The sequence below is a fragment of the Panthera leo genome, chromosome B4 (assembly GCF_018350215.1).
Source record: "Panthera leo isolate Ple1 chromosome B4, P.leo_Ple1_pat1.1, whole genome shotgun sequence".
NCBI lineage: Eukaryota > Metazoa > Chordata > Mammalia > Carnivora > Felidae > Panthera > Panthera leo.
In genome coordinates, this window is record NC_056685.1 from 65,557,731 (window position 1) to 65,629,819 (window position 72,089).

Below are 72,089 nucleotides of genomic sequence, written 5' to 3' on the forward strand. Positions count from 1 at the left end.
AGAGCATAGGTCCTTTTACCTTCTTAGCTAAATTTATTCCTAGGTATTTTATTATTTTGTTGCAATTGGAAATGGGATTATTTTCTTAATTTCTATTTTTGCTACTTCATTATTAGTGTCTAGAAATGCAACTGATTTCTGTATATTGCCTTTGTATCTTGTGAACTTATTGAATGTATTTGTCAGTTATAGTAGGTTTTTTTTGTGTGTGGAGTCCTTAGGGTTTTCTGTTTTCTATATATAGTATCATGTCATCTTCAAATAATGAAGGTTTTACTTCTTCCTTACTGATTTGGTTGTATTTTCTTTTTCTTGTCTGACTGCTGTGGCTAGGACTTCCAGTGCTTTGTTGAATAAAGCAGTGAGAGTGGACACTTTTTCTTGTTCTTAACCTTTTCTTGTTCCTAATCTTTTAGGGGAAAAGCTCTCCATTTTTTGCCATTGAGTATGATATTAGTTGTGGGGTTTTTATTTACGGCCTTTATGAAGTTGAGGTATTTTCTCTCTAAGCCTGTTTTGCTGAGGGTTTTTTATCGTAAATGGATGTTGTACTTTGTCAAAGGCTTTTTCTGCATCTACTGAAGTGATCACATGGTTATAATCCTTTCTCCTGTTGATGTGATGCATCACATTGATTGATTTGAGAAAATTGAACTACCCTTTTATCCCTGGAATAAACTGCACCTGATATTGGTGAACAGTTTTTTAAAATGTATTGTTGGATTCAGTTTGTTAATATTTTGTTGAGGATTTTTGCACCTATGTTCATCAGCGATATTGGCCTATGTTTCTCTTTTTTTGTAGTGCCTTTATCTTGTTTTGGTATGAGGGTAATGCATGCCTCGTAGAATGAATTTGGAAGCTTTCCTTCCTCTTCTAGTTTTTTTTTTTTTTTTGAAAAGTTTGAGAAGAATGGTTATTAACTATTCTTTAAATGTTTGGGAGAATTCACCAGTGAGCTATCTGGTCTGGGACTTTTTTGTTGTTGTAGTTGCTGTGTTTGATTACTGATTCAATTTTTTTAATGTTTTATTTTATTTATTTAGAGAGACAGAGATAGAGAATGAGTAGGGAAGGGGCAGAGAGAGAGGGAGACAGAATCCACACCATCAGCACAGAGACCTATATGGGGCTCATATCCACAAACCATGAGATCATGACCTGAGCCAAAATCAAGTGTCAGATGCTCAACCACTGAGCAACAGGCGCCCCTATTAGTGATTCAATTTTATTGATAGTAATTGGTTTGTTCAAATTTTCTATTTATTCCTATTTCACGTCTTGGAGATTATATTTTTTCTAGGAATTTATCCATTTCTTCTAGGTTGTCCAATTTGAGGCATAGAATTTTTCATAAAATTCTAATAATTGTTTGTATTCCTATGGTGTCTGTTGTTATTTCTCCTCTTTCATTTTTAATTTTGTTTATATAAGTCCTCTCTTTTTTTGATAGTCTGCTTAAAGGTTTGTCAGTTTCCTAGAACTTTTCAAAGAACTAACTCCTTGTTTTATTGACCTGTTCCATTGTTGTTTTTAGTTGCTATTTCATTTATTTCTGCTCTAATCTTTATTATTTCCTTCCTTGTACTGTTTTGGGGTTTCATTTGTTCTTCTTTTTCTAGCTCCTTTAAGTGTAAGGTTAGCTGTTTATTGACAATTTTCTTGCTTCCTAAAGTAGACCTGCTCTAAATTTGCCTCTTAGAACAGCTTTTGTGGTATCACAGATATTGGACTATTGTGTTTTCATTTTCATTTGTCTCTGTGAATTTCTTTGTTTTCTTGTTTGATTTCTTGGTTGACCCATTCATTGTTTTGTAGCATGTTGTTTAATCTCCAGGTATTTGTATTCTTTCTATTTCTTGTTATTGATTTCTAATTTCATAGCATTGTGGTCAGAAAAAATGCATTGTATGACATTAATATTTTTAAATTTGTTGTGACTTGTTTTGTGGCCTAATATGTAATGTATTCTAGAGAATGTTCCATGTGCACTCTTTAGCTTTTGGGTATCTATTACTGGTTTTTGGTTTGTGGTTATCATTAGATTTGTATATAACATCTTCTACATGTAGCAATCTATATTAAGTTGATGATTGCCTAAGTTTGAATCCATTGTAAAATCACCAAATTTTTACCTCCTCCCTCCACCTTTTAGGTATATGGTGTCATACATTATACGCAGACTTTGTGAATCCCTTGACTGACTTTTATAGATATGCTTAATTTTTTTTTGTGCTTCCTACTTTTCTTACTTTTACTTATGGTCTTTTCTTCTACTCACAATCTTCTTTAACATATCTTGCAGGGTGATTTAGGGGTGATGAATTCCTGTAACTTCTGTTCATCTGGGAAACTCTTTATCTCTTATTCCATTCTGAATGATACCCTTGCAGGCTTTTTTGGTTGTAGGTTTTGTCCTTTCAGCACTTCAAATATATCATGCCACTCCCTCCTCGCCTGCAAAGTTTCTGCTAACACATGAGCTGATAACCTTATGGGGTTTCCCTTGTATGTAACTGTTTTCTTTTGCTGCTTTATTCTCTCTTTATCACTACTTTTTGCTATTTTAATTACTATGTGTCTTGGTGTGGTGCTCCTTGGGGTGATTTTGTTCAGGGCTCCCTCTGCTTCTTAGGTCTGGATTTCTGTTTCCTACTCCAGATTCAGGAAGCATTCTGATATTATTTCTTCAAATAAAATTTCTGCCCTGCCCCTTTTTTTAATCTCTTCTCCTTCTGTGACCCCTATGATGTGAATATTTTTATACTTGATGGTGTTGTTGAGGCCCCTTAATCTATTCTCATTTTTTATTTTTTGTTTTTTCTCTCTCCTTTTAATTACTCAGTCCTCTAGGTCACTGATTCATTCTTCTGCTTCCTATAGTCTACTATTTATTCCCTCTAGTGTATTTTTAATTTATGTTATTGAGTTCTTCATCTCTCTTTGGTCCTTTGTTATGTTTTCTATTCTATGTCTCTGATATAGGTATCAAAGGGTCTCACTCAGGTCCTCCACTCTTAAGTCCAGTGAGTATCTTTATGATCATCACTTTAAATTCTCTGTCAAGCCTATTACATATCTCTATTTCATTTAGCTCTCTTGCTGTGATTTTGTCCTTTTTTTTTCCTCTGGGACATATTCCTCTGTCTCTTAATTTTGTGTAACTCTCTGTGTGTGGTTCTATGTGTTAGGAAAGTCAGCTACATCTTCCATTCTTGAAAGTAGTGGCTTTATGAAGAAGAGGTCCTATGGTGCCCTGCAATGCAATGTCTCCTGTTTACCAGAACTGGTGCTTCAGGGTTGTTTCCTGTGTGTGTTGCATGCATCCTACCCTTGCAGCTGAGCCATGTTTAACTTCAGTCCAGTCATTTGCACTGGCTCTTTTTGCCTGTTTTGGGCAGTTTGGTCCCTATATTTTTAGTGGGCCAGTCTGGGGCTATCTTGGGCTTGAATTGGGTTAGACCAAGCATTTGCAAGAGCTGCAGTAGCACCTAACTGTAGGGTGCTCTCCCTCAGTTGTCTCCTGTGAAGTTTTTGTTGGTGAGTGGGGCCTTCAACCAGACCACATGTCTGTCCCCAGCTCACTGCTGAGCCCACAGTTGAAATTATGTTTGTGGTTTTCTTCCCTTCTCTCTGGGGCAGGAATCACTTTGGGATGGTGCTTACCCCTATCAGGGCTGCTTGTACACTGCCAGGTTTGTGGTACCACTTTGCATGGACTCTTGCTGTGGGTGTATTGGAGGGTGCAAGTTTGCAGGAGAACTCAGAGGTGGGACATGCAGTGTTAGCAAAGATTGTTAGATCTGCTGTGGGAGGAGATGTGGAGCCACTTTGGAGTATTCCTGCCAGGGCTGGTTTGAGGGGTAGGTCTGTAGAAGAGTTTGGGGGCAGGTGTGTGCTGTTAGCAAGCTAGGTAGAGTGTTTTGGGCTCTGCTGTTTCCTGCAGATGTCCTTGTATCTAGGCTGAGGGATGCAGGAAGGAAATGGCACCTACCAACTCTTTTGTTTTTGGAGAAGTCTCCCAAAGATCCCTATTCCTCCAGCACAAGTTCTGAGATTAGCAAATAAATCTCCTTGTTTACGCCAGGAATTTTCAAACTGCTTCTTCTGTGCTGTATCTCAGCAGTGCTGTTTGTTAGTTGGTCTCTTTAAAAGCAGGGACCAAGTTTCCTTTTGCCTCTGGCTCTCGAGAGCCAAGAGTGCTGATTTTTAAAATTCTAGACATTAAGCCCCACTGATTGTACTTACTCAAGAAGGCAAGCCCCTCTGGTTTTCAAAGCCAAATGTTATGGGAATTCATCTTTCCAGTGCAGGTCCCCTGTGTCTGTGATGCCTGGTTTGGGGTCTATTCCCCACCATGTCTTTCTCCTTCCTACCCTCTTGGATGTGGCCTCTTCTCTACATTTAAGTGTGGAGAATCTGTTCTGCCAGTCCTTGGGTCGTTTTCTGGGTTAGTTATACCGATGTGGGTGTTATCTAGGTGCATTCCTAGGATAGGGTGAGCCTAGGATCCTTATATTCTGCCATATTTTCTGGAAGTTTTGATGTATATATTTTTAACTATTTTGGATAATTCACTGGTAATGTAATGTTGACTGTTGAGTTGTGGGGTTTTTGTTTGTTTTTTGTTTTGTTTTGTTGTTTTATTTTTTGAGGATGGTTGAGTCTTAGAAAGAGTATGAGTAAAAAATTCTAAGTTCTGGAAAACAGTGTACAATATGATATTACTTGTATAAAGCTCAATAAGCATAGAGAATCAGTACATACTTTAGGAATACATGATATGTTATAAAACAATAGCTGTATCTTAAAGAGAGAATATTAAAAATATCAAGATTATGGTTACCTTGCAGTTGCTGCCAAGGGAGAGGAGTGCCCACGAAGATGCAGTATTCTAGGCATTAAATTATTTAAGCATTCCTTTAATTATTAGCTTTACAACATATATATATATATATGTATGTATATATATATATATATATATATATATGTTTTACATTTATGTTGTGTATCAAATATTACACTATAAAAATTTTAAAGTAAGTAAATATTAATAGGGAATATTTGCCTCATCTTAAATGACTGAACTTTTTTTAATTAAATTGTTGATTTTTTCAATAATTGACTAGGTTAAGGTTTTCAGCCATCAAATGGAATCAAACCTCAAAGTGGACATTCTACTCAAATAATAAAATAGAGCATGTTGCACTTTTACACCCTTGAGGTTTTTTGTCTGGGTTTTTCCTATTTACTGTAATTCCTTAATAGGTATTTAGTAAATATTGATATAATGAATAAGGTAGTTGATTAAGTCATGACATTCCAGCCTATTAGGTGAAAATGTGGAACTAAATAATGAATAAATAGCCCCTAAAATTCAAGAGGGAAGATTTTAATTAACAAAGGAAAAAGGGTGAAAACTTGCTAGAGGGACAGAAATTAATCTTATACAAGTGTGTGAAACTTTAAAATGTCCTTGCAAAGAGCAAAGTAAGGTCTTTGAAATACCTAGGGAGAGGAGCTCGTTTGACAGTGAGAAAATTAGAATAATTCTAGGCATAGAATGTTGCCTAGTGACTTATTAAGCATTTTCCTCTTGATTTAAAAGATCAGCCAAATGCTAAAGTGCCTGATGGAACTTGGCCCAGCTTCCTAAAATTGCTAATGATTGATAGCCACCATTAAAAAAAAAGAATACAGATATAGCAGCGTTAAAATAAAGGCTGAAAAATTATTTCCTCACTCACAAAATTGAGACAAATGGCAAACATTTTCAGGCATATTATTTACCTAAATATTTCTGAAGTTAAATGGGTAAGTTTTTTCAACCTACTGAGAAGGTAAAGTAATGGTATAAATGAGGAAAATATGCAAGACCATGGGTAATCCACCAAGAGAGAACCTGTTGCAGTAAGCAACTGGGTGTGGGAACCATAAGAAGATGATTATGTGTTAAGTGCTCTATCCACAGCTATGGGTCCTTAGAAGAAATCACTAAAACAAACAGCTTTCAGAGTTTCATCCTTCCATTTCAGGAGTCAAAAAAGAATTTAAATTATAGAACAAAAACTTACACTATATCTAGGGAGTTGGGGTTGTCCTGTCTGCTATCAACTCCTCTACTTACTACTGTGAATATCTTTGGGAAAATAGAATTCCTTCATCAGTGCAATACACAATAATCTGCAGACTAGCAGAACAATTCTGCTCTTTTTCAGAGAGTGTTGTAAACATCAAATGGGATACATGAAATCTAGAGTTATAAAGGTCATATAAATATATTATATATACATATAAACATACACGTTTTATACATATATATATATGTATGCATATGTATGTGCACCTAATGTGTATAGATATATACCTGTGTGTGTGTGTGTGTGTATATATTATATATACACACAATTATATATATATATATATATATATACATATATATATATATATACACACATACAAACATATAAAATCATGTGAAAGGACCATATGTGATGTATTAAGGAGAATTGTTCACTAAATTTTATGATAAGCTGTTACTGAGTCATGTCTGCTAATTATCCAATACCTCTTTTCAAAATACCAAGTTGCAGTATTTCCACATTATATTTTTTGACTTAATATCTTGTTTATTTTAAAAGATCAAATTATATTTGTTTAATCAAAGCCAAGTTTTTATATTTAAGAGCTGAGTCTGATAGGTTACATATATTAAAAATTGAGTGAGCTCTTGCCATCCTAGAGAGACATCATATTAACATGTTATTGATATAATACTGTGCATCTGGCCTTAACTCTAGTGCCTAAATTTAGTCATCCATTCACATCCAGTTTTCTTGAAAAAATGAAGATGCATATTTTATTTGTTTAAAGATATGTAGTAAGGTTTTTTTAATTTATTTTTTTTTTAATTTACACCCAAATTAGTTAGCATATAGTAAGGTTTTAAAGTCAAACAGATTAGGTTTAAGTCTGTCTCCTCAGATATGTGAGTGGGTTCTAAAGTAGTATCTAGATACTAAAGTAGTGTCTTTAGTCTCAATTTTCTGTCTACTAAAAGGGGAATCTGCATACAAACACAGTCACTTCTTTGAAATTCTAATGTTAAATATTATGAAGAACAGAAGCATTTTGTAACTTAGTTATTGGAAAATGAACTAACATGAATCCATTCATCCAGATAACCTGACTTGAACTGATGTAAGACAGCTTATAATCTTTACCTATACCACTTAGTGTTAATATGCAGACATTTCACTCTAGAAAGTAATGTGTTTTATTAGATGGTTCTGCTCTAGATTCTGCTGGAGGTGTTACATTATATAAGATACAGGCTTTTGTATTACTTTTCTAAAATTCCCCAAACTCTCATCCCCAAGACATATCTGGCCCTAATATGGACCTATTATGCTTTCCTTGTCAATGTTCTTATGGGAATTACATGTTATCAGTGTTAAGCACCTGGCAAGCTTTCAGGGTGCCCTGAGATGGGGTCACATTGGAGTCCCTAGGGAAGGAGGATTCAGAATTCCATTTTCCTCATAGCTGATAGAGAACATCAGATATCCTAGCTGTTAAACCTGTTGGGATTTTAAATTTTAAAAAGCTGTCTAATTGGTCTATATGCTTCTACTCAAACTTCTAATAAATTTCCCCACACTGTGGCAAAAATCATTCTTTTGGAAGAAAAATCTGATACTCACCTGTTTGCAGTCCTTCAAAGCCTTCCCATCAATCTTATAGTAAACACAGAAGCCCTTACTTTGGGTGCAAGGCCTTTGCAGGACCTTACCCTGTGTGCTTTACCCTGTTTACCGAACACTAGCCCTTCAGTCCCTCGTGACTGGTTGCACCTTCCCATCACAGGCCCTGGCACAGGGCTGTCTCCTGGGTTTTTAAAGCTGTTGTCACTATCTACTTAGTTAACGTCTACTCATTCTTCCAGAGCAAGCTCAAATGTAGTTGTCTATGGCAAGCCCTCCAACATTCTTCTTTTAACTCAGCCAAATCTCCCATCGAAACTCTCATTGCATCATAGCTGTATCCTTTGCAGCAATTCCCATAGTTGTGATTTTATATTTGTGTTAATTGTTGGTGAATTTCTCTTTCTCCCCCCCAGCATACTCTGAGGCCCTTAAGTTAGGTGTCTTTTTTTCTTCTTATTATTTTTCAATAGTGTGCCTTTATTTTTTATACAGGTACAGAATAAGCAACACTGTTTATGCTACAATAAATATATTGAGCTTTTAGTATATAATTTATTTTTGCTTTATATGGTTTTTTGATATTAAATATAATTTATGACCTTGCATTTTGTACATGATAGACTTCATTCTCTCCTTGCTGGGGGAAGAGTGACTCTTTCAACCTTCTCAGCCAGCACCCGGGGCGGTGTCTATGTTAATTAAGCTGAGAAACACCTGACTGCTATCTCTTTTTTTTAAATGTAATTTATTGTCAAATCAGCTAACATACAGTGTGTAAAGTGTGCTCTTGGTTTTTGGGGTAGATTCCCATGGTTCATTGCTTACATACAATACCCAGTGCTCATCCCAACAAGTGCCCTCCTCAATGCCCATCACCCATTTTCCCCTCTCCCCCAGTTTGTTCTCTGTATTTAAGAGTCTCTTATGGTTTGCCTCCCTCCCTTTCTGTCTGTAACTATTCTTTTACCCTTCTCTTCCCCCATGGTCTTCTGTTAAGTTTGTGAAGATCCACATATGAGTGAAAACATATGATATCTGTCCTTCTCTTACTGACTTATTTCACTCAGCATAATACCTTCTAGTTCCATCCACTACATAACTGCTCTCTTACCAAAGGGTCATATGAAAGGAAAAAATGTGTTGCCCACCAGATACAGTTTGCCTCAGAGGCCCAAACCAAACAGTTGTATTATTTGCTCAGTTGAATTCCTCGAGAATTTCTCTGATTATTTTTTGGCAAATGTACAATACAGTTCAAAGCATATGAGGGTAACTCAGGTACTCTGGTCATAAAATTTGCCTGCTTTTGTTCATACTTTGTGGCAAAATCAATACTCTAAAAAGTTTGAGTTTCAGGCAAAGAAACTTTAAGGGTTTATGTAATCCCAGAACTCCCTAGATTGTCCTAGAATGGCCCAGAACAGAGAGACCTGAAGATTCTCATAGTCTATACCAAAAGATGAATCAACACACATTGTTTAGGAACAGAGTGGTCAGCACTATGCTTGGAAGGATGGGAAGATTTATAAGTAGCTACTAAGTGCACATTAAGAATATCAAAGTGGTTAGACAAACTGGAGACACGTAAACACTTCCTTGTTGGCTCTTGACAATGTGCACATCATATGACCCTAGTTGACAGAAGTCCCAGAGTACTATGGCCATATCAGGCCACACTACTGTCAGTGGTGAAGACCTGATACCTGCAGCCTCAGCTGCTGAGCTCCTGAGGGCAAGGCCAAGAAGTATTTTAGAAACCCTTCATCCTCTCCCAAGTACACATTTATTTATATCTTGCAGGTTTACTTGTGATCCATTAGAAAAGATTTAGATTTAGATTCCCAATCTTGGGATTCCCAAGTTGTGACATAAACCCACTATGTCTACAATATCTCTCTGGGCTGCTCTGCATCACCCACATGGGACCTGGTAACAAAGGGAACATATGCAAACAGGAATCTCAGGCTTCTTGCTGCACTGAATAATAAAGTCCTTTGTCTTGACGTAGGTGTCTTAAAGTTTCTGTCACAGCATCTATGACACTGGAAGACTAACATGCTCACATCCAAATAGGGTAAAAATCACAGATCCTTTCAGTTTTTTGTATTATCCTACTCTGCTATCCTCCTGATAGTAACAGTCTCTGCTTACTAGACGTACTTTCTTCTGCTCTTTGCCTGCATCTTAACAATGAACAGTCTAATTCAAGCTATCTTTAGTAAGGCCTCAGGGACTTGTGATTTGACCAAGGCCCCTCTCTCAGTAGTCCCACCTGCTGGTCCATTTAGTTACCTAGCTTTCACTCTCATTTTTTCGGCTGCAACCAGATTGATCACTGTCTCTGTACTCATTGACAATTTAAATTAAAATGATGTTACATTATGCATACCCCCACCTACCTTACATAATGGTGAAGGTGGTATGTTTTATGCCAGGGTATTATCAAATATATGTGAAATGTGAACTCTCTTCTACAAAATTAGAGAACAGTCTTATTTCTAGCTAGCTGCATTATCTATTAAATGTAGCACATGAATGGAAGAATAAATTAATAAATATCTAAAGCTTTAATCCTTAAAGATCAACCTTTTTATTGTGGTAAAAAACACATAAAGGAAGTCTACCCTCTTAACAAAGTTTTAAGTGTATAGTACAGTGTTAACTATATGCACTTTGTCATACAGCACATCTCTAGAAGTTTTCAGCTTGTGTTACTGAAACTCTATACTTGTTAAACAGCAACTCCTTGTTTCTCTCAATCCCCATCCCCTGGCAATCACCATCATTCCTTCTGTCTTTATAAATTTGACTACTCTAGGTACTTCATATAAGTGGAATCATACAATATTTGTTCTTTGGTGTCTGGTTTATTTCAGTGACAATGTCCTTGAGGTTCATCCATATTAAAGAATATGACAGGATTCCTTTCTTCTTTAAGGCTGAATAATATTTCATTGTATGCATATACATATTTTTTATTTTTTTATTTTATTATTATTTTTAATATGAAATTTATGGTCAAATTGGTTTCCATACAATACCCAGTGCTCATCCCCACAGATGCCCTCCTCAGTACCCATCACCCACCCTCCCCTCTCTCCCACCCATCCACCGTCAAGCCTCAGATTGTTCTCAGTTTTTAAGAGTCTCTTATGCTTTGGCTCCCTCCCTCTCTTTTTTTTTCCTTCCCCTCCCCCATGGTCTTCTGTTAAGTTTCTCAGGATCCACATAAGAGTGAAAATGTATGGTACCTGTCTTTCTCTGTATGACTTATTTCACTTAGCATAACACTCTCCAGTTCCATCCACATTGCTACAAAAGGCCATATTTCATTCTTTCTCATTGCCAAGTAGTGTTCCATTGTGTATATAAACCACAGTTTCTTTATCCATTCATCAGTTGATGGACATTTAGGCTCTTTCCATAATTTGGCTATTGTTGAAAGTGCTCCTATAAACACTGGGGTACAAATGCCCCTATGCATCAGCACTCCTGTATCCCTTGGGTGAATTCCTAGCAGTGCTATTGCTGGGTCATAGGGTAGATCTATTTTTAATTTTTTGAGGAACCTCCATACTGTTTTCGAGAGTGGCTGAACCAGTTTGCATTCCCACCAACAGTGCAAGATTCCCATTTCTCCACATCCTTGCCAGCATCTATAGTCTCCTGATTTGTTCATTGTAGCTCTGACTGGCATAAGGTGGTATCTGAGTGTGGTTTTGATTTGTATTTCCCTGATGAGGAGAGACGTTGGAAAAAAGACAGTCTCTTTAACAAATGATGCTGGGAGAACTGGACAGCAACATGCAGAAGAATGAAACTAGACCACTTTCTTACACCATTCACAAAAACAAACTCAAAATGGATAAAGGACCTGAATGTGAGACAGGAAACCATCAAAACCCTAGAGGAGAAAGCAGGAAAAAAACCTCTTGGGCCTCAGCTGCAGAAATTTCTTACTTGATACATTTCCAAAGGCAAGGGAATTAAAAGCAAAAATGAACTATTGGGACCTCATGAAGATTAAAAGCTTCTGCACTGCAAAGGAAACAACCAACAAAACTAAAAGGCAACCAATGGAATGGGAAAAGATATTTGCAAATGACATATCAGACAAAGGGCTAGTATCCAAAATCTATAAAGAACTCACCAAACTCCACACCCGAAAAACAAATAATCCAGTGAAGAAATGGGCAGAAGACATGAATAGACACTTCTCTAAAGAAGACATCCAGATGGCCAAAAGGCACATGAAAAGACACCATATTTTTTAATCCATTTATCCATCAACAGGTATTTAGGTGGCTTCTATCTCTTGGCTGTTGTGAATGATGCCACCATAAATATCAGGGTGCAAATACTTACTCAAGATCCTGTTTTCAGTTCTTTCTGGTAAATAGCCAGAAGTGGGATTGCTGGATTGTTTGGTAATTCTAACAATTAATTTCGAGTAAATTTAATAACTATATCTTAGTTTAATATCAAGTTAATATTCTCATTTCTGAATTTTTTATCAAAAGTTCTTGAACCTGAGAATTCCCATGAATTTGCTACAATTCAGTGAAGCATAGCTAGGTCTTTTTCTTCCATCCTGGCAGAGCTAACTTCATACCTGCTATGGAGCTCCAATGAGGAGGCATTTCCTTACACTTTCTCTGTATCACATTCTTCCAGTTACAAAGTACTCGGCAGTTTGAGATCTCTCTACTTCATGAGACTCACCCAGCCTTTCACAGGAACTATTTCCTCCTTTCTAAGTAATCCTCTCTTATAGTGAAATAGAAAAACCATATCTAAAACCTCTTCACCTTTTCCTGAAATTAGACCACAAGTTTGCAATTAGCCAATAGAGCAGATGGTTGCCTGTGGCAGAATCCTGGCATCCACTACAATTGGACTGAATTGAAGGATCAGTTTTATTGGCCCTATAATTTCTAGATGTGAAATCAATTTATGATCACTGCTTCTTCCCTCAATAAATATCAATGTTTTCTGTCTATTTTCTAGGCTTGTGGGTCTTGAAAAGTTACTTCTTAAACTTTGCCTGTACGTATATAATAGGCAGTTCACTGATTACTAGAATTAGGAATGATTCGGTCCAACTTCCTGTACTGAGTACAATATCAAAACTATTTGCCCTCACCCTGCTGGCTGACATTTCTAAATCTTTCATTTGTTACCTTGGTTTTGCACCTCATCCCTAGGAGTTTATACTGGCACTTAAAATTTTTTCATTTGGTTTCAAATATTTTGACAATTCTATTTTAAAATCCAACAGCTTTTGTCAATGGAAACATTTGCATTGTGCTGTGCAAGGAACATTTTAAAGTACCCAAGGGAGCCCAAAGCATCCCACAAAAGATAACTCACTTGCAATGTCTCTGAGGTGATTAAGGGAATCAGGACATATGTGTTTCTGGATGCCAGTATGATGGGTTCACTGGCTTTATCAGTAGGGTGGATAAGGTCATTGATAATTATACACTCTATTCATGACTCATTTTTATTGAGTTTCATAAGCATATCTGGTAACTATTATGCTCCTATCAGTCATATTCTCTTTATTCTTCCTGGATTTATCACACCTGCCACAAACATTAATGTGCCTAAAGTATAACTGGCAATGAGTGCCATGATGCATTTGATGTTTGAGAAATAATGAAATGTCAGTTCCATTATAGAACAATGTGGCATTTAATGGAGCTATGCAGAGTTATTTGCATTACTATATCACTGTAATGATGTTGCTTGCAGTCACAACTGACAAAAATATCACTGAATGTTAATTCAGATGAACTTTAAAGTCAGCCACATGGGGATTGACCTGAAATGAAAGTTTCTGGTCTTTGCCTTGAAAAGAGCCTGCCCTTAAGGGTATCATTAGAGGTTCATCCCAACCTCTCAGGCTTCAAAGTTGGAAAGGTGTGTAAGAAGAGGAGACAGAGAAATAGCATAAAACACATTCATGCACATGCCTAAAGAGCTATTGGTTTTCTTCAAGTTGAAGCTATGACCTTGACCCTTATTAGTTGGTGCGAGTCTAAGCAACCAGGGTACTGATTGAGACGTTAATGAGACTAATGTTTAGAATGTATTCACAGGAATGTAGGCTTTGCTTGCAAAAAAAAAAAATTAATTTCAAATAAAAGCTTCTCAAAAATCTCCTCAAACACATGAGCCAAGAAGTACCTTTAAATATAAAAGGAGCAAACCTTTCCTATATTTTATAGGTTCACAATGATTGGCTAGAAATAGTTTCTCTATTGCCCAACTCCTCCAAATTTAGAAATATTTATTCAAACTAGAATATATCCAGAATTTCAGTTCAATAATATACATACTGAAGAATAGTTTTAAAAAAGCTGCCTATTTTTGCTGTTATTCTACAAGGAATTATAGTTTTGTGTGTGTGTGAGAGGCAGCTTACTAGAAGGTAGCTGACACTCATTATGCAACTTTGACCATGTTCTCTGTTCTTTTTAATTCCCAAAGTTAGATTCATAATGTTAATACCATATTATAAATATCTCATAAAATTTAAATTTCAAAGTTCTCTGCCTAGAAGAGATATTTAATAATAAAACAAAAAAGATTTTATTTTTTTTATTTATTTTTATTTTTTTTATTTTTTAATATATGAAATTTACTGTCAAATTGGTTTCCATACAACACCCAGTGCTCATCCCAAAAGGTGCCCTCCTCAATACCCATCACCCACCCTGCCCTCCCTCCCACCCCCCATCAACCCTCAGTTTGTTCTCAGTTTTTAACAGTCTCTAATGCTTTGGCTCTCTCCCACTCTAACCTCTTTTTTTTTTTTTTTTTTCCTTCCCCTCCCCCATGGGTTTCTGTTATGTTTCTCAGGATCCACATAAGAGTGAAACCATATGGTATCTGTCTTTCTCTGTATGGCTTATTTCACTTAGCATCACACTCTCCAGTTCCATCCATGTTGCTACAAAAGGCCATATTTCATTTTTTCTCATTGCCACGTAGTATTCCATTGTGTATATAAACCACAATTTCTTTATCCATTCATCAGTTGATGGACATTTAGGCTCTTTCCATAATTTGGCTATTGTTGAGAGTGCCGCTATAAACATTGGGGTACAGGTGCCCCTATGCATCAGTACTCCTGTATCCCTTGGATAAATTCCTAGCAGTGCTATTGCTGGGTCATAGGGTAGGTCTATTTTTAATTTTCTGAGGAACCTCCACACTGCTTTCCAGAGCGGCTGCACCAATTTGCATTCCCACCAACAGTGCAAGAGGGTTCCTGTTTCTCCACATCCTCTCCAGCATCTATAGTCTCCTGATTTCTTCATTTTGGCCACTCTGACTGGCGTGAGGTGGTATCTGAGTGTGGTTTTGATTTGTATTTCCCTGATAAGGAGCGACGTTGAACATCTTTTCATGTGCCTGTTGGCCATCCGGATGTCTTCTTTAGAGAAGTGTCTATTCATGTTTTCTGCCCATTTTTTCACTTGGTTATTTGTTTTTCGGGTGTGGAGTTTGATGAGCTCTTTATAGATTTTGGATACTAGCCCTTTGTCCGATGTGTCATTTGCAAATATCTTTTCCCATTCCGTTGGTTGCCTTTTAGTTTTGTTGGTTGTTTCCTTTGCTGTGCAGAAGCTTTTTATCTTCATAAGGTCCCAGTAATTCACTTTTGCTTTTAATTCCCTTGCCTTTGGGGATGTGCCGAGTAAGAGATTGCTACGGCTGAGGTCAGAGAGGTCTTTTCCTGCTTTCTCCTCTAAGGTTTTGATGGTTTCCTGTCTCACATTCAGGTCCTTTATCCATTTTGAGTTTATTTTTGTGAATGGTGTGAGAAAGTGGTCTAGTTTCAACCTTCTGCATGTTGCTGTCCAGTTCTCCCAGCACCATTTGTTAAAGAGACTGTCTTTTTTCCATTGGATGTTCTTTCCTGCTTTGTCAAAGATGAGTTGGCCATACGTTTGTGGGTCTAGTTCTGGGGTTTCTATTCTATTCCATTGGTCTATGTGTCTGTTTTTATGCCAATACCATGCTGTCTTGATGATGACAGCTTTGTAGTAGAGGCTAAAGTCTGGGATTGTGATGCCTCCTGCTTTGGTCTTCTTCTTCAAAATTACTTTGGCTATTCGGGGCCTTTTGTGGTTCCATATGAATTTTAGGATTGCTTGTTCTAGTTTCGAGAAGAATGCTGGTGCAATTTTGATTGGGATTGCATTGAATGTGTAGATAGCTTTGGGTAGTATTGACATTTTGACAATATTTATTCTTCCAATCCATGAGCAGGGAATGTCTTTCCATTTCTTTATATCTTCTTCAATTACCTGCATAAGCTTTCTATAGTTTTCAACATACAGATCTTTTACATCTTTGGTTAGATTTATTCCTAGGTATTTTATGCTTCTTGGTGCAATTGTGAATGGGATCAGTTTCTTCATTTGTCTTTCTGTTGCTTCATTGTTAGTGTATAAGAATGCAACTGATTTCTGCACATTGATTTTGTATCCTGCAACTTTGCTGAATTCATGTATCAGTTCTAGCAGACTTTTGGTGGAGTCTATCGGATTTTCCATGTATAATATCATGTCATCTGCAAAAAGTGAAAGCTTGACTTCATCTTTGCCAATTTTGATGCCTTTGATTTCCTTTTGTTGTCTGATTGCTGATGCTAGAACTTCCAGCACTATATTAAACAGCAGCGGTGACAGTGGGCATCCCTGTCGTGTTCCTGATCTCAGGGAAAAAGCTCTCAGTTTTTCCCCGTTGAGGATGATGTTAGCTGTGGGCTTTTCATAAATGACCTTTATGATCTTTAAGTATGTTCCTTCTATCCCGACTTTCTCAAGGGTTTTTATTAAGAAAGGGTGCTGGATTTTGTCAAAGGCCTTTTCTGCATCGATTGACAGGATCATATGGTTCTTCTCTTTTTTTTTGTTAATGTGATGTATCACGTTGATCGATTTGCAAATGTTGAACCAGCCCTGCATCCCAGGAATGAATCCCACTTGATCATGGTGAATAATTCTTTTTATATGCTGTTGAATTCGATTTGCTAGTATCTTATTAAGAATTTTTGCATCCATATTCATCAGGGATATTGGCCTGTAGTTCTTTTTTTTTACTGGGTCTCTGTCTGGTTTAGGAATCAAAGTAATACTGGCTTCATAGAATGAGTCTGGAAGTTTTCCTTCCCTTTCTATTTCTTGGAATAGCTTGAGAAGGATAGGTATTATCTCTGCTTTAAATGTCTGGTAGAACTCCCCTGGGAAGCCATCTGGTCCTGGACTCTTATTTGTTGGGAGATTCTTGATAACCGATTCAATTTCTTCGCTGGTTATGGGTCTGTTCAAGCTTTCTATTTCCTCCTGATTGAGTTTTGGAAGAGTGTGGGTGTTTAGAAATTTGTCCATTTCTTCCAGGTTGTCCAATTTGCTGGCATATAATTTTTCATAGTATTCCCTGATAATTGTTTGTATCTCTGAGGGATTGGTTGTAATCATTCCATTTTCATTCATGATTTTACCTATTTGGGTCATCTCCCTTTTCTTTTTGAGAAGCCTGGCTAGAGGTTTGTCAATTTTGTTTATTTTTTCAAAAAACCAACTCTTGGTTTCGTTGATCTGCTCTACAGTTTTTTTAGATTCTATATTGTTTATTTCTGCTCTGATCTTTATGATTTCTCTTCTTCTGCTGGGTTTAGGCTGCCTTTGCTGTTCTGCTTCTATTTCCTTTAGGTGTGCTGTTAGATTTTGTATTTGGGATTTTTCTTGTTTCTTGAGATAGGCCTGGATTGCAATGTATTTTCCTCTCAGGACTGCCTTCGCTGCATCCCAAAGCGTTTGGATTGTTGTATTTTCATTTTCGTTTGTTTCCATGTATGTTTTAATTTCTTCTCTAATTGCCTGGTTGACCCACTCATTCGTTAGTAGGGTGTTCTTTAACCTCCATGCTTTTGGAGGTTTTCCAGACTTTTTCCTGTGGTTGATTTCAAGCTTCATAGCATTGTGGTCTGAAAGTATGCATGGTATAATTTCAATTCTTGTAAACTTATGAAGGGCTGTTTTGTGACCCAGTATATGATCTATCTTGGAGAATGTTCCATGTGCACTCGAGAAGAAAGTATATTCTGTTGCTTTGGGATGCAGAGTTCTAAATATATCTGTCAAGTCCATCTGATCCAATGTATCATTCAGGACCCTTGTTTCTTTATTGACTGTGTGTCTAGATGATCTATCCATTTCTGTAAGTGGGGTGTTAAAGTCCCCTGCAATGACCACATTCTTATCAATAAGGTTGCTTATGTTTATGAGTAATTGTTTTATATATCTGGGGGCTCGGGTATTTGGCGCATAGACATTTATAATAGTTAGCTCTTCCTGGTGGATAGACCCTGTGATTATTATATAATGCCCTTCTTCATCTCTTGTTACAGCCTTTAATTTAAAGTCTAGTTTGTCTGATATAAGTATGGCTACTCCAGCTTTCTTTTGGCTTCCAGGAGCATGATAAATAGTTCTCCATCCCCTCACTCTCAATCTAAAGGTGTCCTCAGATCTAAAATGAGTCTCTTGTAGACAGCAAATAGATGGGTCTTGTTTTTTTATCCATTCTGATACCCTATGTCTTTTAGTTGGCGCATTTAATCCATTTACATTCAGTGTTATTATAGAAAGATATGGGTTTAGAGTCATTGTGATGTCTGTATGTTTTATGCTTGTAGTGATGTCTCTGGTACTTTGTCTCACAGGATCCCCCTTAGGATCTCTTGTAGGGCTGGTTTCGTGGTGACAAATTCCTTCAGTTTTTGTTTGTTTGGGAAGACCTTTATCTCTCCTTCCATTCTAAATGACAGACTTGCTGGATAAAGGATTCTCGGCTGCATATTTTTTCTGTTTAGCACACTGTAGATATCGTGCCAAGCCTTTCTGGCCTGCCAAGTTTCAAAGGAGAGATCAGTCACGAGTCTTATAGGTCTCCCTTTATATGTGAGGGCACGTTTATCCCTTGCTGCTTTCAGAATTTTCTCTTTATCCTTGTATTTTGCCAGTTTCACTATGATATGTCGTGCAGAAGATCGATTCAAGTTACGTCTGAAGGGAGTTCTCTGTGCCTCTTGGATTTCAATGCCTTTTTCCTTCCCCAGTTCAGGGAAGTTCTCAGCTATAATTTGTTCAAGTACCCCTTCAGCACCCTTCCCTCTCTCTTCCTCCTCTGGGATACCAATTATGCGTATATTATTTTTTTTTAGTGTATCACTTAGTTCTCTAATTTTCCCCTCATACTCCTGGATTTTTTTATCTCTCTTTCTTTCAGCTTCCTCTTTCTCCATAACTTTATCTTCTAGTTCACCTATTCTCTCCTCTGCCTCTTCAAGCCGAGCCATCGTGGATTCCATTTTGTTTTGCAATTCGTTTAAAGCGTTTTTCAACTCCTCGTGACTGTTCCTTAGTCCCTCGATCTTTGTGGCAAGAGATTCTCTGCTGTCCTGTATACTGTTTTCAAGCCCAGCGATTAATTTTATGACTATTATTCTAAATTCACTTTCTGTTATATTATTTAAATCCTTTTTGATCAGTTCATTAGCTGTTGTTATTTCCTGGAGATTCTTCTGAGGGGAATTCTTCCGTTTGGTCATTTTGGAGAGTCCCTGGTGTGGTGAGGACCTGCAGTGCACTTCCCCTGTGCTGTGGTGTATAACTGGAGTTAGTGGGCGGGGCCGCAGTCCGACCCGATGTCTGCCCCCAGCCCACTGCTGGGGCCACAGTCAGACTGGTGTGTGCCTTCTCTTCCCCTCTCCTAGGGGCGGGATTCACTGTGGGGTGGCGTGTCCCGTCTGGGCTACTTGCACACTGCCAGGCTTGTGTTGCTGGGGATCTGGCGTATTAGCTGGGGTGGGTAGGCAAGGTGCACGGGGGCTGGAGGGGCAGGCTTAGCTCGGTTCTCCTTAGGTGATCCACTTCAGGAGGAGCCCTGTGGCAGCGGGAGGGAGTCAGATCCGCTGCTGGAGGTTTGGCTCCGCAGAAGCACAGAGTTGGGTGTTTGCGCGGAGCGAGCAAGTTCCCTGGCAGGAACTGGTTCCCTTTGGGATTTTGGCTGGGGGATGGGCGGGGGAGATGGCGCTGGCGCCTTTGTTCCCCGCCAAGCTGAGCTCTGCCATCCGGGGGCTCAGCAGCTCTCCCTCCCTTTGTCCTCCAGCCTTCCCGCTTTCCGAGCAGAGCAGTTAACTTATGACCTCCCAGACGCTAAGTCGAGCTTGCTGTCGGAACACAGTCCGTCCGGCCCCTCCGCTTTTGCCAGCCAGACTCGGGGGCTCTGCTTGGCCGGCGAGCCGCCCCTCCGCCCCGGCTCCCTCCCGCCAGTCCGTGGAGCGCGCACCGCCTCGCCGCCCTTCCTACCCTCTTCCGGTGGCCTCTAGTCTGCGCTTGACTCCGGAGACTCCCTTCTGCTAATCCTCTGGTGGTTTTCTGGGTTCTTTAGGCAGGTGTAGGTGGAATCTAAGTGATCGGCAGGACGCGCTGTGAGCCCCGCGTCCTCCTACGCCGCCATCTTCCGGAACCCCCCCAAAAAAGATTTTAAAAACATAAAAAAGATAAAGTATTTTGTAAAAGAACACTTTCAAATATTCAACAATTTACTTTCAAATATCAAATAATTCATGAAAAAAATAAGATCAGATGGTCAAATAGATGCTGTTGCTTAGTCATCTGATTCTTGGGCCTTTCATTTCTGTGCATCTTTAATGATAATGACCTTTCCTTCTAGTCTACCCCAGCCTCTGCACTGTGACCACATCCTAGAACTTCTCAACATGAGAAACTGTGCTCTGATTAAAATCCTGAATTGAAATATGTCACTTTTGGACTATAATATCCAACCTATCCAAATTACTTTACTCATACCATTGTGTTAGAGCTGATGTTTCTCTACTTTGTAATGTTCAAACCATTGATCCCACTATGCATCAATTACCATTTTGACTATACTTCCCTTTTGTTAGACTCCATGGTGTATCATTAAAACCAGTCTGTAGGAAACAACCTACACTCTCTTGCATATCTCTACCTTTGCCATAGATATCAGACCATAGTCTAATCCTGGAAGAACTCAACAACCTGCCTTCTCTTGTCCACATCTGAACCGCTAAACATTGCTGGGGAGAAAAAAAAATCACACAACCAAGCAAACTGGTTTCACAATAAATTCATTATCACAATCTGTAAGTACTTATCACATTGCATAAATAGGCTTGATATTGCAAAAACCAAGATAGTTATTTCCTGCATGGTCCTTTCTTCTAAAACCTCTTCTTTTGTCTCTCTCTCAACTGACTTTGTCTCGCACTTTAATAGATTTTCTTTTCAAGAAAGCAAATGAAATGCATTTATTTATATCTGCCTCCATTTGAAACCATTGCAAGATAATTACAAATAAAGTTTAAAAGTTACATACATCAGAGATGACTACAAATTTGGAAGATGAATGGTGGACAAATGAGCAATAAGCGATTTACTAGAGACAATTCTGTGCTACAGAAAACATTTAGAGGAAGATGACAAGAAGAAAGCACATTTTCAGCCCAAGAAAAACTCATAAATTGGAGGCAGAAGTTGGGAAACTAGAGTGAGTAGAAAGCAGAAAAATTAGTTGAATTTCAATGAATTCACTAAAGAATCATTCGGACACATTTGCCACAAAATACTATACAAAGATAGTTGACTGTCCATTTCTCACCCGAGCAGGAAACAAGGGGTTTAAATTAGCAAGATTGTAAAAAATTAGTGTACCATGCTAAAAAAAGGAGAATCATATGAAAATTCAAAAATTGAATGGTGAAATTGCCAGCTCCATTCCTGTGCTCTGTTTCCAGAACATTTGTTACTATGTTTAATTCTTAGGTAGAAAAATTGGAAGATCTCTGAAAAGAGAATGGACTTAGAGAAAAGAATTTTAGATGCACTCTTTGAAAGTCCATTAATGAATGTGATCTCCATCGTACAGAAAAACTGCCAACAGGGGTGCCTGGGTGGCTCAGTCAGTTGAGCGTCCCACTTTGGCTCAGGTCATGATCTCGCAGTTTGTGGGTTCAAGCCCCACTATGGGGCTCTGTGCTGACAGCTCAGAGCCTGGAACCTGCTTCAGATTCTGTGTCTACTTCTCTCTCTGCCCCTCCCCGACTTGTGCTCTGTCTGTCAAAAGTAAATAAATGTAAAAAAAAAAAATTAAAAGAAAAACTGCCAACTAACCAGCCCACAAACCCAAAACTCCCATGCAGCTCTTCGTTGCCACCTTTTCAATTTTGCACTGAGAACTGCATATCACCAGACTTTGAGCAACACGAATGTAGGATTAAAACATTACCAGTAAAAACAAAATGAATACAGGAAAAATACATGGAGAAAATAAGCAAATGCACAAATAATAAAAATTTAAAATATATAAATAATATCTTGACAGAAGTAAAAGATAAATTTCACCCATGACAAAAGACAGGATGCTTTTTTAAAAGAACTGAGTCCTGTCAATCGATGCAGAAAAGGCATTTGACAAAATTCAGCAAACTTTCTTAATAAAAACCCTCGAGAAAGTCGGGATAGAAGGAACATACTTAAAGATCATAAAAGCCATTTATGAAAAGCCCACAGCTAACATCATCCTCAATGGGGAAAAACTGAGAGCTTTTTCCCTGAGATCAGGAACACGACAGGGATGTCCACTCTCACCGCTGTTGTTTAACATAGTGTTGGAAGTTCTAGCATCAGCAATCAGACAACAAAAGGAAATCAAAGACATCAAAATTGGCAAAGATGAAGTTAAGCTTTCACTTTTTGCAGATGACATGATATTATACATGGAAAATCCGATAGACTCCACAAAAAGTCTGCTAGAACTGATACATAAATTTAGCAAAGATACTAGCAAAGATATATTTTGGCAGGATGCAAAATCAATGTACAGAAATCAGTTGCATTCTTATACACTAATAATGAAGCAACAGAAAGACAAATAAAGAAACGGATCCCATTCACAATTGCACCAAGAAGCATAAAATACCTCGGAATAAACCTAACCAAAGATGTATAAGATCTGTATGCTGAAAACTATAGAAAGCTTATGAAGGAAATTGAAGAAGATATAAAGAAATGGAAAAACATTCCGTGTTCATGGGTTGGAAAAATACATATTGTCAAAATGTCAATACTACCCAAAGCTATCTACACATTCAATGCAATCCCAATCAAAATTGCACCAGCATTCTTCTCGAAGCTAGAACAAGCAATCCTAAAATTCATCTGGAACCACAAAAGGCCCCGAATAGCCAAAGTAATTTTGAAGAAGAAGACCAAAGCAGGAGGCATCACAATCCCAGACTTTAGCCTCTCCTACAAAGCTGTCATCATCAAGACAGCATGGTATTGGCACAAAAACAGACACATAGACCAATGGAATAGAATAGAAACCCCAGAACTAGACCCACAAACGTATGGCCAACTCATCTTTGACAAAGCAGGAAAGACCATCCAATGGAAAAAAGGCAGTCTCTTTAACAAATGGTGCTGGGAGAACTGGACAGCAACATTCAGAAGGATGCAACTAGACCACTTTCTCACACCATTCACAAAAATAAACTCAAAATGGATAAAGGACCTGAATGTGAGACAGGAAACCATCAAAAGCCTAGAGGAGAAAACAGGAAAAGACCTCTCTGACCTCAGCCGCAGCAATTTCTTACTTGACAAATCCCCAAAGACAAGTGAATTAAAAGCAAAAATGAATTACTGGGACCTTATGAAGATAAAAAGCTACTGTACAGCAAAGGAAACAACCAACAAAACTAAAAGGCAACCAACGGAATGGGAAAAGATATTTGCAAATGACATATCGGACAAAGGGCTAGTATCCAAAATCTATAAAGAGCTCACCAAACTCCACACCCGAAAAACAAATAACCCAGTGAAGAAATGGGCAGAAAACATGAATAGACACTTCTCTAAAGAAGACATCCAGACGGCCAACAGGCACATGAAAAGATGCTCAACGTCGCTCCTCATCAGGGAAATGCAAATCAAAACCACACTCAGATATCACCTCACGCCAGTCAGAGTGGCCAAAAGGAACAAATCAGGAGACTCTAAATGCTGGAGAGGATGTGGAGAAATGGGAACCCTCTTGCACTGTTGGTGAGAATGCAAACTGGTGCAGCCGCTCTGGAAAACAGTGTGGAGGTTCCTCAAAAAATTAAAAATAGACCTACCCTATGACACAGCAATAGCACTGCTAGGAATTTACCCAAGGGATACAGGAGTACTGATGCATAGGGGCACTTGTACCCCAATGTTTATAGCAGCACTCTCAACAATAGCCAAATTATGGGAAGAGCCTAAATGTCCATCAACTGATGAATGGATAAAGAAATTGTGGTTTATATACACAATGGAGTACTACGTGGCAATGAGAAAGAATGAAATATGGCCCTTTGTAGCAACGTGGATGGATCTGGAGAGTGTGATGCTAAGTGAAATAAGCCATACAGAGAAAGACAGATACCATATGTTTTCACTCTTATGTGGATCCTGAGAAACTTAACAGAAACCCATGGGGGAGGGGAAGAAAAAAAAAAAAAGAGGTTAGAGTGGGAGAGAGCCAAAGCATAAGAGACTCTTAAAAACTGAGAATAAACTGAGGGTTGATGGGGAGTGGGAGGGAGGGGAGGGTGGGTGATGGGTATTGAGGAGGGCACCTTTTGGGATGAGCACTGGGTGTTGTATGGAAACCAATTTGACAATAAATTTCATATATTGAAAAAAAACAAAAAAGAACTGAGGAAGGGGTATCTGTTGGCTCAGTCAGTTAATCATCAAACTCTTGGTCTCAGTTCAGGTTTTGACCTCAGGGTTGTGCCGTGGGCTCCGTGCTAGGTGTGGAAACTATTTTAAAAAATAAAATAAAATAAAATAAAATTAAATTAAATAAAATTAAATTAAATTAAATTAAATTAAAAATAAGCTGAGGGAATGGGAATAAAAGGTACAGAGTAGGGAATATAGTCAAGGATATTGTAATAGTATTGTATGGTGACACTTGTAAGCATAGCATAACGCATAAACATGTTGAATCACCTGGAACGAATACAATATTGTGTGTCAACTATACTGAAATAAAGGGGAAATTTAAAAAAGATCTGAGGGAAAATAGAGATACTATAAACAAAATAAAAATGTTTTATAAGTACTGAAATGTACTTCAGGAAATATCTTTGAAAATAGATAAAAAGTAAAAACTAGGAGAAGTACAAGTGAGGAATAATAGGGAAAGTCAAATATATTATTGAGAATGCAGTTCCATAAAAAGAGAAGAGAACAAAATTGAAAGAAGGAAATTAACCAAAAAAAAAAAAAATCAAAGATATTTCCTGTAACTGAAGAACATGGTATTCTAGGTTCATAGAACCCACAGTGGGCCTCACCTAATGACTAAGAAAATATTTTTGAAAAAAGCACATTATCATTACATTTCAAATCCTATAGACACACAAAAAATTATAAAAGTTTATATATGGAGAAAAGAATAACAATTTATAAAGAAGGATCATAAATTAGAATTAAATTAAAATTCTCAATAGAAAAATCTAGATAATAGATGACATTAAAGGAAAATATTTTCCAGCATGGAATTTGAAAATCTGTAATTGAAAAAAATTATTCAAGAAAGGCAATTTCTTATGAGTATTGTAGAACTATTTTGTAATAATAGTTTAAATGTAATGAAAGAAAAGGAAAGGAAGTAGAATTCATGAGCCAAAACTCTCTCAATTCTTCACTAAATCTTCCGAAAGTCTTAACTTACCTCTACTTTTTCTTTCTCCTGGTTACAGCTTATAACATGTTTCTTCTATAAAAGGCCAAACTATAAAGCTACAGAGAGATTTCATTGCTTCTATTATACTTCTTCTTTATCACCAGGCCCTTCATCCTTATTAGTCATTTTGATAAGCACAGAAATATTATAACAAATGCTACCTTCAAGTTCTGTAGGTAAACCACTTCAAATCTTACTTATTAAGATTTTAAATCTTTAAATCATTTCTTATTCTCCAGATTCATTCTCATATCTGCTTACATATACAACCAAATTTGTTGAAAGAAATACTCATCCACTCTACCTGTATTTTCCCCCAAATTGTAATCTTTATCTATTTATTTTTGGTATTTTGTTTAATTTTTTAAGTTTTAATTTAAATTCCAGTTAGCTAACATAAAGTGTACTATTAGTTTCAGGTGTACAATGTAGTGATTCAACACTTCCATACAACACCTGGTACTCATCACAAGTGCACTCTTTTGTCTCCATCGGCTATTTTACCCATCCTCCAACTCACCTCCCCTCTAGTAACAATCAGTTTGTTCTCTATAGTTAAGAGTCTGTTTCTTGGTTTACCTCTCTCTCTCTCTCTCTCTCACTCTCTCTCCCGCTTTCCTCATTTCTTTTTTTTTTTTTTTGTCTCTCAAGTTTCACATATTCTTTTTTTATGGCTGAGTAATATTCCAGTGGTGTGTGTGTGTGTGTGTGTGTGTGTGTGTGTGTGTGTGTATACACACCACCTCTTCTTTATCCATTCATCAGTCAATGGGCACTTGGGCTGTTTCCATATCTGGCTATTGTAGATAATGCTACTCTAAACATTGGGGGCACATATATCCCTTTGAATTAATATTTTTGTATTCCTTAGGTAAATGTCTAATAGTGTGATTGCTGTATTATAGGGTAGTTTTATTTTTAACTTTTTCAGGAACCTCCACACTATTTTCAGGAATGGCTGCACCAGTTGGCATTTCACCAGCAGTGCAAGAGGGTGCCCCATTCTCCATATCTTCACCAATACCTGTTGTTTCTTGTGTTGTTGATTTGTCATTTAGATAGCTGTGAGGCAATATCTCACTGTAGTTTTGATTTGTATTTCTTTGATGATCAGTGATGTTGATGTTTTCACATGTTTGTTAGCTATCTGTATGTCTTCTTTGGAAAAATGTCTATTCATGTCTCTGCCCATTTTTAATTGGATTATTTATTTTTTGGGTGTTGAGTTTTGTAAGTTCTTTATACATTTTTGACACTAGCCCTTTACTGGATATGTCATTTGAAGATATCACCTCCCATTCCATAGGTTGCCTTTCAGCTTTGTTGACTGTTTCCTTCACTGAGCAGAAGCTTTTTGTTTTGATGAAGTCCCAATAGTTTATTTTTGCTTTTGTTTCCCTTGCCTCAGGAGACATATCTAGAAAGAAGTTGCTATGGCCAGTGTCAAAGAGGTCACTGCTTGTGTTCTTCTCTAAGATTTTAATGGTGTTCTGTCTCAATTTAGGTCTCCATTCTGGTTTGAATTTATTTTTGTGCATGGTGTAAGAAAGTGGTCCAGTTTCATTATTTTCCATGTCATTGTCCAGTTTTCCCAACACCATTTGTTGAAGAGACTGTCTTTTTCCCATTGGATATTCTTTCCTGCTCTGTTGAAAATTAATTGGCCATTTAGTTGTGGGTCCATTTCTGGGCTTTATATTCTGTTCTATTGATCTATGTGTTTATTTTTGTGCCAATATCATACAGTTTTGATCACTACAGCTTTGTAATATGACCTAAAGTCCAGAATTGTGGTGATTCTGTCTTTTTTTTCCTTTTCATTGCTGCTTTGGCTGGCTATTTGGGGTCTTTTTGCATCCATGTGCCTTGAGGATATTGTCCTTTAATTATCTTCTTTAGTGGAGTCTGTATCTGGTTTTGGTATTAGGGTAATGTTGACCTTATGGAATGAATTTGAAAGTTTTCCTTCATTTTCTATTTTTTAGAATAGTTTGAGAAGAATACATATTAACTCTTCTTTAAATGTTTGGTAAAATTTGCCATTGAATCCATCTGGCCCTGCACTTTTGTCTGTTGGGAGATTTTTGATTACTGATTTAATTTATTTGCTGGTTATTAGTCTGTTCAAGTTTTCTACTTCTTCTTGTTTCAGCTTTGGTAGTTTATATGTTTCTAGGAATTTATCCATTTCTTCCAGGGTGTCCAATTGGTTGGCATATAATTTTTCATAATATTTTCTTATAATTGTTTGTATGTCTGTGATGTTGGTTATTCTCTTCTCTCATTTGTGACTTTATTTATTTGGGTCCTTTCTCTTCTTTTTGATAAGTCTGGCTAGAGGTTTATCAAGTTTATTTTTACAAAGAACCAGCTCCTGATTTCATTGATCTGTTCTGTTGTGGGTTTGTTGTTGTTGTTGTTGTTGTTGTTGTTGTTGCTGTTTGGGTTTTTTTTTGTTGTTCTCTAGGTCATTTATTTCTGCTCTAATCTTTGTTATTTCATTCTTCTGCTGGCTTTAGATTCCATTTGTTGTTCTTTTTCTAGCTCCTTTATGTGGAATGCTATATTGTTTTCTTGAGATATTTTTGCTTCTTTAGGTAGACCTGTATTGCTATATGCTTCCCTGTTAGGGCTGCTTTTGCTGTATCCCAAAGTTTTTGAACCACTGTGTTTCATTTCCATTTGTTTCCATGTATTTTTTTCCTTTATTTCCCTGTTGACCCTTTTATTATTTAGCTGAATAATCTATGTATGGGTGGGTAAAAAAAAACCAATGAGATTTGACCAAAAAATACAAAAAACAAACAGACAATAAAAAAACTTTGAAGGAAAGAATAATTATCAAGAACTGTAAGACCAATACTTCCCAGAGCTCATACACGGGAAAGAAGTACCTAGGCCCCTTCCAATCAGACTGGAGACACATTTTGAAAAGAGGAGAGAGGCCTTAGAAGTAGATTGATTGTTTTACAGAAAAGGTTTAATACTCTTTAAAGGAAAATAATATTCAGCACTTGACAATGTAAAATTCAAAATATCCTGGTTCCAATAAAAATTATTAGGTACAAAAAGAAAGAGGAATATGTGGGTAATAACCAGGGAAATATCAATCAATAGGAATAGAAATAATAGAGATGGCAAAATCAGCAGATAAAGTCATTAAAACAATTGTTGTAAATATGGTCTATAGGCTCAAGCAGGTAGAGCAACACAGAAGCCTAATGAGGAGAAAAGTGGAAGATATAAAACAGAAAACCAAATAAAATTCCTAGAGATAAACAATAATATATCTGAAATGGAAAGGGGATTAATAGCAGATTAGTTATTGTGGAGAAAAGATCTAAGAACCTGAAGAAATGGCAATAGAATCTATACAAAATAGAGTATACAGAGGGGAAAAAAAGAGAGAAAAACAAAGGAAGTAATAACGACCAGTGAGAAAATATCAGTGATCTAATATGCGTGCAGTTGGAGTCCCAGAAGAAGTAGGGGGGTAAAGCTTTTTTTTTTTTAATGACTGAAATATTTATAAATCTGGTGAAAACCATAACTTCACACACACACACACACACACACACACACACACACACACACACACACTCATACGACTGCGCTAAGGATTATAATAGTAAAATTTCTGAAAACCAGCAAAGAAGAGAAAATTCTAAAAAGCAGCCAGAGGTAAAACACATATTGCATACTCTGAAACAGACCAAGAGTAGAATTTAGAATTTAGGTTGGAAACAGTACAAGTCAAAGACAGTGGAACTTCATTTTTAATATGCCAAAAGAAAAAAAAAAAACCCTGTCAACATACAAGTATTTATTCTGTTAAAATATACTTTAAAATAGAGGAGAGATTTTCAGATTTCTGCTCAGGAATTTAGAATACTGAAAGAACATTGCCCCCACACTTACAAGAATAAAGAAAAAACAAGCTTTAAGTTCATGACTTTTCCTGAACCCCTGACAGCTAAGGTGCCAGGGCAAGAAACATGTTTAAACTATAAGGAGAGATAGCTGCCTGCAGGGAGATATAGGACACAGACCCTTGCTTAAATGGGTCCACATTTGTAAGAATTTTACTGGAATAATTAATAAACTGGTGGGGGTCAGTTGGGGGCTGGTGAGAGTATATGGAGACCCCGGAGGTCACAGATGTATAGGAGGAGTTTGTTCCTACTTGCCATCATTTTCTACATAAATTCTACCAGGTACTCACATAAAAAGTGATGAGAGTCCCAAGAAAGGACTTGGGAGAGGAAGAGCAGCTACTGCAGGAGGCCATGAACTTCAACCCAGGACATTCTCTCTTACCTTTGTTACAAAACAAAACTTCTGTAGGACACAAGGGCAATCCTAGGGTACTGGTGAATAACTCTTGCACTGGGTAAGAGAACAGAAAAATACTCTCCACCTGGGAGAGGGACAGGTATTCAGGGTCCAAAACCACAGAAGAAAGGCTAAGAGCATTTTTGCTCACAATAGCAGAGATGTATTGACCATTGTAATGAATCAATATTGATGGTATAATTTTAGGGACATCCTTGAGGATATTCCTAATACATGTCATAACCTGTCTGCAACATAATCTTAGTAAGACAAAAGATAGGGAATAGATAGCAACCAAAGCATGAGGCTCCTTTAAAAATCTGCAAATGTGGGGGCACCTGAGTGGCTCCACCAGTTAAGCCTCCAACTCTTGATCTAGGCTCAGGTCATGACCTCACAGTTCGTGAGCTTGAGCCCCCGCATCCCAAGAGCCTGCTTAGATTCTGTCTCTCCTTCTTTTTGCCCCTCACCTGCTTGTGCTTTCTCTCTCTCTCTCAAAATAAATAAATAAATTGTAAAAAATCTGAAAATGTGTTATGAGTATGTTCTGGTTATTCCTTTTTTTTCTCAAGATGGGCAGAGGAATTTCCTTGCTGGAGAGCTATGGCTATATGGTAGGAAAAACATGATTTGATTTTATACTCCCAATTTTAGAATCTCAAATTCTCTCTTCAGTAACAAAGGTGTACATTTCACTAATATTGTTTTTAAAAGAAACCTCTAAACCTTTACCATTTACTCAGAAGTAGCAGTATCCTTATCATCCATAAGCTTCAGGGTGAAAAGTGAACAGAAATAATAAATTCTGTAAATTGTATTTTTCTCCTGTTCATCCATAGTTGCTAGTTTTCAAGTTTATTTCTCTTAGACTTATCCATTTATTCATGTTAGCACTCTAGAATTCTTTGTGCAACATCTCTCCCTTTGGTTATGTATTATTATTGTGCTAGAGATATGTTATCAAGTGATATGATAAAGTACTCAATAAATAAAAGCATTTGTCATTCTTTCTCTCTCTCTCTCTCTCTCTCTCTCTCTCTCTCTCTCTCTCTCACTTTCTCTCTCTCTCTAACCAGAATCAGCAGAGCTCTCAGAAACCCTCAAACTTCCACGACCTGAAGTATTGCCATTTTTCCTGATGGAAATAAGATCTATGCATAGATCTGGGATCCACAGATTATTTCCTTGTGAGTTAATAACAGACTGTCTCTGTGTTTGGAAATGTTACTTCCATGCTTAGATTCATCTCTATTACAATTGGTTAAAATAAATTGCTGCAGGAGACTACTATGATACCAACAAGTACAAGCTGATATTTTCAAAACACTCACCTAACCAGCCATTGCACGATGAGAATCCTAGAGTTTGGATATGCTGGGAAAGACATCATGTAAATACTACATTTGAGACACAATAGAAAAGAACTTACATTGTTAACAACAAAAAGCAGTAAAATTGCAAAGCAATGATCCTCGGATGCATTATTCCCAAATAAAAAGAAATACATCACTTTCTCCTGGCTAATAGATGTTCATTCTATTAAGAGACTTCAGATAAGGATTCTTAGGAATTCTCTAGGAACTGACAACTGTACAAGCTGTACTGCAGCTTCCACACAAGGTGACAGAACAAAAGTGGATCCCTTTGGCACAAAATGCTAGAGAAAGATTACACAAAGATTATCGTAAGCGACTCAGCTCTCATCTTAGCTTTCATGACACACATAGCTGCAAGTGAAGGGGTTGGGAAAAAATATTCCGTGTGAGTGATAACCAAAAGACAATAAGATTATTGTAATCTTTCTCTAGCATTTCAGAAACTTTACTACCTCTTTTTTCCCTTTTCTTTACCATTAACTTATTATTATACTTTGATACCCTTTATATCTGACTTGCCTTCCTCTCATTCCTTTTAATGAACTCCAGAATTATTTTGTTTCTCAGCTAAAACCACTTGTTTAATCTTTAAAAAAATGAAATTCCTTATTATGCCTTATCTTCTGCCTGGCTTGGTTCGCTTTCTCCTTCACCCACCAAACTTCAATCACACTGGCCTCCTTTCACTTCCTCATTCTTGGAGATTTTTTCTTACCTGAGGACCTTTGTGTGTACTTTTGCTGAAATGCTATTCTGCTTGCTGGTGTGATAATCATAATTAAGAGACCAGTGATGCCTCTTGTTGAAATGTTACCCTGCTCTATTACACAGGCCTAAGTAAGCACTTTTGTTTTAGGGGTATTGACTTCTATTAGTCAAGGTTCCCCAGAGAAACAGAGCCAATAGTATATCAGAAGACGTTAATACTGTAATGGTGGTGCACAAGTCAATTTCAAATCCATTGTAAAAATTAAAAAAACAGAAACATTAGAAATAACCCTAACTACAGTTGTAATGGATACACAATATAAAAAAATGTAAATTGTGACACTGATAACATAAAGCATGTATGTGAGAAGTAAAAGTATAGCTTTGTATATCATCAAAGTTCAAATGCTAGCTTAAAAGTAAAATGTTGTAACTACAAAATATTTTATGTAAGACTCACGGTAAACTCACATTAAAACCTGTAGCAGATACCCAAAATATAAAGAGGATACCACAGGCACATCCCTGTAGAAAAATCACCAAATCACAAAAAGATAGCAAGAGAGGGGGAAAAAAAATAAAAGGAACTAAAAACAGTGAGAAAACAGTTCACAAAATGACAGTAATAAATCTTCACCTATCAACAATTACTTTAAATATAAATAGACTAAACCCCGATCAAAAGACATAGAGTGCCACATAGATTAAAAAAAAAAAATAAAAAGAACCAACTATATGCTCACTATAAGAGACTCAGCTCTCACCTCAGCGTTCATGACACACATAGACTGAAAACAAAGGGGTTAGGAAAAATTATTCCATGTGAGTGATAACCAAAAGACAAAGTGTATTAGACAAAAGAGACTAAGTAAAAAATTGTCACAAGAGTTAAAGGGGTCAGTTCAATAGTACATTATAACAATCATAAGGATATATGCACCCAACACTGGAGCCCCTACGTATATAATGCAAATACTAATAGATCTGAAGGGAGAAATAAACATCAATACAATAATAAGAGACTAACACCCCAATTTCAACATTGAATAGATCATCTAGACAGAAAATCAGTGAAGAAATAGATTTCAAGAACACTGTAGTCTAAATGGACCTAGGAGCCATATGTAGAATATTGTATCCAAAAGCAACAAAATACACATTTCTCAGGTGGACATGGAACATTCACCAGGATAGATCATATGTTAGGACACACAAAAAGAGGTAATAAAATTAAGACAATTGAAATATAAAGTATCTTTTCTAACCAAAATGGTATGAAACTAAAAATCAACAGTAGGTGGACAATTGGGTAATTCACAAATACGTGGAAATTAAACAAAATACTCCTGGACAACCAGTTGATAGAGAAGAAATCAAAAGAGAAATAAAAAAAAATATCTTGAGATGAACAAAAAATGGAAATATAACAAAACTTATGGGATATAACAAAGGCAGTTATAAAAGGAAGGTTCACAGTAATAAAACAATTTCTGCATCAAGAAAAAAAGAGAGATCTCAAATAACCTACTTTATACCTCAAGAAAGTAGAAAAAGTAGGATGAACTAAGACCAAATTTAGCAGAAGGAAGGAAATAATACAAATTACAACTGAAATAAATGAAATAGAGACTACAAAAACAATAGAAAAGATCAACAAAAGTAAGAGCTGCTGTTCTGAAAAGATAAATAAAACTCTGTGGTTATACCAATAGCAAAATGCTAATTGGAACATATATCCTCATGTAGGAATAAGGTTTTAACCTTAGAATTCTAAAATGAATAAAATGAATTTGGCAAAGCACCAAGAGAAGTTGTTAGCTGAGGAAGACATTAGGTTGGACATAATGCCAATCAGGCGTAACATTACAGTGTTTTGAGATGTTAGTTCTTGTTATCTACAATGAATTTTTACTTTCATCTGATCTCTGATCACATGTTCAGTTTTCCCAGTGCATGCAGGAATACTTGACCTGCATAATGTCCATTGTTTACTACTAACCAAAATGTCTGCTCACAATACCTTTCTGCTCTTCTCAGATAATAAACGCCCGGGAATGAAGGCCCAATTAAATCCCCTTAAGGCCAAAGCATAGCTAAATGTACCTAGACAGGGCCTAATTTCATGCTTTCTTGGATTTCATCTCCAGATGAAGGCAAACCTTGGTTCATTACACCACCCTGGTAGGAAAGGAGGAAGGCAGTACAGCAAGAAATAAATAATGTCTGGTCTTTTTCCTTCTGCATTTCTCAAAGATTTCCCCCCGCAATGATGTAGGTGCCTTGTGTTCATTTTATTACTCATTAATTTGTTTGATTAATATATTTATTATGTGCCTAGCAAATGCCAGACATTGCACACTAAGTACTGGAGATTCAGTGGTGATCAAAACCATGGTCTCTGTCCTTCTGGGGCACAGAGACAACAGAAGGAGAAAGACATAATCAAATAATAACACAGATATATACGAATCACAATTGTGAGAGTGCTCAGAAAGAGTCCCCACCTTCTCATACTTCTTAGCACAAACCCCAATCCTTTTCTGAAGTGAAGAATTTGTTAGAAATAATAGAGGATATGGGGGTGGAGATAGGGTAGGTTCAGCCACTATGTGCAGATACATGTTGGGAACAGAGGAAGCAGAGGGAACAGATGATGATAATAAAGAAATATGCCTTTGATATAAGGAGTCAAGTGGTTCATTAAAGATTGGCAGAATTTGTATTTTCAATGTGATTAATAAGTTAGTGAATTGATTTAAAAAAATCAATTTGGCAAGTGATATCATTGCCAGATGAATCTATACAGCAAGTTCAGGACAGTGGGATGTGGAGCTTTGAAGAGCTGGGAAATGGTAAATGAATTTTTGGAGCCAGGTCTGGCACTTTGTAATTTGAGACATCATGGTGTTTCCGAAGGAGACTAGTCAACCTTCTGTGTGAGAATAAATGACGTTTCTAGCCAACCTCCAACAGGGTGGCCTCTCGTTATCATCACAGAGAGAACAGATTGTCTGTTTAGAAAAGAAACCTTGGCCGAAGAGGATTTCATTAAGAGGAGCCTTGGGGTAAAATTGTGCCTACAGTTTAATAAAAACAAACTTACTTGGTGGGAAGTGGGGGAGAGGGGAGAATGGACTCAGTTGTTCTTGCTCTTAATTCATGCCCTTATTTTAAATTAACTAGTTGAAATGCCTATTAAAATTTTATGGACTTGCACTCCTTTCAAAATCCTTGGACTAATTTTTTTATTATACTATTTTCCATTCAGTAAAAGAACACAATAGGATCTCAGAAGGCATTTGTTGATAGATGCAAGTATTATATTTGTGTTTCAAATTATTACTGCTGTTGTTATTTTTTCATTTTTATCAAATAAACAGGAGGCTGTAGCAGAATCATATTGTAAAATACATAATTCATGCGTTAAGAATACAGGATGAAAAGGATTGCAGAGCATTAAAGATGAAAGTCTGAGGAGAAAATTTGAATATATATTTGGATTCAGTAATGAATGACTTATAAATGGTATTTGCAACTTAGTTTTTCTTTTCTAAAAAATGAAAATACAAATATTTATCCATACTGTGGCAAATACCATTCAGATTTAAGTTACCCACATATATACTAGGCTGTTACTAGAAAGTTCTCATATATAAGCTATAAATATCCACTGAAGTCACAGTGTTCTTTGATACTATAAATAAAATTTATAATCCCCATCTCACATTCCTTGAGAAGCCCTATATCCTCTATGTCATTTCAGTGAATCCTAAAGCCTTCCCTTTTCTTGGCCACCTCTTGTGTTTTTTCTTCCATGGATTTTTTTTTTGTCTCATTTCAACTTCCCATGCTGCTGCTGTTCTGCCTTATTCATATTAACCCAGATGTGGAATATATAGGTGTGTGTGTGTGTGTGTGTGTGTGTGTGTGTGTATACACATATATGTATATATATATATATATATATACACACACACACACACACACACACACACATGTATGTATATGTATACACATTCCAGAACTCAAAGAATACATGAAATTTTGCATATGGAAACTCCAACTCCATTTTTCAGGTTGCTCTCCTTAGCTCCTTCCTTTCACACACCTTTGGTCCATTAGCAAATCCTATGAGCTCTACTTTCTGAATATGTTTGAACTGTGTCCATTTCCAAACATTGCTTCTGCCACTCTGTTCCAAGACCTCTTGCTGGGCTTCCTGCCTTTGTTTTCAGTCTATTCTCAACCAGCAGCCAGATTGATTCTGTCGAAACATAACCTGTCGCTTTTCTGCTCAAAATTCTCCAACGGCTTTTAGCTCACTAAGCACAGAAGCCAACAGCCACTAAACCCCTATGTGATCAGATTCCCGGTTACTTCTTTGACAGTCTCTGAATCCTCATCCCATCACTTGCCAACCCCAGCTTCACTGGCCTATATGTTGTTTCTTGAAGATCCCAAGTACATTCCCCCCCCCACACTTAGACTTTGCATGTGCTGTTTTCTATGCCCAAAATGCTCTTCCCTCTAGTTCCTTGATAGCCAGCTTCCTCATTCCTTTAAAAGAACTTTATCTCTTAGAGTGCCTAGGTGGCTCAGTTGGTTGAGCACCCAACTTCGGCTCAGGTCATGATCTCACAGTTTGTGAGTTCGAGCCCCACATCGGGCTCTGTGCTGACAGCTCAGAGTCTGGAGCCTGCTTCATATTCTGTGACTCCCTCTCTCTCTGCCCCTCTCCCACTTGCTCTGTCTCTCTCTCAAAAATAAATAAAAACATTAAAAATTTAAAAAAAAAGAAGTTTATCTCTACAGTTAGGCCTTTCCTCCTGACATTAAATAAAATGTAGCACCCTCACATGCCAGAACATTTTCAGTGCCCAATGTGTCTCTTCTTTCTCTTTCTTCCTCATCCCATTTCCATTATCATCCCCTAATTTTTCAGAACAGCAAAATATCTCTGACTTACACTGTTTTTGCAAATCATGCTTTGAGATCTGAACTTTTTTGTATATGCAGCTTGTCAAGAAATTTAGCTAAACAAGAGATTACCTGATTAGAAGAAGACAAAACTTTAACTTGAAGTCAATGGTGATTTTCAGCCCTGACTAATACAGTAGTATTTTTTTCAAGAATGGAAGTAAAATCTAGTAAATTAATAATAATTAAATTTAATATATCGATGATCGTAAGTAACAAAATAATAATACCTTAGTTACTAACAAATTAAATGTAATTAGTAATTGAATTATTTGTAAAATTAAAATTACAATATATGTAAATAGACTTTAGCCAGTTAAAAGACATGAAATTTTCAGATTGGACATAAAAAAAAAAATCCTGATCTATCTTGTCTATAAAAGACACAGTTTTAAAAAATGGGGGTGGGGCCTGGGTGGCTCAGTCAGTTGAGTGTCCAACTTTGGCTCAGGTAATGACCTCATGGTTCTTGAGTGCAAGCCCCACATCAGGCTTTGCCATGGCAGGAGGCTGCTTAGGATTCTCTGTCTCCCTCTCTCTGCCCCTCCCCTACTCACACTCCTCTCTCAAAGATAAATAAATAAACATTTTTTTAATAGAAAAAAAACTTGGGAAAGTCTGAAAGAATAGAAAATGATATACATGGTAAATATTAGCCAGAAGAAATCTGGGGTGGCTATATTAGTTCTAAGACAAGATAGGCATCAAAAAGGTCACTACATAATGATAAAAGATTCAATTCAATGAGTAGTTATAGGTCTATAATAGTTTTACCTAAAATCCTTGAGGTAAATGTGTTTCAAAATTTAGCAGTTACAGTTTTATGTGTGGTTCAAATTCCAAACTTGGTGATTAATGGAACCAGCCGTAGTTACTAGGCTTTAATAGAACTGATAAATGAGGGAAAGAAAGGACAAAGGCAAAGGGATTAGCTAAAAATAAAATGGATTAACTAAAAAGGTTAGAAGAGATCTCTCCATCTCAGAAAGAAAAAGGAATGGGGCAAACAGATCACATGAATGTTCCACAGGAACTTCAAAGGAAGCCTCTAAACATGTATGTCCTAGGCTCTCCTGGAAATAGCTTAGTAATGTGTGTAAGTCACACCTCCACTTCTTTGTTTTTCTACTTTTGTTATTAGCTTATTTGACATCAGATGGAGAAATGAGTTCATTATGCTCCTTGGTTTATGGCACGTATTAATCTTTAGGTGGGGAAAGTTCCCTCTCTTGCCTGATTGCTTGATTTTCTTTCATCTCCATTCTTCATGCTTAATCTTCTCACCACCATGGACAATCATCTTAATTTCTTAAATATTCATCTTTTTATGTGATTATGTTATTGGAAAATGACTGCTGCTACTTTATGTTCGTGTATCTTTAATTTACTTAAATGATACTATTATATTTCTCCTTCTGTTTCTTAGAAACAGAAACAGACATTTAACAGGGATGAGATAACAAGTAGCCCCCAAGGAAGAAAATAATCCTGGAGGGAATTGTCATTTGATTAATTTACTTCCCCTGTTGTCTGACTAAACTTCTCACAATTGAATCCTTTGTCTGTTTCCAATAAAAAAGAAAATTTCACTTTTATTTAAATTTGCTTAATAAGTTTCTCTTTCTTACTGCAAAAGTAGATGCCAAACAAGGAAAGAGAGTATGATTAATTTTGTTATCTTTTATTCTGAGTACATATGCACTGTGGTTATTAAAGTGATAGATGAAAATTGGCTCCCTCTTTCCACAGTGAATATATAAGAAATAATTAATAGAAAGCAAACTAAGACAATAACACATTGTTAACTGTGAGCTACTTGGTCTGGTAGACCCTGAGATACTTCGATAAACAAACAATTCCCTGGAGTAAAGATATAATTGAATCTTCAATATACCGAACGACTAAACAGGTTAGTCTTCTCTGGGGAAATCTCAGATGAGGGAACAATGGCTAACTCCCCATCTACATTCAAAAACTATTTCCTTATGAAAACTACATATTTGCCGGCATGAAGGACCTTGGAGAAAATACCACATGCACAAATATCCTTTTTATAGAATAGTTTTTGTCACTATAAAGTAATATGTATTCATTTTGGATACATTAGGGAGGCAGTATGTTGGAATTAGGAAATTGCAGAGAATGATGAATATTTGAAATATTTGTTTTAAGCAATCACAGAAGCACCTTCTTAGGGACACATAAACATACTGTTTAGCAATACTAAAGGCAAAGCTGAGCTTAAATGGGAATCAGATCATTTGTAGCATTTTCAGTCTTGATCTTTCTCCAGTATTGTTTGGAAGCCTGGGCAGAGGAAGACAGAGGAAGGCTTGAAGGGTGGGATCCAGCTAGGAGGCAAAGGCCCTCAGGGCACTGGCACTAGACTGGTTGGAGTGGTGGATTGTGTGGTCCAGATTAGATAGAATAAGGGGCAGAGACCTAAGTGTTGAGAAGACAATAGAGGAATGAAGATCATAGGACTTGTTGGAGTCAAATTGGAATAAGAAAGTGATATGACCATAAATATGGTCATTTTTCACTTTTCAAATATAAAATGGATGTTAGTGATGACAAGAGTGTGTCTATGAGCATAAGCTACTATGGTAAAGTGGAGGTGAATGCTTTTGGAGTCACAGAACTATGAACTTAGAGTATGGATAGATAATTAACCACTAGACTACCAATAGAATTTGAGAACAGAAATGAACAACATTAATTGAGATTCCAAAGTCATTGATGAATAGATGAAAATAGTTTTGGTGGTGGGCTTGTAAATGATAGCAATATTGAAGGATGCAGGAAGTATGACTACATGACCTAAATGTAAAAGAAGTCATATTATTTATACTACAGTAGAAGAGTAATGGTTTCTTGCCAGTATTAGGAATTGAGAATAGAACCCTATTTACCTTGTGCATTTACCTTTGGTAAATCCTTTGGCCCTGCCATCACATCTTGTGCAAAAGTCTAGACAGAAAACGAGTTCTTTAAGTCCTTTGGAGGCCAGTTTTTCTTTTCATAATCTCAGTAATGGATCATATTACTGATTCCTTGAATGTCTGTTGCTTCTTCGATTACACCACTAGAATCCAACTCATTGTAAGTCCTGGATACACACCAGCTTTGCCTATCACTGGCTTCCAAAGCAAAAACCATTGTCATGCTTTACAGAAACTCATTGTTCTCTTTTGCCTTTACAGGCTACCTTAAATAACCCCTAACCTCACTGGACAGTGAGATGAATTAAAGAAGATTAATAGTTTTATTATTTTTATTTAGTTTTTAAAGTCTATTTTTGAGAGAGAGAGAATAAGCGGGGGCAGTGCAGAGAGAGAGAGGGGGAGACACAGAATCTGAAGCAGGCTCCAGGCTCTGAACTGTCACTGCAGAACCTGATGCAGGGCTTGAACTCGCAAACTGTGAGGTCATGACGCAAGCCTAAGTCAGACACTTAACCGACTGAGCCACCTAGGCACACTAGAATTAAAGGAGATTAAATACTGCTTATATCCACAAAGCTCTATTGGTATGTGCCCTCACTGGTTTATATTCATACTGCACCAACTTGGCTTTCTCCATCTATGAGTAGAAATAAAAAACAACAGAAATAATGTTTTGAGGCAGCTTGGAACTTTTGCAACTCTGTATTATACATGAAAATGACAGAGAAAGCAAATATAGTTACTTGAATTGTGAATAACTTATTCTGCAAGTGTTTCACAAGACAATCAAGCATTTCCAATAAATTTTAACTTGATAAACCAGCGATGTCTTGCAATACAAGTAGTATGTGACAATATGACACTGAATGTTGTGTGATCACAACTGAGCCAATGGTTCTTCTCTCTCTCCCTCTTTCTCTCTCCCTCTTTCTCTCTCTCTTTCTTTTGCTACATAGTTGTGGGTGATCTTCTCCCATGCTTGGATACTTGGTCTTGGGCCACGGTGCTGGGCAGAAATCAGTGATTTTTCAGAATGTTGAAAGGTGCCCACAACTGGCACTAGTGTATTTTTTGTCACTTCAAGGCACCTATGGACAGTCTTTGCTTTTCCATACAAGAGTAAGTTTAGGAATGCTTTGCTTCATTCTAGGTCATTGGATAGTTTCCTTGTTAAAGTTGTAGAAGAAAAAGATTACATTGAGCCAATAGATACCAGTGATTTCATTACTGATAGTGGAAATTGTCCTACACAATAACTTTCCTCTCTCTTTTCTCCCTCACACCAGCCACGAAGGTTTTCAAAGGTAAACGCAGGTTAATTTATTTTTCTTTATGTTTTGTATTTTCTTTATTATTTTGTATTATATTACAGAATTGTAATCATTTTTATATAAATACTTTTGGGTTGTGGAACGAATCATCGGAGTTTCCATTATTTCTTGTGGGAATTCACTTTGATATACAAGTGCTTTGGATTACAAGCATGTTTCCAGAATGAATTATGCTCACAAACCAAGCTTTTACTGTATTTTCCTCCAGGGTGTGGTGGCTGCCAGGTGCAGGCACTTATGTGATTTCTAGCCTCTTTCTGTCTCTTTCTCCAATTCTCTTTCTCACTCTCCTCCCTCTCCCTGCTCCCTGCGCGTGCGCACACGCGCGCGCGCACACACACACACACACACACACACACACGAATATATCCCAGGCTCTGACACTCACACATAATGTATACACATAGTAGAGATCAGGTATCCCAAATTCTGACTTTAAGGGCCAGAATGGTAACATACATCATGGAGAATCCAAGTTGGATATAGGGAGTAGATAAGCACATAACAGAACAAGAGAATGTGATCCTATCCGACGACATGCACATTCAAAACTTTTAAATTCTGTTGCCTGAAGATAAATATCTGCATAGTTGGCTGTCAGATGTCAGTTTTCAGTCTCAGTAAATATGGAAAATTATAAAGAAATTGTCCACTAGATCCCTTCCTTTATCAGATACATATTTTCTCAGTTTGCTTTTAAATGTCATAATTGCCACAAATATTTGATAATCACTCATTATCTAAGTATGAATAAAGTAAATCAACTATGCAATGGAAATTCACAAACAGAAACCCAACTTAAAAATCATAGACCAGTGCTTTTCAAAGCGTGGTCCTCAAATTATGCTAGTTCCTAACCATCAGTCAAAGGTTTGGAAAAGAGTGGCAGTTTTCAAAGGAAAAAAAATATTATAGATATTGTATTCACACACATGTCACAAACTTGAAATATATAACAGTAATTATGCCTTTTTTGGAAGCCCTTTATATGTGATTTTCATGAATAAAGATTATTTATGCACAATAAAGCAAGTACAGTTGGAATCTTTAGTGTCTTATAATGAATACTATATACAAGTGTGTCCTTGTATAAAAATACAACTGTGTATTTTTATCTCACTTGCCTATTTTGTAGTATTTTTGTTAAATTTGATTTTTTTTCTTATAATTAAATGTTGTGTTATATCCTCAATGGAGATAATAGATTAATGGCTTGAGAGTTGCTCATAGAAATAAAAATGTTAAAATAACAACATAAATAGACAAATTGTATGTTAGGATATTGACTCTGCTATTTTAAATGAAAACAAATGGCATTGACTTACATAGAGTTAAAAGGGTTTTTTTCCTCTTTTCTGTAAAATTCTTACCTGGTCGAACATTCCAGGAAGGTATGAAAGCTCTGCCTGTGAGGTCATCTGAGTGCCCAGGTTCTCTCTGGAGAGCTTCCCCATTTCGTAGGTTGTCATCCTCATCATTATGGTGAAAAGTGACTTATTACCATAATGTCTCAATTCTGGCTCTCAGAGTGTGATAGAGGAGGTGGGCGGGGCATGGGAGGAAAGAGAGTAACTTCATTTAAAGGACACGTCCCCCCAAATTATACATTATACTTGCTCATGTGCCATTAGGCATCAATTAGTTACCTGACTATATCTATTTGCAAGTAAGGCCAGAAAAAATGGGTAACCATGTGCTCTGACAGAAACAAAAATTAATGTCAGAAGCTATATTAAACAGCCCTGTTAAAAAAAAAAAAAGAATATGAGTTTGTATGTACAAGCACAAGCAAGTCTGGGATTGTGAGGGATTATTACAAACAGCTGGAAAAGTAAAAGTTGAATATAATAAAGATGACAATGTATTAAACCTAGATTGTATTAGACTAATTATCCTTTTGCCTTAGTCTCTAAAAAGCTGAAAAATATAGCATTTTGTCTACAATAATTAGAATTGAAGGCTTTCTATCAATTTAAAAATAAGTGTAGTTACTACTTTGATAAACAATTGACTTTGTAAGGAAAAATTCTATTACCAATTTTTACTATAAATTGAATGAATTTTGAGTGAAGCAACACAAACTGGAAGCATCATTCAAAATCGTACTTTTATAGCAAAAATGACCCAATTATACTCTTGGAGAGAAGCTTGAAAACTAGTCTAAAAAATTATAAATAGCAATAGCCAAGGCAAAGCAAAACAAACCACACACTAAATACGTTTATTAAATAATAGAACAGCATCTCAGTATTGTGAGTCATTCAACATGGATCATCAAATTATTTCATGATTTACCAGCAGATAATTTAATTTGTAGATGGGAAATCCTTAATATGTAAAGTTTATATAATATACATGTGGTATGTACATGAGAGTTAAGTCCATGATATTTTTTTTCCTGTTTATTAGTAATATCCTTTGGTAGAAAAGTTTATTTTTTTTCATTTAGTCAATGGTTACTTTGTGAGTCATGACGTAGAGTGAATTGAGATCACACATAATCACCATTATTTATTTGAGTGGAAGAAAAATGTTACTCATAAGGTTGAATTCCCATGCCATTCCACACTTTATTTGTCCAAAGTGGACAAAATGACTCAATATGCCTCTTAATATTGGTCCATGGGAAAATTTTGATGGCCTGAAATGAAGGTTGCTTGCTTGAGAGAACAATTGGTTTGGCTTCTAGCAAGACCATGGTCAAAGTAACTTCCAGCTTACTCTAAATTTTCAACCTGGGATTTTGGATCACATCAGGAAGAAATCTGTGCTGTAAAGTCAGATGAGGACTAATCTGTTTCAGCAGTTTTTCTTTTGCCTCTGTTAAGCTTTAAGGTTCAAGAGGGTTGCTTTACCCAGCAGTCTCTTAAGAGACTGTGGGTGGGGGTATTCCTTATTGATTTTCCCTTACAAAATGGGCTCTTTAGGTTTCCAGGTTTTTAGGGGGAGCACCTTCTTTTGGGCTCTAGACTGATATTTTTCTCCGGTTTCCAGGAGGATATAAAAAGTAAAATTCAAATTAGCTTATTTCTTCAAAAGCTCCCAGTGTGAAACTGGCAGACAAATTCCATTAACTGTGTAGTATACAGCCTAAATAAGTAGCTAAAAAGAAATTCAAATCACCATATTAAATGGTGAGATGGCAAAACCAGATAGCCTTTATTTAACAAGAGCTGGAAAAGCTGAAACCAGAAAATGTAGCTAGCGAATACAGCTATCAAAACTGACATTCCCCTCTGTAAAACATAAAATAATCTTTACCTTTGGTGTCAGAACCTATGTTATAATATGGTTTGAGGCTCTGAGATCTTTGGAAATCTAGAAGGCTATAGAATCAATTATTTTCTAAAGTTCAGAATATACATTACACATGATTTGTAGAACGTACCAACATATATTGTAGATGTACTCCAATTGGGCAGTTACAACTGGAGAAAAAGAGTGGAGGAGCTAGGGCACTGTTAACTCCTGATTATTTTTGCTTTTCTTTTATTTTTTTAAGTTTATTTACTTATTGTTTAATTTACACATAATTTAGTTAGCATACAGTGCAACAATGATTTCAGGAGTACATTCTTTAATGTCCCTTTCCCATTGGCCCATACCCCTCCCCCAACCCCTCCAGCAACCCTCTGTTCTCTATACTTCAAAGTCTCTAATGTTTTGTCCCCCTCCCTGTTTTTATTTTATTTTTGCTTCCCTTCCCTTATGTTCACCTGTTGAGTATCTTAAATTCCTCATATGAGGGAAGTCATATGATATTTGTCTTTCTCTGACTAATTTTGCTTAGCATAATTTCCTCCAGTTCCATGCACGTAGTTGCAAATGGCAAGATTTCATTCTTTTTGATTGCCAAGTAATACTCCAGTGTGTGTGTATGTATACACACACACACACACACACACACACACACACACCCCACACCTTCTTTATTCATTCATCTGTTGATGGACATTTGGGCTCTCTCCATACTTTGGCTATTGTCGATAGTGCTGCTATAAACATTGGGGTGCATGTGCCCGTTCGAAATAGCACACCTGTATCCCTTGGGTAAATACCTAGTAGTGCAATTGCTGGGTCATAGGGTAGATCTACTTTTAATATTTGAGGAATGTGCATACGGTTTTGCAGAGTGGCTGCACCAGTTTGCATTCCCACCAGCAATGCAAAAGTGATCCTCTTTCTCTGCATCCTCACCAACATCTGTGATTGCCTGAATTGTTAATGTTAGCCATTCTGACAGAGGTGAGGTGGTATCTCCTTGTGGTTTTGATTTGTATTTCCCTGATGATGAGTGATGAGCATTTTTTCATGTGTCAGTTGGCTATCTGGATATCTTCCTTGGAGAAGTGTCTATTCATGTCTTTTGCCCATTTCTTCACTGGATTATTTGTTCTTTGGGTGTTGAGTTTGATAAGTTCTTTATAAATTTTGGATACTAACCCTTTGCATGATATGTCGTTTGCAAATATCTTCTCCCATTCTTTCGGTTGCCTTTTAATTTTGCTGATTGTTTCCTTCACTGTGCAGAAGATTTTTATTTTGATGAGGTTCAAATAGTTTGTTTTTCTTTTGTTTCCCTTGCCTCCAGAGACGTGTTGAGTAAGAAGTGGCTGTGCCCAAGATCAAAGAGGTTTTTCCCTGCTTTTCCTCGAGGATTTTGATGGCTTCCTGTCTTACCTTTAGGTCTTCCATCCATTTTGAGTTTATTTTTGTGTATGGTGTAAGAAAGTGGTCCAGGTTCATTCTTCTGCATGTCACTGTCCAAGTTCCCAGCACCACTCGCTAAAGAGACTGTCTTTATTCCATTGGATATTCTTTCCTGCTTTGGCAAAATTAGTTGGCCATACATTTGTGGGTCCATTTCAGGGTTCTCTATTCTGTCCCATTGATCTGAGTGTCTGTTTTTGTTCCAGTACCATACTGTCTTGATGATTACAGGTTTGTAATACGTCTTGATGTCCGGGATTGTGATGCCTCCTGCTTTGGTTTTCTTTTTCAAGATTGCTTTGGCAATTTGGGGTCTTTTCTGATTCCATCCAAATTTTAGGACTGTTTGTTCTAGCTCTGTGAAGAATGCTTGTGTTATTTTGATAGGGATTGCATTGAATATGTAGATTGCTTTGGGTCGTATCGACATTTTAACAATGTTTGTTCTTCCAATACAAGAGGATGGAATGTTTTTCCATTTCTTCATGTCTTCTTCAATTTCTTTCATAAGGTTTCTATAGTTTTTAGTGTATAGATTTTTCACCTCTTTGGTTAGGTTTATCCCTAGGTATTTTATTGGTTTGGGTGCAATTGTAAATGGGATTGATTCCTTGATTTCTCTTTCTGTTGCTTCATTGTTGGTGTATAGGAATGCAACTGATTTCTGCACATCAATTTTATATCTTGCAACTTTGCTGAATTTATGGATCCGTTCTGGCAGTTTTTGGTGGAGTCCTTTGTTTTCCATATAGAGTATCATGTCATCTGCAAAGAATGAAAGCTTGACTTCCTCCTGGCTGATTTGGATGAATTGGTCTGTTCAAATTTTCTATTTCTTCCTGTTTCAGTTTTGGTAGTTTATATGTTTCTAGGAATTTGTCCATTTCTTCCAGATTGCCCATTTATTGGCATATAATTGCTCATAATATTCTCTTATTATTGGTTGTATTTCTGCAGTGTTAGTTGTGATCTCTCCTCTTTCATTCTTGATTTTATTTACTTGGGTCCTTTCATTTTTCTTTTTGTTCAAACTGGCTCAGGGTTTGTCAATTTTGCTAATTTTTTCCAAGAGCCAGCTCCTGGTTTCATTGATCTGTCCTACTGTTTGTTTGTTTCGATAGCATTGGTTTCTGTCTGATCTTTATTATTTCCGGTCTTCTGCTGGTTTTGGGTTTTATTTGCTGTTCCTTTTCCAGCTCTTTGAGGTGTAAATTTAGGTGGTGTATCTGAGACCTTCATCCTTCTTTAGGAAGGCCTGGATTGCTATATACTTCCCTCTTATGACCATCTTTGCTGTGTACCAGAGGTTTTGGGCTGGTTTGTTATCATTTTCATTGGCTTCCATGTACTTTTTAATCTTCTCTTTAACTTCTTGTTTAGCCCACATTCTTTAGTAGGATTTTCCTTAGACTCCAAATATTTATCTTTCCAAAATTTTTCTTCTGGTTGATTTCGAGTTTCATAGCATTGTGGTCTAAAATTATGCACGGTATGATCTCGATCTTTTTGTATTTGTTGAGGGGCTGATTTGCGTCCTAGTATGTGATCTATTCTGGAGAAGTGTCGTGTGCACTTGAGAAGAATGTGTATTCTGCTGCTTTAGGATGAAATGTTCTGAATATATCTGTTAAGTCCATTCAGCCCAGTGTGTCATTCAAAGCCATTGTTTCCCTGTTGATTTTCTGTTTAGATGATCTGTCCATTGTTGTAAATGGCGTGTTGAAGTCCCCTACTATTATGGTGTTCTTATCAATGAGTTTCTTTATGTTTGTGATTAATTGATTTATATATTTGGGTGAATTCCCGTTTGGAGCATGAAGGTTTACAATTGTTAGGTCTTCTTGGTGGAGAGACCCCTTGATTATGATATAATGCCCTTCTACATCTCTTTTTACAGTCTTTATTTTAAAATCTAGATTGTATGACATAAGTGTGGCTACTCCAGCTTTCTTTTGGCAACCATTAGCATGATAGATGGTTCTCCATCCCCTTATTTTCAATCTTTAGGTGTCGTTAGATCTAAAATGGGTCTCTTGTAAACAGCATATAGATAGATCTTGTTTTCTTATCCTTTCTGTTACCCTGTGTATTTTGATTGGAGCATTTAGACCATTGACATTGAGAGTGAGTACTGAAAGATATGAATTTATTTCCATTTTTTTGCCCATAGAGTTGGGGTTTCTGATGGTGTACTCTGGTCCTTTCTAGTCTTTGTTGCTTTTGGTCTTTTTTTTTTTTTCATCTTTTCTCCCCTCAGAGAATCCCCCTTAAAATTTCTTACAGGACTGGTTTAGTGGTCACAAACTCCTTTAATTTTTGTTGGCCTGGAAAACTTTTTGTCTCTCCTTCTATTTTCAGTGATAGCCTTACTGGATAAAGAATTCTTGGCTGCATATGTTTCTGATTGAGCACACTGAATATATCCTGCCACTCTTTTCTGGCCTGCCAAGTTTCTGAGGATAGGTCTGCTGCGAATCTGACCTGTCTTTCCCTTGTAGGTTAAGGAGTTTTTTCCCTTGCTGCTTTCATGATTCTCTCCTTGCCTGAGTATTTTCTGAATTTGACTATGATATGCCTTGTTGATGGTCATTTTTTTATTGAAGTTAATGTGATTTCTCTGTGCTTCCTAGATTTTGATGTCTGTGTCTTTCCCCAGGTTAGGAAAGTTTTCCACTATGATATGCTCCCATAAGTTTTCTACCCCTTTTTCTCTCTCTTCCTCCTCTGGGACCCCTATGATTCCAATGTTATTCCTTTTTAATGAGTCACTGAGTTCTCTAATTCTTATTTCATGATCTTTTGCTTTAGTCCCCCTCCTTTTTTCTGCTTCATTATTCTCTGTAAGTTTGTCCTCTATATCATTCATTCACTGCTCTGCCTCATCCATCCTTGCTGTTGTGGCATCCTTTTGAGATTGCAGCTCAGGTATAGCATTTTTTATTTCATCCTGACTAGCTTTTACCTCTCTTATCTCTGCAGAAAGGGATTCTAATCTATTTTCAACCCCAGCTGGTATTCTTGTTACTGTGATTCCAGTTTATGGTTCAGACATCTTGCTTGTATCTGTGTTGATTAAGTCCCTGGCTGTCATTTCTTTCTGCTCTTTCTTTTGGGGTGAATACCTTCTTTCATCATTTTGAAGGAAGAAAAGGAGTCAATAGAGTAAACACACACACACACACAATTAAAAAATTAAAAACAACACAAAGAAATCATATAAAGAATGTCAGATTCTAGGTGTGTTTTGGTCTGGTTGTTGAAAGAAGTTTGATAGATTGGAGAAAAAAAGTAAAGACAATAAAAGAAATAAAGGGGGAAAAGGGGGGGAAAAGGAAAACATTTGAAAATTTGAAAAAATGAATACAATAGAATAAAATTAAATGATGAAAGTAAAATAGAATTTTAAAAACTTATAAAAAAGTTAAAACTATGGTAGAAAAAATATTAAAGAAAAATCTTTTTAATAACAATGGAAAATAAAAATAATTTTTTTCTTTTTCTGTATTTAAGAATAAGAAAAGAAAAAGAAAAAAAATTGAATGAAAGGACCAGCAAACAGAATGAAATACAATTGAAATTACATCCAGTTTCCTGTAGAAGTCAAACCATGAAGCACTTTATAGTCCATAAACTAAGTAGGCAGAGAGACTTGTCATGTTCCTCAAGCAGGACAGTTGGGCTCAGTTGGGCAAGGCTTAGTGTAATGGCTCCAATCTCCACTAGATGGCGCTGCTTAGCTTCCTGGGGTGGATTGTTGTGGCTCCTATAGGGGTGCATGTGCATGCACTGGAGGGGTGAAAATGGCGTCACCTACATACCCAGTCTCCAGTGTCAGAACTCTGTGCTCTCCCCAACCAGTAACCAAGCACCCCCTTTGTATCTGGCTTTCTTCCTCTCCCCGCTTTTACACTGTCCATGACCAATCCATCAAGTTGCCAGGTGGCACCTCCCTCCTGAGTTCTATCTCAGATGCGGCTGTGAGATGTCCCTCACTTCTGAGGGACTGGGGATTTGACCCACTCAGACCCTCTGGGGGAGGGTGTTGCTGAGCAATGGCTCGTGCCGGCCTGCCTCCAGGAACGTTCTCGAGACTGTGCTGCTGCCGATGCCCAGAGACCCTGGCTGGGTGCCAGCCCACCCTAGAAAAAGTTCATGCAATCTTGTATCAGCAGTGTTTCAGGGATTATGGTAAATCACAACACACACCTGGCGCCAGGCTTAACCTTTAACACCCTTGTTCCAACACCAGTGAATGTGGTTGTTTTCTGGGATCCACTGGGACCTTTGTGGATGGGGTGGCTGCACAGCCTCTATCAAATGTCCTCCCAGCAGGGGAACTGCCACTCACTTTGTAGGCTGTAGACCCCTCAGACCTCACTTTCTGCTCTTGGGGATTCGCCCTTCCCACCAGAGCACCGCCAGTTATCCAGCTGCGGAGTTTCGGACTCTGCACTGTCCCTGTTTATAGAGTCTTAATGGAATTTAAACTCTCCTTTCTCCTTTATCCCTTTTTTGTTCAGACCCTTGTGACTGTTTCCACTTTTTCTTTTTCTCCCCTGCTGCTTTTGGGGGGGGTGTGTTTCCCGTATTCTCCACCTGCCCCCCATCTCTGTCCTCTCTCTGCAAGCAAAACCAGCTCCCTGCTCTCCGCGGCTTCTCTCTCCCCCAGTTCACCTCTCTGTGCTGCGTACCTGCCAAGTTCTGTGGTTCAAGTTGTGCAGATTGTTGTGTTAATCCTCAAATCAGTTTTCTAGGTGTGCAAGATGGCTTAGTGTTAATCTGGTTGCATTTCAGGGATAAGAGATGCAAAAAAAACACTTCCATGCTGTTTCTCCATCTTGGCCCCTCCCCTTATCAGATTTTTAGCTGCATTAAAATATTGGTGCCTTAACAAGGAGGACAGAATCTAAACCTTGATTTCTTTGCTTCTAGATGAAAGATAGAAGCAGACTGTAATTTCCCTCTGACACATAAATCAGCTATGCTTTTTTAAAGTTCTACCTGTAAGGCTGATGGAGGCTCAGCCCTGGAAGGACAAAATTTTGACTATATCTTTGCTTTCAAAACCAAATAAGATAATGAAGTGGGCCAAAACTCTACACTCTTTGCCAGAACTTCTCACTGGATGGTCTGCATGCCAGCTACATCAGAATTAACCTAAGTGCTAAACAGATTTCTTGGCCCTTACTACCAGATCAACTAAATCAAAATCTCTGCAGGCTTATCCGATATACATTACTATTTGAAAACCACTGCTCAATGAAAGGCAATCATTCATTAATTCACTTATGTGTTCATCTGTGCCTTCAGTTAACAGAGAATTTTGGAATGCCTCCTACACAAGGAAACTGTGCTAGTCATGGAAGAGGAAACAGAATTAAGACACAGTGACTGGCTAGTCACATTTATATTTTAACAGAGGAGATTAGAAATATATACAACTGACTATAATACTGTGAAAAGCCTAAAACACATAGGATTCTATAGATCTTATAGAGTGTTTTGACATGTGTTATTTCATTTTAATGCAATATCCTGCATTGCACTTATTAGGCTTACTTTGTCAATGTTTTTATGCCCATGAGACCGTTAATTCCCTGAGTAGGGGCCTCAACTTAGTTGCCTGGATATGTCTTAGACAAAGAATAGTAGGGCTCACGCATCCAAATTTGAAGTTTGTTAAACTGAATAAAAGGTATTATTATGCCCTATAGTACAGGCAACTTCAATATGCTGAAAAAATTCTCCAGTTCCACCACGTTATAAAGATATTATTTTATCTCTTTATTCCTCTCATGTCCTCATATATTTTCCCAAAATTATTGTGGTATAAACTTCATTCAAATCCAATCACTTTTTGACCATTTAACATATTTTATATTTTGTGTTAAGTGCTTGAGATAGTCAAATAAATGACATACTCTCTGCTTAGAAGGGTGTTGTATGCTAATGAGGGAAACAGACACATAAGTAAATTAATATTATTTAATGTGAAAAGCCCTATGATAAATTATAGTAAAAAAACACTTCAAAAACAGAAACACTGAACAATCATTTAAATCCATGGGGAGTGGCAGTCAAGTTATATTTCATTATTTTATTTTATTTTTATTTTAATGCACATTCAATTCATTTTTCAACATTCTTTCCAGCATCAGATACAAGTTTATATAAAAAAGATCATATTGCTCTTTTTTTGTGGTACCTCAAAGGCAGTAAGCTGCTTTAGGACGAAGCTGAACATCTCTTGCTCAGCTACTGGCTGCCAAAAGCTCATAGAAGTGGATGATGAACACAAACCTCATACCTTTTATAACAAGGGTATGGCCACAGAAGTTGCTGCTGATGCTCTCGATGAAAAATGGAAGGGTTATGTGGTCCAAATAAGTGGTGGCAATGACAAGCAAGGCTTCCCCATGAAGCAGGGTGTCTTGACCCCTGGTCATGTCCACCTGCTGCTGAGTAAGGGGCATTCCTGCTACCGACTAAGGAAGACTAGAGAAAGAAAGTGCAGATCTGTTTGGGGTTGCATTGTGGATGCCAATCTCAGAGTTCTCAATTTGGTTATTGTAAAAAAAAGGGGGGGTGAGAAGGATATTCCTGGAGTCACTAATACTACTGTGTCTTGCCACCTGGGGCCCAAAAGAATGAGAGGAATCTGCAAACTTTTCTAAAGAAATGATGTCCACCAGTATGTTGTGAGAAAGCCCCTAAACTAAGAAGGCAAGAAACTAGAGCCAAAATGGCCAAGATTCAGCATCTTGTTTCTTCATGTGTCCTCTGACACAAACATCAGTGTATTGCTCTGAAGAAGCAGCATACTAAGAAAAATAAGGAAGGGGTTGCAGAATATGCTAAACTTTTTGGCAAAGAAAATGAAAGAAGCCAAGGAAAGATGCGAGGAACAGATTGTCAAGAGATGGAGGTGGTATCTGAGAGCTTCTACCTCTAAGCCTGAGTCCAGTCAAAAATGAGATTTTCTAAGAGTAACAAATAAATAAGATCAGACATCAAAAAGAAAAAAAAGACCAAATTACATATGCTCTTTCAGTAGAAACATGGTTCTAAAAATAGCTTTTTCTTTATTTTCTATCATCCTCTTCCATTCATTCCAAGGTAACCAGTGTTAATTAAATTCCATGCTTTTGTTTTTAAGGGACAGACTCTGCAGTGGGATGGGAATGCCAGATTGAAGACTGTGTGTACTGTCAAAGCAAAAACTGCACTGGACAAAGTTAATCGGATGCTGAAAACTTTATTCAAGGCTATTGCAATAGGGGAGACAGAACATAACTAAGTTATCTCAATTCTACTGAAACAAAGTGAGTTTTCAAGAGCTGGGATTAGACTAAAGAAATCACAGGCCATCTTTGTTGGCTAATTAGCTTTACCCAAAGGAAAAGTAAACAGTCTTCATATCTTCCTGACAGGACACAGTTTTACAACTTGAAGCAAGGCATTCACTGAACTTAGGCTCCTACCACCCCCCCAGACATTAGGGGATGGGGGTATTATCTTCCTAGATGAGTACATTTCAAAAGGATGGCTCCCAGGTCCTTGAGAAAGATAGGCCTGGGTTGTGAAATTGGCAAAAGACTTTTGAAAGGACTCACGTCTCAAAGGGATGGAGAAAGAATTTACAGTTACTAGTTTTCTAAAGTAAGTGCTCTAAGAGAGATTTTCTAAAGTAAATCCTCTCTAAGAGAGGAGGAACCTCAGTGGTGTAGGCCATCCGGATTCTGTAAGGGCCATGGTAAGAAGGAGGTCAGGGACCAGGAGATAGGAAGAAGCCTGTCTATAAAGGTCAAACTGAGGGAAATATCAAGGCCATCTTAGCCAGTAGATTTAATTTTAATGGCTATCGCCAGATTGATTATTTTATCAAAGACCTATAACAGTTGATATTTTACCACTTCTCCCTTCTCAACATTAGAAATACAACTGACTTTGTTTTTACATTGTGATAGGTTAAAAAGTGACACTTTATTATTGTTTGAACTTTTATTTTCCTGCCTACTAGGAAGACTGAGTATCTTCTCACTGTTTAATTAGATGTTTCTTATAAATTTCATATCTGTCCATTTTGTCTTCTTTTTGGTTGGCCTTTTTATTTTTGTTAATATTTTTTAATGTATTGTTTGTTTATGGACTTTTATTATGTTTGCCATATAACTATTGGTTATTTTGGTTAAAATATTTTTTTGAGTAATTGCCTGGGGTCAGGGTGAGGGGAAAGGATTAACTGCAAAAGAGCAAGAAGGAATGTTTTAGGATGATGGAATGCTCTGTATCTTAGTTGTGGTGAGGCTTACATTTCTCAAAACACCTCAAATTGCACACTTAAACTAGCTAAATTTTATATGTAAATGATGCCTCCATAAACTTGGGGGAGAGAAATTAGAAAAAAAACTCCATAGCAAACGGTACAGTTAAGGTTTGTGTATTTCATTGTATGCAAATTTTATATCAAAAGAAAACCCTAGCAAATATTGAATTCTAGTTAACAATTTACACGTTGAAATATTTAAGGAATATGTTGATGCCTTCAAGTTCCTTTGAAATTCATTGAAAATAAGATGAATTAATGAATAGATAAAAGGACAGATAGATATTGACAAAAATGTCTTATCATTTATATAAATTATAAATGTTGATATAACAATTGTTAATGGGAGGTCTACGTGGTGAGTACACGACTATTTAGCAACATCTTGTAACTTTGCTGGAGGCTTGATAACTTTCATAATAAATGTTTACAATAAAAATATATTCTGAACACCTAGGTTGCTATATAGTATACTAAAATTCCTTCTATAATTTTACTGCTTCATACAGTAGAATTATAAGATGACCCTCAAGATTCCTATCCCCTGATATTCATTCATCTTCTTCCATTTATTCTTCAACAAGAATCTAGTTACTGCTGTGAAGAGATTTTGTAAATGTAATTAGCATCCCAAATCAGTTAATTTTCAGAAAGGGTAATTATCCTTAGTGAGGCTAATCAAATGTATCCTTTTAAGGCTTTTTCTGACTCCAGTGTTAGCTCAGTTGTGAAGCAGTGTCACCAGGACTCATTGTTCTGCTTCACCATCTTTGGTGTATTGCTTGATCTTGTAAAAGGATTAAAGTAGACATAATAGAGCAAAATCTTTTGTCTTCTTGCTCTTTTCCTCCTTTTTCTTTCACTTTCTATTTATGTATTTAGTTAGCAAGTTCCTTCCTTCTCTCTCCTTAAAATTAAGTAATAGAGAAACTTCAAGGCTTATAAAAATAGCTCTCAAAAGCACTCTTCTTGGATTTCATCAATGATTCCAATGAAGAGGCAATAAAGAAGAGAAGAAGAGGAGGAGGAGGAGGAGGAAGAGGAAGGAGGAGGAGGGAGGAGGAGGAGGAGGAGGAGGAGGAGGAGGAGGAGGAGGAGGAGGAGAATCTCCAACCAATCCAGTGAAAACTGCTACCTGACCCAAAGCACCAGGACCCATACCTCTTCTTCTGAGTCCACAAAACTACCCCACATTGACTTAGGGAGTTAGCCACCCTTCAGATGCTCCCTCATACTTACCAGATGAATAAAGTATCTGAACTCTATTTGAGTTACTTAAACTATTTTTTCATTGACAGTCTTTAGGCTTATCACTTTATAGTTGTAAGATGGTTGTTACATTTTCTGGAAGGGCATGGAGTGACAATGTCCATGGGCAGAGGAAGTTTTTCTCCTGTGTTTATTTTAAGGAAGAAATTATATCCCAGAGACTGAGTCAGATTTCTCCCTCAGATGCCAGTGGCCAGGACTGAGTCACATTCTGATGTCCTACTGCAATGGAAGCAAGCAAAGTGACTGTTCAATATTTTTAGCTGCTCTAATGGGAGGTAAGTCAGCAAGAAAGAAATCCTGGGGAGGGAAGAATGGCTGTAGAGTATATAGCCAACAGTGCATAGCACCACATTTTCCCCAAATATTATTGAATATGTCATATTATTTCAAGTTAGTATGTTCAATATTTCAAGTGTACAGACAAATTTTATGCCACTCTTTCCTAATATTTTGATTGCAATTAGAAGAGATCTCAAGTAAAGCAAAACTGTGTTAGCATACTTTAAATAATAGACTCTTTTCCTGTTTGAAAATCAGCTTGAAGAAAGCCATAGAGAAGTTCTTCATAAGAAATGTAAATGCTGACATATGGTTGTTGGAGCAAAACAATCAGCATCAATACAAATAAAACACATTATCAAAAGTGAGACAAAATGGTTAATTTGTATGTTAATATGATTAATAGTAAGGGCCATGTGCTAGCCCTGAAACCAAACTAGGAAACCAGAACAATGTCTCCTGCTGTATGTCCTCCATTGTTCAAGGATGTGTTTCTGTTCAGGTCGATATCCATGATAGGTACATTGCTAGTGAAATAAGCAGGGTTGCTAAGCAACGGGGCGGGGGGGATGATGTTGGAGAAAGCCATCTCTTTCAAGCAATAGCTGACAAGAGAGCTGTTGCTAAGTGTCGTTTAACATGCATAAAAACTGAACCTTGTCATCATCTGCAGTTAAGTGTGTCATGGCGCTCGGCACTGCTAACGTTTTTCAAGTTGAATAAAAGGTAAGGAAGAGGATGAAATACAGGCCCTTCCGTCATGCTGCAGGTGGCTCAAAGAGGACAGTCAATTGATGATTCCCACATGTTTGTGTATTCTGAGGTATAAATTGTCAATCAGTAATCATATTATTGGGGTTTTTTCCCAGTAATATGGCCTCTTCCTATTTTTTTTTCTCTTTGGTCCATATTTGCAAAACATATGTCTGATAAAGGACTGGTATTTGGAATATATAAAGAACCCACAAAACTGAATAAGGAAATAAACAGCCTAATTAAAAATAGGCAAAAATATTTAACAAATATTTCACCAAAAAGATTAAAATTTTAAATACGGATGGCAAACAAATATATGAAAAGAAGCTCAACATCAGTAATCATTAGAGAAACCCAAACTAAAGCCACAGTGGCATACCTCTTCACACCTATTGCAGTGGCTAAACAAACCAAGACAAGAACAACCAAAACCCCCAAACTTGAAAATACCAAGAATTACTGAAGGTGTAGTGTAACTGGAACCTTCATACAGTTTTGGTAGAATGTAAAATGGTACTATCATTCTGGAAAACAGTTTGGGAATTTTCTTATAAAGTTAAAGAAGATACTTTTAACAACTCAGCAATTCTGCTTCTAGATATTACTCAAAAGAATATTTTATGTCCTCCCAAGTACATGCTTGTAAATATTTCCAACTAGTTTTATTCTTAACATTCCAGAAATGAAAATAATTTAAATATCTATCAACTGCTGAATGGAAATACAAACTGATAAATGCATCCTACTCAGAAATTCAAAAGAACACACTACTGATAAATGCAACAGTATAGATAAATCTCCAATGCATTGTACTAAGTGTAAAAAAGCCAAACAAAACAAAAACAAAAACAAAAACAAAAACAAAAACAAAAACAAAAAAAGGCTTCATACCATATACTTTCATTTTCATGATAGTTTAGAAAGTTCAAAACCACAAGGGACAGAAAACCAATCAATAGTTGCCAGGGTCCGAGGGTAAGAGGAGGGGCATGAGAGAGCTTTTTGTGGTGCTAGAAATGTTCTATATGTTGATTGTGATGGTGATTATGTGACTGTGTACATTTTCAAAATTCAAAAATCTCTACACTTCAAAAGGGCTAATTTACTTACTGCAACAATATTAAACCTTAATAATCCTGACTCCATAAAGTGACAAGAGTAAAACTCAGGTACAGTCATTTACTCTCACGGAGCTATGGGTCATCTGGGGAAGTTTTGCCTCAGGTTGGTATTACTAATAGAGTTCTGCTGCTTACTGCTCACTCTCTTGGGACCAATGGACTATCTAGGTCATGATTCTTATAATGGGGCTGGCATTTTAAAGCCCTTGCTTTCATAAGGTCTTCCAACATCTCACTTGGAGAGCCCAAAGTCAAGGATAAGGTATCCAACTGGTGAAACTTCACTCTTACCTGTATCTTCCTATCCCTGGAAGAGTGGAGAGTTGAAGTCAATACTACATCTATGATAGTACCCCAAAAAATTGGTCATGCATAATTTTAAGGAGCTTTTGGTGAGTCAGGGTTATCATGGAAAATTAGAGGAAGGTGGCATTAGCTTCTTTCCCACAAACACACTAGCAGTTATAATGAAAGCAAATCTCAGAGCAAATTTTATCACATACCAACATTTATGGAATGAATATTCTTTAGAAGAAGGAAGAAAATATTTCATATGACCTGTTCCATCAGTTTGATAAATGCCCATCTCTCTCTCTCTCTCTGTCTCTCTCTCTTTAGGCACTGACCTGATCTTGCATGAATAGCTGACTTAAGGCAAGTATAATTATATTCTATATGCAAAATTCTACACACTTAGAGTTGGCTTATAATTATCATCAGCAACCAAAATCCTCCATGCCAATAGATGGAGAAAGGATTCTTTCAAAATTGTCTTCAGCACCCCTCTCAGGCACACAGGCTGCAGGATTTGCTAGCTGCATATATCCTGCTCGATTAATGTGGAGAGTGTGTCTAAAATGTTCTAGCTAATCTTCTTATCTTTATTTTCATTGATTTTGCCAATGAGATCCCACTTCCAACATTCATTATGCGAACCAGCAAACCACTAATTTCAGCAGTGAGTCCCTGTATCAAAAATTCAATTGTTCAATGTATGGCCTTAAAATAATGCAGTACATGTACCTCAAAAGTAGCTGCTTCTAAAATGGAGCGGTTCTAATTAAAGGCTAAGTGACAATGCCAGAGATGTGAATCCCTGATTACAACGATTGACAACACCTAACATGTAGATTGCCTGACAGTAATTAATACATGTAAAATACCACGATGCTATGCTGCAGTATCTAAAAGCAAATCGCCCAGGAGAAATGTGTAAGTGTTTATAGCAACATTATTCAAAAATACCCTAAACGCCCAACAAGAGAGTGGGTAAAAAAATCATGCAGTGTTCCAATAATGGAATACTACAAAACAACAAATGGCATAAAGCCATGGGTGTATCACAAATGTTATGATGAATGAAATAAACCAGGCACAAGAAAGTAAATACTACTTGCCTGGTTCCATTTCCAGGGAGTTCAAAAATTGGCAAAGCTTTCATGTGGTGATAAAGCTCCTGTGTGGTTGGGCTGGAGTGGCACTGATGCAAAGCAAGAATGAGAAAATCTTCTGGGTGATGGAGATTTTCTCTATCTGAATGTGAGTGACTGCATTAAAGGTGTATACATGTATAAAAATCAAGAAGTACCAATGATCTGTGTCCTATATGCACCTCATTGTATACAATTTTTTAAAGTTTATTTTTATTTATTTTTGAGAAAGAGAGATAGAGAGTGAGCAGGGGAAGGTCAGAGAGAGAGGCAGACAGAATCCCAAGCAAGCTCATGCTGTCAGTGCAGACCCCAATGTGGGGCTCAAACTCACAAACCATGAGATCATGACATGACCCAAAATCAAGAGTTGGACATTTAACTGACTGAGCCACCCAGGTGCCCCAACATTTTATACCTTAACTTAAACATGAGTGACCAAAAACAATTAAATGAACTACAGTCATAATATTAGTATAAAACTTAATTCTGGTTTCAGTGGCCCCAAATATGTACAGTAAGTTATAAACTATGAGTGGCAAAGGAGATAGAGAAGTATCTAGTTATCACTTCAGAAACACACTCTGGAATTCACACGAATTATGGAAAATTGTTCTCATTACCCACCACCAAGACTCCTGCTTACCTCTGCCTCATGTTTGGGCACATTTCTCTCCAATGACCTGCTAAGTACCGGTATAAATATAGACTTCTTGGTAGCTATACCTCCATCCTCAAACCTCATCTTCATCAGAATTGTTACTTCAAGCTCTGTGTTCTTGTAGTGATTTTTTTAACATAATTTTATCAGGGTAATTATTTTATGTGAGATATTTCTTTCCAGACTGTTTCCTCCCTCAAAAGATTTATGGAGGTGTGGAACTGTGTCTGATGTGGAATTTTTATTCCCAGAAACAGAGAATGCCTGCACATAGGAGAGCCTGTTTGCTTGTATTTAAAGAAGGAATCATTTCTTCTTCCACCTTTCCGAAGGTGACAGGAAGTGTCTTTGAGGTTATGAGTCCACCCTCTATGTTCTACAGTGAGAAAGAACTGAGCTTTTGTTTTTCTATTATCTTTACTTTGGTTATCAGTATTTTCACTGTACCATGGTAGGAGTCAATAGGCTATTTCTTTGTCTCTATCAGATCTGTGCAATTTTTGGTTTTACGGTGACTGCCTAACATCAGTCTTCATCAACTGCCTGAATAGCAGCAATGGCCTCCTACTTAGTTGCTCTGTATCTAATTTACCCCCAACTCCCCTAGTCCTCATGAGCTCCACAAACCAGATTTCACTACCACAGACCAAAGGATCTTTCTATAGTGCTAGCTGAGCATTCTGGACTAAGTGACCTTCCTTTTTATTCTCAGAGCAGCACTCGTAATAACATATCATAATTTCTGGTTTGCATGTCTATTTTCAGCACTACATTTCAGGGGAGGGACTTTGTTTTCTTTAATATTCTATACCTAGCATCTAGGACAAGGCTAATACAGAGTAGATGCTCATGAGTTAAATAAGTGAATAAATAAAAAGGCTTTATATTTTTCCACATGCAATCAGTTCTCCCTGTCACCTAGATCTTTATAGAGAAGTCTTCTGAATCACTTCTACATCATTTAGTCCCTTTATTGTATGTATGTGTGTGTGTGTGTGTGTGTGTATAAAATATTTTTCATGTGTTAAAACACATGCATAAATTGATCTAAACCTTTCATTTGTTAGTACATAATTTTATCAATTATTTCTGTGTCACTTTGTATTCAAGCTTGTTCTTCCAAATATCTTAAAAGCTTTTTGGAGGGGAACAATTTATCCATTGTGCCTTTTACATATTCTTACATACATATCATACTTAGTAAAATACTACACACAATAATCACATATTACTTCAATAATTACTGTAACTACCAAAGGCTTACTTTTATCCTAAATTTGGCCAATTGCTATTTAAGTAAAGTTTAACTTACAAAATTAAATTTAAAATTGTATAAAACAGAAGTTTACACATACTATACACTTCTAATCTACCAGGTGATTCCCCCCAGCCATGCATATCCAAAATAGAACACACAAAATGTCATCTTTTCCCACAAGAATCTCATAATTTAAAGAAGAAAACAGCCAACCACAAAGGACTTAATGTGATGGAGTGTACATCTGGGTGACACGTTCTCATTTCCATGTTAGTGGATTGTTTGATGGTCGATTTACCACAGATGTTGAAACTACATTCAGAGTATGAATGACTCTCCTTCTAAACAAGAATATTATGGAACACTATTTGGTTGATCTGTAGAAAGAAACAACAATTCTTGTAACTTAACATTTTCCATGGCACACCATTTATAGTTCAATACTGAAACCCTGGAAAGAGTAATGAGATGTTTGCCAGGTACAATGAGTTACTTGAAAATAAGGATTGCATAACCACAAGACATGATGAATACAGCAACATCAGAAAAGGTATTTCTAAAATCTAATTTCAGGAAAAATACTATTCTTTCATTATCTTAATGAAACTTGAGTAGCCCCTGCAGATCTAAGTGCAAACCACTTTTTTTTTTCTAAAAATAAAATGTTTCTTTGACTTAGCTGTATTCTTTAAAAGGATTTAGGAGAGGGCATGCTAGTCAGAAGCTTAGAGCAAGAAAAAGTAGAAGCCACAGAATGTCATGACTGAAAGAAATAATGGTATAGAATCTTCTTAAACATTTTTTACTTATAAAAGAAACATTTCATAGTGGCTGTCAAATAACAGATAAAAGTTTGGAAACACGAATAACTTGTGCTTCCTCAAAAATAGCCATAGATCTTTCATCAACTTCTACAGCAACCATTCCATAGAATTTTGTTGGAATTACACTTTCATTTACAATAGCACATTAGCCATCATATATTTTCACATACCCAACATATACACATTTTTAAAATATATATGAAATTTCTTGTCAAATTGGTTTCCATACAACACCCAGTGATCATCCCAAAAGATGCCCTCTTCAATACCCATCACTTACCCTCCCCTCCCTCCCACCCCCCATCAGCTCTCAGTTTGTTCTCAGTTTTTAAGAGTCTCTTATGATTTGGCTCTCTCCCACTCTAACCTCTCTCTTTTTTTTTTGCCTTCCCCTCTCCCATGGGTTTCTGTTAAGTTTCTCAGGATCCACCTAAGAGTGAAAACATATGGTATCTGTCTTTCTCTGTATGGCTTATTTCACTGAGCATCACACTCTCCAGTTCCGTCCACGTTGCTACAAAGGGCCATATTTCATTCTTTCTCATTGCCATGTAGTACTCCATTGTGTATATAAACCACAATTTCTTTATCCATTCATCAGTTGATGGACATTTAGGCTCTTTCCATAATTTGGCTATTGTTGAGAGTGCTGCTATAAACATTGGGGTACAAGTGCCCCTATGCATCAGTACTCCTGTATCCCTTGGGTAAATTCCTAGCAGTGCTACTGCTGGGTCATAAGGTAGATCCATTTTTAATTTTTGAGGAAACTCCACACTGTTTTCCAGAGCGGCTGCACCAGTTTGCATTCCCACCAACAGTGCAAGAGGGTTCCCGTTTCTCCACATCCTCTCCAGCATCTATAGTCTCCTGATTTGTTCCTTTTGGCCACTCTGACTGGCGTGAGGTGATATCTGAGTGTGGTTTTGATTTGTATTTCCCTGATGAGGAGCGACATTGAGCATCTTTTCATGTGCCTGTTGGCCATCCGGATGTCTTCTTTAGAGAAGTATCTATTCATGTTTTCTGCCCATTTCTTCACTGGGTTATTTGTTTTTCGGGTGTGGAGTTTGATGAGCTCTTTATAGATTTTGGATACTAGCCCTTTGTCCGATATGTCATTTGCAAATATCTTTTCCCATTCCGTTGGTTGCCTTTTAGTTTTGTTGATTGTTTCCTTTGCTGTGAAGAAGTGTTTTATCTTCATAAGGTCCCAGTAATTCACTTTTGCTTTTAATTCCCTTGCCTTTGGGGTTGTGTCGAGTAAGAGATTGCTACGGCTGAGGTCAGAGAGGTCTTTTCCTGCTTTCTCCTCTAAGGTTTTGATGGTTTCCTGTCTCACATTCAGGTCCTTCATCCATTTTGAGTTTATTTTTGTGAATGGTGTGAGAAAGTGGTCTAGTTTCAACCCTCTGCATGTTGCTGTCCAGTTCTCCCAGCACCATTTGTTAAAGAGACTGCCTTTTTTCCATTGGATGTTCTTTCCTGCTTTGTCAAAGATTAGTTGGCCATACATTTGTGGGTCTAGTTCTGGGGTTTCTATTCTATTCCATTGGTCTATGTGTCTGTTTTTGTGCCAATACCATGCTGTCTTGATGATGACAGCTTTGTAGGAGAGGCTAAAGTCTGGGATTGTGATGCCTCCTGCTTTGGTCTTCTTCTTCAAAATTACTTTGGCTATTCGGGGCCTTTTGTGGTTCCAGATGAATTTTAGGATTGCTTGTTCTAGCTTCGAGAAGAATGCTGCTGCAATTTTGATTGGGATTGCATTGAATGTGTAGATAGCTTTGGGTAGAATTGACATTTTGACAATATTTATTCTTCCAATCCATGAGCACGGAATGTTTTTCCATTTCTTTATATCTTCTTCAATTTCCTTCATAAGCTTTCTATAGTTTTCAGCATACAGATCTTTTACATCTTTGGTTAGGTTTATTCCTAGGTATTTTATGCTTCTTGGTGCAATTGTGAATGGAATCCGTTTCTTTATTTGTCTTTCTGTTGCTTCATTGTTAGTGTATAAGAATGCAACTATTTCTGTACATTGATTTTGTATCCTGCCACTTTGCTGAATTCATGTATCAGTTCTAGCAGACTTTTGGTGGAGTTTCTCAGGTTTTCCATGTATAATATCATGTGATCTGCAAAAAGTGAAAGCTTAACTTCATCTTTGCCAATTTTGATGCCTTTGATTTCCTTTTGTTGTCTGATTGCTGATGCTAGAACTTCCAAAACTATGTTAAACAACAGCGGTGAGAGTGGACATCCCTGTCATGTTCCTGATCTCAGGGAAAAAGCTCTCAGTTTTTTCCCCATTGAGGATGATGTTAGCTGTGGGCTTTTCATAAATGGCTTTTATGATGTTTAAGTATGTTCCTTCTATCCCGACTTTCTCAAGGGTTTTTATTAAGAAAGGATGTTGAATTTTGCCAAATGCCTTTTCTGCATCAATTGACAGGATCATATGGTTCTTATCTTTTATTTTATTAATGTGATGTATCACATTGATTGATTTGTGAATGTTGAACCAGCCCTGCATCCCAGGAATGAATCCCACTTGATCATGGTTAATAATTCTTTTTATAAGCTGTTGAATTTGATTTGCTAGTATCTTATTGAGAATTTTTGCATCTATATTCATCAGAGATATTGGCCTGTAATTTTCTTTTTTGCTGGATCTTTGTCTGGTTTAGGAATCAAAGTAAGACTGGCTTCATAGAATGAGTCTGGAAGTTTTTCTTCCCTTTCTATTTTTTGGAATAGCTTGAAGGATAGGTATTATCTCTGCTTTAAACGTCTGGTAGCACTCCCCTGGAAGCCATCTGGTCCTGGACTCTTATTTGTTGGGAGATTTTTGATAACTGATTCCATTTCTTTGCTGGTTATGGGTCTGCTCAAGCTTTCTCTTTCCTCCTGATTGAGTTTTGGAAGTGCGTGGGTATTTAGGAATTTGTCCATTTCTTCCAGGTTGTCCAGTTTGTTGGCATATACTTTTTCATAGTATTCCCTGATAATTGCTTGTATTTCTGAGGGATTGGTTGTAATAATTCCATTTTCATTCATGATTTTATCTATTTGGGTCATCTCCCTTTCCTTTTTGAGAAGCCTGGCTAGAGGTTTATCAATTTTGTTTATTTTTTCAAAAAACCAACTCTTGGTTTCATTGATCTGCTCTACTGTTTTTTTAGATTCTAAAGTGTTTATTTCTGCTCTGATCTTTATTATTTCTCTTCTTCTGCTGGGTTTGGGGTGTCTTTGCTGTTCTGCTTCTATTTCCTTTAGGTGTGCTGTTAGATTTTGTATTTGGGATTTTTCTTGTTTCTTGAGATAGGCCTGGATTGCAATGTATTTTCCTCTCAGGACTGCCTTCGCTGCATCCCAAAGCGTTTGGATTGTTGTATTTTCATTTTCGTTTGTTTCCATATATTTTTTTAATTTCTTCTCTAATTGCCTGATTGACCCATTCACTCTTTAGTAGGGTATTCTTTAACCTCCATGCTTTTGGAGGTTTTCCAGATGTTTTCCTGTGGTTGATTTCAAGATTCATAGCATTGTGGTCTGAAAGTATGCATGGTATGATCTCAATTCTTGTATACTTATGAAGGGCTGTTTTGTGACACAGTATGTGATCTATCTTGGAAAATGTTCCATGTTCACTCGAGAAGAAAGTATATTCTGTTGCTTTCGGATGCAGAGTTCTAAATATATCTGTCAAGTCCATCTGATCCAATGTATCATTCAGGGCCCTTGTTTCTTTATTGACCATGTGTCTAGATGATCTATCCATTTCTGTAAGTGGAGTGTTAAAGTCCCCTGCAATTACCACATTCTTATCAATAAGGTTGCTTATGTTTGTGAGTAATTGTTTTATGTATTTGGGGGCTCCAGTATTTGGTACATAGACATTTATAATTGTTAGCTCTTCCTGATGGATAGACCTTGTAAGTATTATATAATGCCCTTCTTCATCTATTGTTACAGCCTTTAATTTAAAGTCTAGTTTGTCTAAGTATGGCTACTCCAGCTTTCTTTTGGCTTCCAGTAGCATGATAAATAGTTCTCCATCCCCTCACTCTCAATCTAAAGGAGTCCTCAGATTTAAAATGAGTCTCTTGTAGACAGCAAATAGATGGGTCTTGTTTTTTTTATCCATTCTGATACCCTATTTCTTTTGGTTCACGCATTTAATCCATTTACATTCAGTGTTATTATAGAAAGATACGGGTTTAGGGTCATTGTGATGTCTGTATGTTTTATGCTTGTAGCAATGTCTCTGGTACTTTGTCTCACAGGATCCCCCTTAGGATCTCTTGTAGGGCTGGTTTCGTGGTGACGAATTCCTTCAGTTTTTGTTTGTTTGGGAAGACCTTTATCTCTCCTTCCATTCTAAATGACAGACTTGCTGGATAAAGGATTCTCGGCTGCACATTTTTTTTTGCTGTTCATCACATTGAAGATCTCCTGCCATTCCTTTCTGGCCTGCCAAGTTTCAGAAGAGAGATCAGTCACGAGTCTTACAGGTTTCCCTTTATATGTTAGACCACGTTTATCCCTCTCTGCTTTCAGAATTTTCTCTTTATCCTTGTATTTTGCCAGTTTCACTATGATATGTCGTGCAGAAGATCGATTCAAGTTACGTCTGAAGGGAGTCCTCTGTGCCTCTTGGATTTCAAAGCCTTTTTCCTTCCCCAGATCAGAGAAGTTCTCAGCTATTATTTCTTCAAGTACACCTTCAGCACCTTTCCCTCTCTCTTCCTCCTCTGAAATACCAATTATGCATAGATTATTTCTCTTTAGTGCATCACTTAGTTCTCTAATTTTCCTGGATTTTGTTATCTCTCTTTTTCTCAGCTTCCTCTTTTTCCATAATTTTATCTTCTAGTTCACTTATTCTCTCCTCTGCCTCTTCAATCTGAGCTGTGGCTGTCTCCATTTTATTTTGCAGCTCATTTATAGCATTTTTAGCTCCTCCTGGCCGTTCCTTAGTCCCTTGATCACTGTAGCAATAGATTCTCTGCTGTCCTTTATACTGTTTTCAAATCCTATATTTAAACAATCCTATATTGTTTAAATCCTTTTTGATCAGTTCGTTAGCTGTCGTTATTTCCTGGAGATTCTTTTGAGGGGAATTCTTCCGTTTCGTCATTTTGGATAGTCCCTGGAGTGGTGCGGAACTGCAGGGCACTTCCCTTGTGCTGTCTTGAATAACTTGCATTCATGGTTGGAGCCGCAGTCAGACCTGATGTCTGCCCCCAGCCCACCGCTGGGGTCACAGTCAGACTGGTGTGTGCCTTCTCTTCCCCTCCCCTAGGGGTGGGATTCACTGTGGGGTGGCATGGCCCATCTGGGCTACTTGCACACTGCCAGGCTTGTGGTGCTGGGGATCTGGCGTTTTAGCTGTGGTGGATCTGCAAGGTGCACAGGGGCGGGAGGGGCAGGCTCAGCTCGCTTTTCCTTCAGTGATCCACTTCGGGTGGGGCCTTGAGGCACTGGGAGGGAGTCAGACCTGCCACCGGAGGGATGGATCCGCAGAAGCACAGTGTTGGGTGTTTGCGTGGTGCAAGCAAGTTCTGTGACAGGAACTGGTTCCCTTTGGGATTTTGGCTGGGGGACAGGCGAGGGAGATGGTGCTGGGGAGCGCCTTTGTTCCCCGCCAAGCTGAGTTCTGTCGTCCGGGGCTCAACAACTCTCCCTCCAGTTGTCCTCCAGCCCTCCCGCTCTCCGAGCAGAGCTGTTAGCTTATAACCTTCCAGATGTTAAGTCCCGCTTACTGTCTGAACACACTCCGTCTGGCCCCTCCTCTTTTGCAAGCCAGACTTGGGGGCTCTGATTTGACGGTGGGCTGCCCCTCCTCCCCAGCTCACTCCGGCCAGTCCGTGTAGCAGCGCACACCGCCTCTCTGCCCTTCCTACCCTCTTCCGTGAGCCTCTCGTCTACGCTTGGCTCCGGAGAATCCATTCTGCTAGTCTTCTGGTGGTTTTCTGCGTTATTTAAGCAGGTGTGGGTGGAATCTAAGTGATCAGCAGGACACGGTGAGCCCAGCGTCCTCCTACGCCATCATCTTCCTCAAGAAAAAAACCAACATATACACATTTTAAAAGGAGAAACATTTGCTCTGAATAATGCCTTCCTTCTCATCTTTTTGCTTTGACATTTCAATTTCTGGTTGATTTCCAAAGCAGAAAATGTTTACTTGGCTTTGCCAACAGACACAAATAGTTAAAGTAGAAGAGCACCTACTACTTTTCAATAATAAGCAGGGCCAGTTAGCAAGCATCATCTTTCTCAGTCTCCTTCGGCTTGGGGGTACATGTCTGCCAATAGCCCCAGTGCACCTCTTACCTTTGAGCATCCTTAAATACTCTAGTGCAACCAAGGCAACTGTCTGATTGTTCTTTCTCCAGGTCAGAAACATAGAGTCCAAACACAAACCTAAAGATAAATCATTTGCAAATATCACATTCTTGTTATCCACAAATGCAAAAACAAAATATCATTTAAGCTGGTCGTTCATCACAGGGGATACTCTTTAAGAATGTGAAAGTGCACAGTGGTGAGACCACAGAAATAGGAGGAGTTCTTCAGAGGCTTCAGTGAGAATCCTCACTCAGTAACCTTCCTTTGGGTGAACCCACACAGAATATCTGTAAGCCTTATTTTCTTTCTCTGGATCACCATTTTAATAGCCTCAGGGAGTTCACCTACCCCACTGTCCATTCTGGGACTTGGAACTTCAAGATCTAAATTTACCAGAACTCAGGAGGTTGAGTGGCAGCTGTTATTTTCATTATTACCTCCAGCATTTCTTTCCTGAGCAAACCTGGGCAAATTACTTAATTTCTCTGTGTCTCAGTTTCCTTAATGACAAAATGAGAATTCCACACTGGGAGTATAAGCAGTGGTAAGGGTACAGGTGCTGAGCTAAACTTGTTTATACCCTGTCTCTGCTATTTATTATCTCTGTTACATGAACAAATTACTTAACCTGTCAGTGCTTCAAGGTTTTTTTCCCCCATGTAGGCAATAGATCATAGCAATTCTTATTAAACAGAAGTATTACAAATATTTTATTAATCTGTAAATTTTAAATATATAAGAAGTATTTGATAAATATTAGCTGCTATTATTATTATTGGTGTTAACTGTTTGAATTTCTGAGGGAACTGCCAAAAAACAAAATTTCTTACCATAGATTATTAAAAGAATGAGAAATTAAACAAAGAGTAAATAAAGAGGGCAAATTGTTACCTTTATTACTGGCTTTTGAATGGTAGAATTAAGCTCATTTACATTCCCCCCAGCCCCACCCCACAGCAGCTTCCAGGTGATATAGTCTACCAAACAAACTTAGGGCATGGAGGAGGTTTGTGCTTTCTGTAGCCAAAGCACTTTCAAGAGGAAGAAGAGGATGCAGTTGAAGCAAAAGGGCCCAATTACTCTTCCCAAATTTAACTTTATGACAAACCATTTGCTCTCCCCAGAGGCAGAATAAGTAACAAGGGGAGGAGAAACCCTGAGTTGCAACACTTTAGCTCCATTCACAGGAAGGAAATAAGAGGAGGAAGTTTTCCCAAATAACATTATCATCGTCATCCAGCCCCCAGCACAAAGGATGTGCTCTTTTTAGAGGCATCCAGACAGGGTACTCCCCCTTCCTCTAAATAATTTTAATTTTTAAAAACCCATGTGTATTAACTAAAAGCTAGGGAATTTAAATGTCTCTGGTCCCTTAGTCATGTGTCAAGTCCCCTACTAGCATGTATGCTTGCCAGTATAAACTGGATTGGGAGTTGTTTAGCATCATTTAAAAATAATTATTTCATGTAAAGCTACTATCTTTCTTATGTCAGGCAAACAATTTGCCTTCTGCTGTGCTGAAATAGAGATGTAGTCAAAATCAGGAGTTCAGACTGTCGGGAAAATGGGCTTTACACCCACTGTGTAACAAATGCCATGAATAGAGTTCACGTTGAGAGAGAGAGAGAGAGAGACAAAAATAGTAAAACCAATATGGCATATCTGAAACATGACAATGTAGACCAAAAGAAAGGGACATTCACTAGCAATGAAAATCCAAAAATAAATTAGGATAATAACTCCATTTACAGTAGCATCCAAAAGAATAAAATACTTCACAATAAATTGAATAAAAGAAGTGTAAGTCATGCTTCTTGAAAATTATAAATATCAAAGGAAATGGAAAAAGAACTAAATAAATGGACATATCCTATGTCCATGGATTGAAACATTAAAATTTTTAAGGTGGCAATACACACCAAATTGGTCTATAATAAGCGAAACACAATTATCAAAATCCCAGCTGACTTTTTAACAGAAATTGAACACCTAATCCTAAAATTCACATAGAAATTAAGGAACCCATGAATAGCCAAAACAATATTTAAAAAGAGGACCAAATTGAAAGGACTCATAATTCTAAATTTTGAAGCTTATTGTAAAGATACAGTAATTAAGACAGTGTGGTTCTGGCATAAGGATAGACATAGAGATCAATGGGATAGAACTGAAAGCCCAGAAGCAAGCCCTCACATCATGATCAATTATTTTTCAACAAAGTTATTAAGAAAATTTAACAGGAAAGAAATAGGCTTTTCAGAAGCTGGTTCTGGAACAGTTGGCCATCCTCATTCAAAAGATGAATTTGGACAAGGCAAATAACCCAATTTAAAAATGGGAAAAAGATTTGAATAGATATCTCTCCAAAGAAGATATAGACATGGCCAATACGCACATGAAAACATGCTCCATTACAGGAATGCAAATCAAAACCACCTTAGGGTATCATTTCCAACCAACTAGGATAGCCATAATCAGAAAGATAACAGGAGTTGGTAAGAATATAGAGAAATTGGAACTCTCATACATTGCTGTGAGAATGTATATGTGCAGCCACTTTGGAAAACAATCTAGCAGTTTCTTCAAATGTTCATTATAGAGTTAATGTATGACCCAGCAATTCCACTCCTAAATACATACTCAAGAGAAATTGAAATGTAGGTCCATATAAATAAACGTATAGGAATATTTGCAGCAATATTATTTAAAATAGTTAAAACTTAGAAACAATACAAATTTTCATCAACTGGATAAACAATATTTGTATATTTATAGAATGGAATATTATTTGGTAATAAAAAAGAACAAAGTATTTGTGCATGTGAATGGGAAATGACTATATGTGAGTATGAGATTTCTTTGTGGATGATGAAAAGATTCCAGAACTATAATATGGTAGTGTTTGTAAGACTCATTACATATATTAAAATTCATTAAATTGTATACTTAAAATGTATCGACTTTATGGTACATAGATTATGTCTTATTAAAACTGTTACAAAAAAAAGAAAACATTGTTTTCTGAACTGAGAATGAAGCATTCTCTCAAAAACTATACCCTTCATGGGGTATCTGGGTGGCTCAGTCAGTTAAGCCTCTGACTTCAGCTCAGGTCACCATCTCACAGCGTGTGGGTTTGAGCCCCATGTTGGGCTCTGTGATGACAGCTCAGAGACTTGAGCCTGCTTTAGATTCTGTGTCTCCATTTCTCTCTGCCTCTCCCTTGCTTATGCTCTCTCTCTCTATCTATGTCTCTGTCTCTCTCTCTCTCTCTCTCAAAAGTAAATAAACATTAAAAAAAATTAAAAAACTATGTCCTTCAAGTTTCACATTTCCTTAGTGATTATAATTTAAAACAATGTCATATTTATGATTTAATTTAATGCTTATAATTTTATGAAGTGGAAATTGTTATTTCTGTTTCACAGAAGAAACAGGCTCAGAGAAGTCCATTTATCCACAATGGTATTACAGTAGGTGGGGAACACCAAATCCAAATGCAATGTTTGTTTTTTTTTAAATTCCAATTCATCTAATATTTTGTTAGTGAATGTTGTACTACAAATTGTCCCATGTATGTTCAGTGGCTCAAATGCAATAGAAATCTATTTCTCCACCATGAGAGATTTCAAAGCAAGAGTCCTGGTCAGGAATTAGGAGATCCAGACTCCTTTCATCTTGTGGCTCAATCATTCCCTAGGACTTCATCATCATTTCATTTACTGGCAACAGAGGAAAGAGGGCATGGAGGGTTGTTTAAAAAGCCTTTGCCTTGGAAGACACACTTTTTTTCCTCACATTGCGTTGAGTAGAATTTCAGTCATACTTAAATGCAAGGGTAGCTAGAAGTGTAGACTGGCCATGGGTCCT

The 72,089-nt window shown here is 37.2% G+C and overlaps 1 pseudogene; it reads left to right on the forward strand.

Moving 5' to 3' along the window:
• The first annotated feature begins 9,363 nt into the window (after positions 1-9,363).
• Positions 9,364-52,909, forward strand: LOC122225371 (annotated as a pseudogene).
• The last annotated feature ends 19,180 nt before the right edge of the window (positions 52,910-72,089 follow it).